The sequence below is a fragment of the Ambystoma mexicanum genome, chromosome 13 (genome assembly GCF_040938575.1).
Source record: "Ambystoma mexicanum isolate Mex_15411 chromosome 13, UKY_AmexF1_1, whole genome shotgun sequence".
NCBI classification, from domain to species: Eukaryota; Metazoa; Chordata; class Amphibia; order Caudata; family Ambystomatidae; genus Ambystoma; species Ambystoma mexicanum.
The window spans coordinates 27,209,690-27,280,461 of record NC_090938.1 but is presented as its reverse complement, the minus strand read 5'-3'; the positions used below and the strand labels follow the sequence as shown (position 1 = coordinate 27,280,461).

The 70,772-nt window shown below is 48.7% G+C and overlaps 1 protein-coding gene across 2 annotated transcripts; it reads right to left on the bottom strand.

The window, feature by feature from the left end:
* Nucleotides 1-16,142: 16,142 nt before the first annotated feature.
* Nucleotides 16,143-55,586, bottom strand: LOC138520771 (hatching enzyme 1.2-like). Of its 2 annotated transcripts, none has more exons than XM_069633063.1 (9): nt 55,469-55,586; nt 36,665-36,710; nt 36,465-36,569; nt 26,553-26,705; nt 24,554-24,671; nt 22,226-22,404; nt 19,752-19,833; nt 17,748-17,869; nt 16,143-16,311 (listed from the first exon to the last, which is right to left on the bottom strand). In XM_069633063.1, exons 1-9 carry the CDS (start codon nt 55,550-55,552, stop codon nt 16,307-16,309), a joined length of 894 nt encoding a protein of 297 aa, XP_069489164.1. In that variant the 5' UTR covers nt 55,553-55,586; the 3' UTR covers nt 16,143-16,306. The 2 variants fall into 2 exon arrangements, with proteins under 2 accessions (XP_069489164.1, XP_069489165.1); XM_069633064.1 differs by having other exon boundaries at nt 36,465-36,554.
* Between the last annotated feature and the right edge of the window lie 15,186 nt (nt 55,587-70,772).

The following is a 70,772-nucleotide window of genomic DNA, read 5'->3' as shown; positions in this document are numbered from 1 at the left end:
GCTGCAAGCGCCTTCCAAATCTATCGACGGTGACTGTGAGTTTGTCTAAGTAATGGATTCAAGAAGTTAGCCGGGCAGCACCTGTGCTTTCCAAAATGTGCCTGATCGGTAATTCGTTACCAGCTACATTTTGGTTGTCGAACGCCGTCAGGTACATTTTTGGATTCAGCTCGGGGTGGGCCAGGGCAGACAAGAAGGCAAGTCCAACTAGGCCGAAGCATGCACACCCTCCCCGAGGAGTAGGACGAGTCGACCCCATCCTGGGCTTGACTAAGTGAGAAGGTGGAGCTGTGCCTGCCCATCACCCACCCGACACGTGACCATAATTATTTTAATTAGCTGGCAAACAGCCAATGAAAACTGTATAATCTGCCATTGTTACTAGGCAGTATTTCACTGCGCTGTTTGCGCACAGAATATAGATGCATAATGGTGGGGCCGGGGTCACTGATCTTGCACCCCGCCAGCCTCCACATTCAAATGCTACTACTCTGCTAGCATAACGTGCGTGGAGCTACGACAAGCTCCATGCACTATAATGAAAAGAACACTGCGTTAAATGGGACGCGCCCCTGCTGTTGAAAGGCAAGGTACCTCCAGCCATGCGAGCGGAGCGATAGGAGATATTTATGTATCACATTGCCATCACGCCGCCATGTTTAACAAACAGATTACAATAATTCCTTTTCTTTCTGCACTCCAGGAGGGGGTTGCGCCCCCACACCCTAAATAAGGAGCCACCACTGATCTCTATCTAACCTCTCTCCCTGGCTGTTCAACCAATACCTGGCACTTCTTGCCCACCGCATTGCTGCGCTCTGCCCCAACTTCCAATGCTATGCGGATGACACCCAGCTCATTTTCAGGCTACCCTCAGCCACTTATTCTCCCTCTCTCATCTTAGACTGTCTGTCCGCCATCCAGGAGTGGTGTGACGCCAAGGATCTCTGCCTTAACGCCAGTAAGAATGAGATTCTCCTCATCGGCACACCCACACCCTCCTTTCCTGTCACTCTCTGGCCGGCCTCTCTTGGCCCTCTCCCTGCTCCCACTTGTGAGGCTAAAAACCTCAGGGTCATCTTCCACTCCACACTCTCATGCTCTCCTCACATCTCTGATGTCTCTGAGAAGTCGCACTACCAGCTGCACCTCCTCAGAGGTATTCTTCCTTTCCTCTCCTTCCACCAGAAGCTCACTGTCTCCAGAGCTCTGGTTCATATCTCTTCAGGACTGACATCTCTGCACTGGCTCCTAGAGGCTGCGAGGATAAAGTTCAAAACCCTCTGCATTGTCCACAAGGCCTTCTGGGGCCTTAATACCTTCAACTCTCTCTTCCTAAATATATTCCTTCTCGAGCTCTTCGCTCATCCGCCTCCAACTCCCTCAGGGTTAGTTGCTTCTCCAAGCAACACGTTGGTGGTAGATCTCTTTCTTCAGCTGGGGCCTCCCTCTGGAACAGCCTCCCTCCCTGAAACTTGAGGAGTATCATCTCCAGTTCCGGAAGCACCTCAAAACATTTCTCTTTGCTTCTGCTTTTTTCTCCTCCTCTCCCATGCTGACCTCCTGGCTGATACTGAAACTGCACTGGTTACTTGGCCACCCTCTGTCCTCAGACCCAGGTCCCCTCCCCCGCCAGTCACATACCTGCACTGCCTTCCTGGCAACCCCTGCACTTGGGACTGTTTCTGTATCCCTACAGTCCCAATAGCAGCACTTACACCTGATGTCTGCACTTACCCTGGAGTACACAAAAAGGTGTTCGCATGTACGAAATTAGTTAACTTTGTAAGTACAACTTATGCTTTTTAGATGTTGCATTAAGTGGTGATTTAATCACATATTTTTACAGATCTATGGTACCTGTAACTATATTTTAACATAAGCCCGGTGAGTATTCAGGGTCTCAATGATGCCAATATCGAAAAAAAGAAAAGAAAAAGTAAATTGTTTTTTTATTTGTTTAGTGCAAAAGAAAATTGTCTGTGATTCATGAAATAGACATTCCGGCTTAATATAGCGCTGATAAATCAAAAACTAATACAAAAGCTAAATAAAATAGAGCACCTTGCTATTATTTCAACAATTAGACATTTGTGAAAAAATCTAAATGTACATTTGAACATAATCATATGGGGAAAAGCTAGCAACAGAGAAAATATTGTTGTGAGGAAACACAAACAGTAAGTACAAAAACAGTTTCAGCATGAAATGGAAAAGCACATCCAATGTGATTTGAAACAAAATTAGTCCCAAGCGGGATCTATGTGTTTGCAAAACGGAAAATACAGCTGAATTGGCTGACTGTCCCTGGCTAATCAGTGAGGTTAAGCCATCATCATGTGCATATTGACGCAAGAAAAAACAATTGCAACTTATTGTGGACATCAATACATCATTATAAACATGAATAAATTATTCCAAAAGGTCCTGGTTAGAAGATACCAGTTTAAGGCCGATGTAGAGGAGCCTACGCCCTGCGCTTGACTGAGTTGAAAGAAAGTGTTGATAGCCAACCGCTATTGTTCTGATGGTACAACACAGTACCCAAGCGGACGTTTGGCACAATGGGTGTTTTGGTGGGATGAAAGGGGTGTACCATATTCATCAGGTAGAGGATTTCTCTGTTCAGCCCTGAATAGAGTATCGTGCTCTTAGGCAAAGTGTGGTATGCCAATGGTATGTTAGCTCACAGGAAGAATTATTCAGTTTAGGCAATTGACACCAAAGACTTGAGTGTATAACTCGTAGCAAAGGGTGCACACATTGGTGCACGTCTGTAGTGTTAAGCAGCTACATGTAGCCGTGGCAGAAATATTTGAAGGCACATGTCATCAAAATCACGTGATTAAGTGAATCATACTGAGCTGAAAAGGAACATAAGGCTCAGGATCTCAATACCAAAAGGTGATTTTGATGACTTGTGCGTATAGTAATACATTTGATTGGTTAACAGACAAAAAAGAAGCGTTGGCCCCAATCATAGGAGGGTAGCAGTTGAGAAAAAATCGAATACAATAAGATTTTTAGATTGTCAATAATAAAAGCAGGATAGTAAGAATCAATAGAACTATAAAGGAAGACATAAAAAGAATGTTATTGTGCAGGCTTGAAAATTGTTTAAAGAATTGTTTTTGGGAAATGGGCGCTGATTGATGGTGCCTGCCCAAATGGATTGTTGTGGTATAATTAATTAAAGTATTAACAGAATAAAAGGAACCAGTAATTACTGACAGTTAAAAACGACTTGTCATTATGGGGACAAAGTGGGGTGGGGTGCAAAACATTACCAAGATACACACCTAAGATTAGGAAATACCATGCAGAGTGGGTAAAAGGCACAGCTGACATGGCTTGGCTTCAAGAAGGTTCGCTATCAAGAACAATATTGCCACACATAACAACATACTTAAACGCTGCATACTCAGGGAAGACGTTACAGAAAAGGTTAGCTGTTTTAGAGCTATGGAAAATGTACCAGAGCGAGAGTGAAGATCTGCCCGAGAAGGAGTGGATGCTTAATTAGCATATAGAGCAGGATGTAACGCCCTCGGCTCCTCTTTCTCCTCCTAAAAATGATAGTACAACTGAAGACAAACAGGGAATATATCCTCTAAAGGAGTTAAGGGCAGCGGTGGGGTATGTTAACCCAACATTTGCGCTCCCCGATTATAGTAGTGAGGATAGCATGGAAGGAATCAAGACTAAAGAATGTAAATATATGTCCACACCCGATGAATGTAAAGAGTGTGATCAAAGATGGTACAGACAGATAGAGATAGAAGAGTAAATATATGTCCACACCCGATGAATGTAAAGCGTGTGATCAAAGATGGTACAGGCAGATAGCGATAGAAGAATAAGCCAAGTGACAAAAAGGAGACAAAGACTGAACTAGTGGAGTGACAATAGTACAGAACAAGTGGATACAAGGGCAGATACTACTTAAATTAGACAGAAAGGGTATTGACAATGTCAAAGAAAGAGAGGAACAGCAAAAGAAGGAAAAGAAACAAGAAAGGATATATAAAGATGAGGCAGATAAAGACAAGAAGCGAAAGGAAGAATGAAGAAGGTGTGAAGAACAGAAAAAAGAGAAATAGAGAAAGGAAGAGAAGAAATGTGAAGAAATAGAAGCACAGAGATTGAAAGAATGTTGCAAAGAAGGCAAGAGGAAGAAGAGAAAAGGGAGATGAGAAGAAGGGAAGAAGAAATGAGAAGGAGTAGGGCACAACGGGATGACAAAGTAGATCACCATGTTAATAGATGTATGATACCAATCGTAGCATGAGAATGATGGGAAGAAGAGAGAGGGTCACAACCGGCCTGCAGGGAGCTGCACAACATACCTAGTGCACCGACATGGGCCGATGAGCTTGAGGCAGAAGACATAAGGAAAACGATTGGGGATCTACAAAGGCAAGTGAGGGAGGAAAATGGTTACGAGACCAGAGGGAGCATCGAAGGATCTCCACCAAAAGAAACAAGAGGCAGATTGGATGACATAATGATGGACAAGCATAGAACACTGTCCTTAAGCAGACTAGATCTTGATGACGAGGAAAGGGACAGCAGTCATACCAGTTGTGGTATAACGATGTCAGATGAAGAAAGGGGAGACAAGGAGAGAGCGCAAAGAGAGGGCACATGCAGCTTTTTGATATATCCGAACATAGAAAAAGGGGTATAGTGGTTAGACTTAGAGGACCCAAAAGAAAAAAACACCAGAACCTATTCCATATTCTGAATGACCACAAGCACGGTTGCGTAGTTTAGAGGATATATTCCCATTTTATGAAGTAGATTAAATTCATTGTCAGAATGAAGATGAATGGGTGGAACTAGCCCCACCTGGAAGACAATTTGAATACAGTTATGGACCAGGATTTATACAATTTCCATTATTAGATAAAGGAGGAGGACAACCACAATGTATACAATGGCCACAAATGGATAAAGAAAATGTGTAATGTAAATTACCTAGTTTGACTGCAGGTGCAGGAAAATGGATTTTTGAGTTAGAAAGAATGACAGCTGGAATGACGTTAGCATTGGGTGATGTAAAAGGACTACTAGCAGCTATTCTAGGGGAGAGAGCTGGCAACATCTGGAGACGAGTGGGGAATGCAATTGTGACAGCACAAAATACGACACATGATGGAGCACCATTTAATAATTTTGGAGCAGACATATGGAGGGTGCTTACAGTACAATGCCCTGACACATCAGATATAGGTACGATTATGACTAGGAAAATGGGAAAGGACGAAGATCCTGCTGCTTTTATTCAGGAGATTCAAGAACATTTGCGTCTAGAAACCGTAGCATTATTTTATAATATTTTATGCCAGGGACTGCCCGAGCCAGTGCAACAGCAAATGAAGAAACAGATAGAGATGCAAGCGAAGCCATGGCCAGAAATGCTGTTGACTAATGTACATCATTGTCGATTATTACAAGAGAAGAATAAGAAAAAAGCTAATTGGAAGCAGGATGAAGCAAATTTGGTTCTGAAAGAATTGTTGAGATTTGCAATAGAAGGAGCAGTATTGACGAGTGGTGAAGGCATGGCCACCAAGAGTTACCTTGCTGTCGGAAGCGGCCGCTCAATCTCTATCCGCGAGTCAGATTGGGAGAGTTTGTCACTGCGGTGCGGCTTGACAGTCTATCCGTTCGCTCTGCAAGGTCCTTTTCTCTAGTCCTCCAGTCCTCCAGCCCTCAGAGTACGGTGCGGTGCGCTGACCAGGCGCGAATACTGAGGCACTGTTTTGGGCTGTCTGGGCGCTGTCGGGACCTGAGAGGCCCCGGCTAAGTAGCGGGAGTGCGCCGCTGCTGGGGGTCCGTGGGGCCCGTGGGGGCTGCGGCGGACGATCGGCTTTGTTGCTTGTGCCTGAAAATATTGACCGTCTCCTCCTGGGGTTCCTGTCAGAGTGCAAGGTGTGCAAGGCGTCCCGGGAGGCAGTCGCTGGGACTGCAGTACCTCAAGTAAGTGCTGTGGGCTTCCTGTCGGGTGCCCCACGGTGTTCCTGGCCCTTCAGTGGTACACAAAAGTAAGCTGCACCGGTGGTGCAGGTGAGGCCCCAGGACTGCGGCTGAGGTGCGGCTGATGTGCCATTGATAACCATTCTATTGGGGGTGGTTTCTCTTTTTTGGAAGTATCGCTAGCGGAAGTGGATTATTGGACCCCCCCTCCTTTTTTTCTTTTTCTCCCCCCCCTCCTTTCTTCTGCTCCCCCCCCTCCCTGCTTCTTCTCTTTTGAGCCTGTATTTTACCTGGGGGTGAGATTGGTAGGTGGCTTCATAAATACCACCCTACCTCGAATCATCTGCCCAGTGTAACAACTCAAAATGCCTCCGGGACAAAAGCCAGCACAAAATAAATACAATCTACGTAAAACGAAGAAAGCTCGAGTAGCTGAGGCACGGCAGAGCGAGGAGACGGGAAGTCCCAAGGAAATTATCATGAAGAAGCTCAAAAAGCCCACCCTCCCAGGTCAAGGAGTGATTACTGGTTTCTTTCCACCTAACCCGATACCTGAAACTAATTCTACTACTATAGAGGAACCAGCATATACTGGAGGGGGAGGGGGGAACTGTCTGAGTACTTCAACCTTCGATGACATTGACAACAACTCTTTATTGGATCTATGCCTGAGTATTCAACGAGGGATGACTCCCCTGATGCCTAGGAGGCAGGATGATAAAGAACTGACACAGGGAACGAATCCTGCGGCCCCTCCTGTCATTACCTCGGGCCACTCGGAGTCGACGGGCAGACTGTCTGCCTCCCCTAATCTGGTAATGGTCTCTATGGAAGACGTTCCGGACAACGAGGAATTGGACTTATCTACTCCGTTTCCCGGAGCAAAAGAACTAGCTGAGATACAATCCTCTGTAGCTTCTCTTCAGTTTGCCTTAAAAATTCTGCTCCAAATGACCGGGCGTATCTTAGCCAACACCTCCGCACCGACTATGCCCCAGATTTATGAAAATCCTGTGGATGCTGAGGCAGAAATTAACTTAGCGGAGGCCATTGACTTAGCTGAGGAGATAAATGCTATGTCAACTAAGGAATCCCCCACAATCGTGGATCAGAGTGAGTCTGCCTTTTTCTCGCGTAAACAGCGCAAATTGGCCAAGAAGGCACAACAAAATAAGAAAAAATTGTTAGCGTGCTCCTCTGTTGAAGAATGTGTGAACATCGGTGGCCGCTCAAAAAAAGCAAAAAAAAGGGCTGCCCGAGCTAAGAAAAAGAACAACACGGGAGTTGGCTGTCTGACCAGCTGGCTGATTACGGACCAAGATCAGAGCAAGGAACAGTCAAAGGAGCGATCAACGCCGGCAAGTGAGGTGGAGGGTGCTGAGGCTAAAGGCCCCCTGACCTTGGGCGAATTGGAGGAGCAGGATGGAGAGTGGGAACAACTTGAAATTGACGACCAGTTGATGGAGGAGAGGCTATGTGGATCCCCGGAGAAATCGCCCCAGCCTCCACTCCCTATGGCTAAAATCGGCCACCCTCCCACCATATCTATAGAGGTTGAACCAGGCAAATCTCTCAGTAGGATATGCCGGATTAAGAATCTGTATAAAAACGGCAATCGCAGATGGTTGTCCAGGTCGGAGTTTCTAACTCGACTATACTCCGTCCCTGAACTGCGTGTGCTGCAATCTGATGACTTCCAGTTTGTGGAGCCATTGAAGGGGCGGAATTCGTATGTATCTGCCCTACATTGCAAGTTTTTATCCACAGCACAGCTGATTAGGAAATACCGAGACGAACTATGGGCTGTGGACGTGGAGATAGATGCAGACTTGGATGAACTTGACCCCTGCGTCAACAACAGTGAAACAAGGGGGCCGACTGATCTTGATGCTTGTCCGATTGTACCTAAGGGAAAGAAAGTGGAAGTGACTGACATCCAGCACGTGTTAAAATGGCTGGCTGAATCGCTCCCCGAAGCGTTATCCAACCATTGAACCTGGTCATTATTATCATGGAATTGCAGAGGTTTTGCGCATCTGCTGTCCTCAGCGGGATCTGTAAACTTTGTCGCCAAGCATGAGTTAATATGTCTACAAGAGACCTGGGCCATGGACCCATTAATATTGGATGGATATAGGATTTATCAATCCTTCGCGAACAGGGGGGAGAAGGGAAGACCATTTGGTGGGATGCTCACAGGGGTGGCCAGTTTTCTCCCCTCGAAGCAGATTCCCTGTAGCCAAGATAATAATCTGTTGGCAGTGGAAGTTGAATATGGGCCCAAGGGCAAAGGAGGAAATGTCTTGTTGATAAACTTATATAATCCTAATCATGCCCGGATAAGTGAGCCACTCCAAGCAGCCCTTCATGAGCTGTTGGCATCCTGGTTAGCCACTCGGGGCAACGGAGCGGTAATGGTAGCTGGTGATTTCAACTGCCGAATACCGGGGGGTGGAGGGCTACATCCACAAAATCCGAGGCTAAGAAACAAGCGGTTACTCACGCACACTAAAGAGGATACTGAAGGTCCTCAGTGGCGTCATCTATTCGACGATTGGGATTTGGAGATGCTGAATGGTTACACGACTAGTGACCATCCAGGCAAACAAACGTGGGCTAACGGATCTTCCTCCAGCATAATTGACTACATATTTGTGTGCCCTAATATGTTGTTGTGTGTTGCTGATCTGAAGGTTTCTTTAAATGAATGGAGTGACCACGCCGCCCTCCAGTGTCTATTAAATATATCCCACACTACACCAGATAAGAGCAATATGGGTATAATTCGGGCAAACAAAGCGGGCACTGGTATTAGATGGACTGCTAAGAGTATACACTTGGCATCGGAAGCACTAAACATTGAAAATTGGTCCCAAATACCCAATTTCAATGTAATGTCTATTGATGCCATAGAAACTTGGATCAGTACTTTCTCTATTACTCATGCCTCCGCTCCCAAGTGGAGCATGATTAGACCAGAGGGTGGGACACTCCCGTTTAATAAAAAGATCAGAGACACCAAGAGGGAATTGAGAAGGGAGCTCCGCACGATCAAGCAAAGGTGCGAACCTATAGAAAATCTTAGGGTGGCTATTAGAAAAAGCAAAAACAAATATAGAGCCAATATTAAAAAACTACGGCTCGCCGAAAGAACTCTGGCATATCAGAAATTGATACATACAATTTGCTCTAAGAACACACGTAGCATCTGGGCACTTTTGGGTGAAGCCAGGGAAACAGTCAAGGGGCAACTGGTAAATCCCATCGGTGCAAAGGAATGGGAGCACTTCCTGCAGAAACGTAATGCCATCTTACAGACAGAGGAAAGGTCCCCGTCGCCACCTCCGAGAGCTAGCGTACCATCTGATATGTCATACACGGCGATATTATCTAAGATAAAAACCCTAAAATCATCTAGAGCTCCAGGCCCGAATGGCCTTGCCAATACAGTTATTAAAGCCCAACCTGAGTTTTGGGCAGGGTTGTTGGCAATTATGTTTGAGAAAATTTTGAACCAGGGGGTGATACCTAAATCATGGCAAACAGCCGTCTTGATTCCGATATTTAAAAAGGGGAATCGGCTAGATCCGAACAATTATAGACTCCTTTCGATGCTGGATACGACAGGCAAACTGTTTGCCTCCCTGTTGCTCAAGGACCTTCAGACATGGGTAGACGAGGCCAATATATTATCCAAATTCCAATGTGGCTTTAGAAAAGGCTACTCCACTGGGCATAATCTGATGGTAATGAACCTGCTGAGATCTAGAGCCCGTAAAAGAAACGAGCCACCACTGTATGCACTCTATATCGATTTTAAAGCAGCTTTTGACCTGGTTCCTAGAGAACGTCTCTGGTCTAAACTTGCTACTCTAGGCTGCCCTGCCGGCATACTGTATTTCCTCAGATTGCTACACCATAATACGTCGGTCAGGCTGAAACTAGACCAGGAGGGACATCTGACTAGTAAAGTACATCAAAACAGGGGGGTCAAACAGGGTTGCGTGACTGCCCCCCTAGTTTATAATCTCTATGTACATGATATTCCTCTTGCTCTAGCGTCTGCCCGCAATTGCCCCCCTAAAATCGGGGAATCTGTGTGTACCGTTATGGCATATGCAGACGATTTGGTCATCTTCGATCATACTATTGGTGGGTTACGTAGATCAGCCATATCATTATGGGAGTATGCCGAATCCAATGGCCTCATCATTAACTTAGACAAAACTAAGGTATTGAGATTTTCCAGTAAAAGAGTGTCCCGTGTGAATCTTATGGTAAACCATAATCTGATTCCATACGCTCCACTCTATCGTTACCTAGGTATTGACTTTGAGCCCAACGGGGATTATGTGGCACTTAAGCTCTCACGTACAACGCGAGCGGCGCAAGTAACATCTCTTATAGCCAACTTCTCAAATAATCAAGGAGGATTCACCCTGTGGGGCACGCGCAAATTGTATACGCAGGTATTTATCCCTATGATGACATATGGCCTAGAATCACTATTAGACCTAGATCTTAGTTGGCTACAAGTCATCGAGGGGAAATTCTGGCGTCGTATACTGGGCCTGGGTCCGGGAGTTCCGATGGCAATTATTCGATTGGAACTGGGACTTCCCTCTATGAAGGCTATTGTCTGGAAAAGGAGACTGGGGCACTTCTTGAAAATGCGTAGTGTAACAGCTAACCCTCTTCTGACCACTATCCTCCAAGAATTATGCAAGAAACAAAATTCTCCGTCTCCATATACGATGATGCTAAAACATCTTGCCACTATTGGCTGGACCTGGCGAGAAGGGCCATACTCTAAACAAGCTCAAAATGCACTTGACAAGCGGGTGGAAATGTGGGATTGGCTGGAGAATTTTGCTCACCTTAGCTCGCTGAAAAGTTATGCATTTGTACAATATAGATTGTATTCATTTATGCAACCACAAGGGTACCTCAATCTCTGCCCCTCCAAAAAACTGCGGCGATTTATTCTACTATTAAGGTTGGACCAACTTCCTATCCTATTGGTTACGGGTAGAAGACTACAGTTACCAGTGGAACAACGCACCTGTCGGTTGTGTAAAGGATACAATGTTCTAGAGTCAGCAAGACATGTACTGACTGAATGTGGTACTATGATCCATGTAATCCAATATTACTTGGGGATGTTCGCCCACAATCTGGCATCAATTGGAACATTATTATTCTGGCATCACTGCATGAACTCTGAGAGTATGCGAGTGATGTTAGCTCTCTTCAATATATGGTCCAGGATAGAAGAAATATTGGAGATACAGATTTGAACCCAGTACTCACACTCTAAATATTCACTGTGCTCACCACTAGTTGTTAGAAATGGTTTAAGCCCTGCTTTCTCCTTTGAATTGCTGTCCGTATGTTAGTGTGGGGTATACGGGACATTGTGTACTGCTTCGTTTCTTCTTGCCTATATGCTACTTGAGCTCTTAGATTGGTTTCTTTTGTAAATGGTTTGTTCTTATTATATTGATATATCATTTTTATCTTCTTTGTCAAATATTTGTTATCTATGTATTTAGCAATCATATGTGTAAAGTTTATTAAATAGACTGTATCACATTAACTAAATAAATAAATAAACAAGAGTTACAGCCAGCGCGGCCAAGCAATGCAGGGTACCCTATAGTTAAAGGTGGGTACAATTTTTGGTCACGAGGTAGAGGGAATGGACCCAGAGGACAAGCAGATTTCAAAACCCTCAAGGGGAGGGGGAATTATTGAAGAACAAGCGCATCAGTGCTGGATTTGTATAAGGACAGGACATATAGCCTGCATGTGTAGAAGTAGACAGGGCGTGCAACAGAACTGGCAAGTTCCAAGAGGGGGGACGGGCTATTTTCCACTGTATAATACAGAACCACAGGTGTATCATGCCCAGGATCACACACAGTATTAGACACATGTGCTACAAATACAGAAAACACAGCATATCCTGCTGCAAACACAGTCGCCACAAGGGCAACCACATCAAACACCTATGGATACACAAGTACGGACACAACAACCGCAGTACACTCCGATGCAACAAGCAACAGTGCCACAATGGAAGGAGAATGCAGGAGCCCCACAGGTAACCACGCCCAGGATAGGGAGTGTGACCGTAGTCAGAGGGAATCCTTTTACCAGAACAGGGATGACGTTATACCCACAATAGGTGACCCCACAGAGCAACCTGATGTTTTCAGTACTATCTGTGACACCAGACCCACCAAGGGTCAGGGTAACGATAGGAGGAAGATATTTTTGTTGCTTGTAGACACAGGAGCTACTCGTTCCTGTGTTTGAGTGGGAAAGTACCCAATGTCTGGGATTGCCATGAATGCGCAGGGATTCTCTGGGGCTGCTAGTTTGGTTCCTTTTACTGAAGGATTACCACTTTCCATAGGAGAACATGAAGTGACTATGCCAGTATTGTATTCTCGGCAGACACCCGGTTAACATAGTGGGACGTGACTTAATGACAAAGCTAAACATGACGATATCTTTTACTGACAAAGGGATAGCGTGTTCCACCACAGGCATATACTACATACATGTAAGATTATTCAGATTAGCATTTACAGGCCAAAACACATTGCAAGGGGTTCCTTTAGACTCAGAAGTATTTTTGTATGGAATAAATATTTTGCTGACATGGCTTCCTAGACTGGTAGGTAAATTGTTGAGAATACCTCATAAATGTTTGTTTAGGCCAGAAATACCCATGCATGTCAAGGAAGGACAGGCTATTCCCCTAGAACTAGTTGCAGCTGTGGTAAGAGAGGAAAGGGTGGTTGTTCATGGGACAGATGATGAAGGAAGAGAATCGATTAATTGCTCTTGGTGAAGGATACAGACTAAGAGACTTGACAGATGAAGAATTGTTCAATGATGATTATTCAGATGATGAATTCGTATTTTTCCTAAATCCACTTATTGGATTAAAGTTGAGAATAGGGAGATACCACAGAGAATAGCATTGGAGAAAAAGAAACCATCAATTTTCCAGGAAGATTTTGTTACCGTGGCAAGCATCTTATGAACCAGCAGCACATATGACATGAGTCTATTGAGTGGCGCAGGAGCAGTTAAAATAAAACTCAAACCAGGAGCAATTTGCCACGAGCAAAACAGTATTCAATGTCGAGAGAGGCAGATGAAGGTATAGTTGAGACCATTTCTGTTTTAATACAGCAGGGAATATTGTTACCATCAGAATCCCCATGTAACACAGCTGTATACCCGGTGAAGAAAGCAACGGGGGGCATGGAGATTTATTCAGGATCTGCTCCTGCCAAACAATATTTGTGAAGCAGAGTTTACGCTGGTTCCGATTACTGCCATGATGTTATGTAACATCCGAGCTAAGGCCAAACATTTAAAAGTTATAGTTTTAAAAATGCATTCTTTTCAATTCCTCTTCTTGAAGACTCATAAGATTTGACTTTGTTTTTTAATAGAAATCAGTGGTAGAAACATACAAGAATACCTCAGGAGTATTGTGAGTCCCCATCAATCTTTAATAGGATTCTTCATAGGGACCTAGATAATGTACGATTGGAGAGCACAATAATTCAGTACGTAGATGACATATTAGTGTGCAGTAAAATAGAGGAAAGGTGCAGAGAAGATTCAGTTCGACTAATGACAATACTAGCAGAGAAAGGATACAGCCGTTTTTAGGTCTATGTAATTATTGCAAGGCCTGGGTTTTTGATCACAGCACATATATTTGACCACTTTTAAAAGGAATGAAGGGAGCACAGATATGTAAAAGTAAAATAACATGGACAGATGAGATGACTGAAGGATTCCAGGAATTAAAAAGGGCAATTTGTACATCCCCTCTGTTAGGGATTCCAGACTATAATGAGGAATTGTATTTATTTTCACATACAAATGGAGAAGTGATGTCTGCAGTCCACACATAGAAGACAACAGTAGGACATGGACATGATCCGCTCGAGTTAGACTACTATAATGATATTCTAGATCCAGTAATGAAATGGCATTATCCTTGCGAACAACGTTAGCTGATGCTGCATTTGAGATTGAAAAAGCTGATGCCCATAGTGTAGCAAAAATATCAGGGGATGAGATGTATGATTATTTGACAAATATGACCACTAGTGTTTCTTTTATTTCTCCAGCATTGGATCTTTCATAGATTCACATGCTTGAATATTCCCTGTCGTCAGACCGGGAATCCTCAGGGATTTAAAATAATTATTAATAATTAAATATATATATTATTTCCAAAGAAAAATTGAATTTGGATAGCCTATTATGCCTAATGAGGCATTCATTTGTGTAGCACCTCCACCTCACTTTGGTCATTTATGACCATAACCAATGGGGTGGCAGGGTTTAAGCCCCGCCCCAGGCAACCATCTTCAGATTTTGAGCCATGAGTAGACTACATGTGTGATGACTGCTGGGCCTTGGAGCAGCCTCTCAGGGGAGGCGGGAGGGTGCATGTGAATCTATGAAAGATACCAATGCTGGAGAAATACAGTTACTTCAATGCCAGCGAAGAACAAAACCCAACACTCACCGAATGACTCACTGAACTAAACCAGTGGATGAGCACCAAGAGCCTTAAACCCAACCCGGGCAAAACCAAAATCATAATTGCACCCGACGACCTGCTGAACAACATTCACATTCCATGGCCCACTGAGCTAGGAAACCTGCCAGAACCATCCAAAGTGGTCAAAGACCTGGGAATCCTAATCGATAAGGAACTAACACTAGAACCACAAGTCAATGGAGTAGTAAAGAAATACGTTTTCTACCTGCACTTGATCAAGAAGATACTTCCTCACCTCTCTTTCACACACAGAACACTCGTGGTCATCTCTCTCATCATGTCAAGAATAGACTACACCAACAGCATCCACCTCGGAATGCCAGAATACCTTATGAGGAAGCTACAACTAATTCAGAATGCAGCAGCAAGATTACTCCTCAGACTCATTAAGAAAGTACACATCACAGGAGCGCTGAGAATACTACATTGGCTACCAGTCAAAACACAAATCTTCTTCAAAACTCTCTACATAACACCCAGAGTGAACAACAGCCATGGACCGGAATTCATACAGGAACAAATCACCATTCACAAACCAACTCAAACGCTAAGATCCAGCAATGACACCTGCCTCGAACCAACACAATACGCAAAAACAAACATTTGGGGGATCATCCTTCTCATGCATAGCAGTGAAACTATGGAACTTGCTCCCAAGGGAAATACGAGCAGTAGAAAACCACCTCCAATTCAGAAAGCTATTAAAACAGGGCTTTTTAACACACGGAGCTGAAGAAATCACAGAGAGAAAAAAGCCATGACCACAACACAAGAAAACTCTACAAAACCAGACCACCCAAACAGGTATCCGACGCTAAACAGAAAAGGAACAAAATAAGCTGAAGGGCTATCCCAATGCAAAAAACAACCCAGACAACCCCCGACTAACCCTGAAAATAACCCTCCTACACTCTGCATACCCACCACCCAATCAGACCTCCACCACAAAACACCCAAACTGCAGGCACTCTACCAATTCTCCACAACACCCAACACGCACATGAAACATCTTCATACAACTACACACAAAACATCACAAAATGACAATCAACTAAAACCATACCAGCACACAGCAACCGGTTTTCTCAAGCTGAAGCTACCAACAGCACATCAAAGCTCTCTTGCGCCGGTCCCTCTCAGGCCTACTATTTAACTAACTACCCTAACCCCCTTCCCTTTCAGATCTGCCTGAGCACCTGGAGACCTTAAAATATGGTAGCAGTTTGCACTGTAAGTCACAATAACATAACGGTTCTATGTCCCTTTATTGACAGCTTTTTTAAAAATAATTTATAACACCAAAATTACTTCGAAAAAAACTCTGCAAATTTGTATTTTTTATTTTTGGGGGGTCCCCTTTCTCCATATTCTAACTCCTACCGCAACCTCTCCCCACCCATTTTAACCCCTTTACCCCTACATATTTCAATTCATTTTTCATAGTAATTTTGGCATTTAAATCCGTCAGCAAAACAACAAGATATGTAACACAAAATAATAAATGTATGAATGACCCATCATCCAGAAAGATGTAAATACTAAGCATTCCGAGAGACATAGGTCAGCTTTCACACTCTGTTTATTAAGAAGATAAGATAAAATGGCGAAACAGAACCGACACACCAAAGCATTATGTCAGCAAAAGTAAGGCTTTGGGTCTTCAATGTGTTCATCGTCTTGGAAAAAGCGCAGACTTTAAAGCAGCAGAATGTTCTCACGTGCTCCTCAAGCTGAAAGGAAAGAAGAGAGGGTTACATCACACAGATCACACCGGCAGTGTAGCTCCTGAAGAAGGCCACTTTGCACAATCACACAGGAAATGAACCAACAAGTACATAGAGAAGGGCCTAAAATCCACACCACAGATCACACAGAAGTAGAAGCAAGTAGCAGAGCTCAGTGGGTAAATGTGCCTTATGCAGGCATGAGGGTTCAGCTGCATATGTTTCATCAGAGGCTGCGTCCAAATCTTGATCAAAAGACTTGCCGTTTACAGAGCTTTCAACCCCTTGTGGGGTTCGATGCTGCAGTAAAGCAATACATTCCAGCTCTTGGTTATTAGAGTGCTGCATCTGGGGCGCTGTGGACACATTTTGTCAATTAGAGGGGGTGCAATAACCAAAGATCCCCTGCTTGACTCGTGCCATGCCCTTGCCATCCATGCTGGCTAGCCCAGTGCCTTTTCCCAGTAGAGAAGCGGGCACTTTCCTGAGCATTGACCCTTCTGGTACACCTGTTCTTCCCCTCAGTCTCCCTGCTCTGCTCACCCTCACCTCGTGGCCCTCCATTACGAGGGTAGCGGGCATCCAGTAAAAATCAAGTGCCGATAGTGCTGAAACTGGTACTCTTGCCACCCGGGAACCTTGGGATGCACATTATACAGGATGCCAATGTACGAAAGCCCATGGGCCGGAAACTCTTTGTGGGAAATCAATGATCCCGGGGAGCAACACCAGGGCGTCGGTGCTTTATTAACCACGCAACGCCATCTTGTCCATGTTACATGCATAGATAAAAGACACAGGAGCGTCATTTGTGTTGAGTTTCCAAACTCTTTTCCATGGACAAGGATCTTGGGACCAGCATTAACCTTCTTCAGGGAAACAGCAAGAAACAAGCCTTTAAAAAAATGCTTCCTTACCCCGGCTAACTACTGGGGGTCTTTTCGTTACCCTTTGGTGCCCCCAGCTAGCACCAGCCCTCTTGGGTGGAGGACTGCTAGTGCAAAATAGTGTCAGATCAAAGTAGTTAGGACTCAAACCAAGGGGCCCTTTCTAGGAACCTCATCAAATTGAAACTTTCTTTCCAAAATTCGAGCTTCTCTTTCAAAAGAGTGTTTGGAAACCAGGCATAGGAGGCCGCAGATGAGTGAGATGTCTGTAATAACAGTGGGATTTATTTGAATGCTACAGAGACTAAGTAACCAACCTATTCTAAGGTAGACCCAATGGTGGGCCTTGGGGTGTAGTAACATGAGCTCTTAGTGCTAAGAGATGAGGCAGTGTGTGCAGTGTGTGCAGTGTGTGCAATATCTAATGCAGTCATTCAGGAGACAATGGCCTAGTCCACTCAACGAGCTCCCAGTCAGTATAACCAGAGTCTTCAGAGCGACAGCAACAAAGCAAATGGCATGAAGGGAATCCCAGGTGCCGCCTTGCATACTTACAGCAGTACAGGCGGTTGATCTTGGTGATGTCCGTGCTGGTGAACTGGCGGGATGTACCAATAGCAACGTTGGGATCCGGCTTGGGGACAATGGTGGCGCGTCCATTGCTTGAGAAGGCGGTCCTGTAGGGAAGCACAGAAAGGAGAGATGTGAAGCATTTAGCAAGTACACTGCGCCGAGAGGCCATTGTGAGAAAACTGTGCAAGCGCTCGGCTACTAAGAGGGACGCTGGAGAGAGAGAACTCACTCACTCACTCACTCACTCACTCACTCACTCACTCACTCACTCACTCACTACTGCACTTAAGAGCACAGGGAAAAGCTTCCTGAATCCTATGACTTGAGAACACCTCCATATTCTAGTGGAGTCCCACCACCCTTGGGTCCTTCCTCCCACGGTGGGACTGGTTGTCTAACTCCAGGCTTTGAGGGCGGGTTCCAGGTCAGATTTTCAGGACACCCTTCATTAATATTCATGAGATAAATTTGCATACAATGAATCTAAATGTATGCAATGTTTTCTCCTGAATATTCATGAGGGATTTCCTGAAGACCCGTCAGGTTTCCAGCCCTCGAGGCCTGGAGTTGGACAACCCTGCCTGGAGTTAGCACATGTTGGCCACTGGACCAGACTCTACGGAAGGAGGTGAGCCTCGCACAGTTCAATCCAATCCATAGATGGTTTCAAACTCTAAACAACACAAATGGACATGCTGATAGGACTAATTCACAGCCAAGAGCAACACATACCTTTTGTCCATCACATTTATCACAGAAAATGCTGTAGTCGGTTTTTTTTTCTCATTAGAAAAATGCAGAGAACCAAAGGTGTGGAATAATTAATGATACTATTATTTTTAATTCCCATTTTTCAGCATCATACAAGGTCCCAACTGCAGAGTTCTACGGATGAAGTAAATTCCCAGCGGCACTTTAACATGTATTCATATTGAAACAGCACACCGGAAATAACACACACACACACCCTTCCATCTTTACTACAGGGATACATCTCGGTGGCGATGATCTCACGCGTGTAGACGAGGAAGCACATACATGGAACGCTCATCCCAGGACCAGTTTCGCAAGAAACCGTTAATGGTTTTGCCTCAATGAAGACAAGACGGAAGTGATGATTGTGGGTCCACCGTCTGCAGCCTCACTCTGGACACCGGCCTTCTGGCTGGCATCTCTTGGGCTGCTGCAGGTTCCTGTTTCCATGGTTAGGGATATGGGCTTCAAAATGTCTTCTTCACTGTCTACTGAGGCGCAAGTAAGTGCTGTCTCTCAGAAGATACATTTTAAACTTAAGGTTCTTCATAACGTGTTTCCATTTCTCCCCATGCACTTTCGTCTTCCGGTTGTGGCTACTATTATTTCTGGAACCTTGGATTATTGCAATTCTTTGTATCTGGCTCAAACAGCTTATTTGGTTAACGGCCTGCAAATTTTGCAGAACGCGGCGGCCAGAGTTGCAACGGGTTCTGGTTTCCGTTTGTCTATTGCTCCAATTCTTAAATCGTTGCACTGGCTTCCTGTTGCCAAACGTACTGAATTCAGAACACTTTGCATAGTTCTGCATAGTCCCATTGCTTTTTATAGCAATGGGACGGATTTTCTAAAAGCAAAATTTCGCCCTTATGTCCCCACCAGTTTTTTAGATCTGAGACTGATTCTCTAATTGCGATTGCACGCTTTTCACTATTGCGCATTGCTAGCCGAGCCTTTTACGTGGCAGCTGCCCAGCTATGGAATGGGCTGTCCCGCAACTTCGTGCTACTGAGAATCATTTCACATTTTGGTGACTTTTGAAAACGTGTCTCTTCTAGGGTTTTTTTCCTTTTTCTTTTTCCTGACCTGTTTTGTTTAGCGCCAAGGTGCCCTTGTGGTGAATATTTGCACTATACAAATTGGTATAACATAACATCTGCCATTCACTGATACAAAAATGCCCCAAACCTCAGTAGCGAAAAAGCATCGCACATTGTGATTATCAATACTTGCCTTGCGTAGTGCATGATTGATGCATAGTCATAGCGGGTGCCCAGGTTGTTGCTGCTCACCTTCCGAAAATTATGTTCCATGCCTAAAATGATACAGCTTGTTATTAGGAGAAGTTATCAATCATTGTTTCCAATGTTATTATGTCTCGGTCACAGTAATTTACCATTGCTTTTAACTATACATTGCAGTTCTAGCAGTTTATCTGAAGGGATGAGCAGTCCTCGATGAATCACGTATACATAACTTTAAAGATCAGTCTTTACAGCGATTTATACGGAAATCTCTACATTGTTGGCCATTGTGGGTTGGGCAATATATGTCTGGACTAGTGTCCGATTTGTGATATTAAATTACAGTGGTAGTAAAATTGTGATGTGCAAATATATAATACTTTTTATTGATTAATAAATAGCAATAGCATAATCTATGCTATTAAACCTAATTGGTGTCAGGAATGGGATGTGCAATACAGTCCTCCACAAGAGTTAGAAGTGCAATACTAAAAACAGGTCTAGCCACTTTGGCATGTATTAGACAAGACTTCTCCTTGGTGACGCTGCTAATATCTGTAATGTTTAACTAAATTGGTGCTACCAAGTGCTGAGTGTGCTGAGAGAATGCTGCTTAGACTTGAAAACCCAACTTCGGATTTCTTAAACCCATCCTGGAATTTATACATAAGCATCCATTCTAGATTTTAAAAAAACATGTCAAAGACACAAGTCCATTCCTGGATCTTATCACTAGTGCAGCAAAGCAAAGACACACCTGAATTGCCCACTGGCCTGAACTGAAGAAAATCCATCCCTTGCCCCAAGAGCCAGATCTTGCCTAGAATTTCAACGCTTCGCCTCGTGTGTAGAACGCTCAACATGTATTGTCTGTCCATTGCACACACAGGCCACCTGCGTTAGTTATCTCATTGGGTCACTTACATATATAAGTAGGTTTCTGAAGAGTTAGAAGTATATTCACGGTACCCCCCAAAACAACCAATACGCTATATATCCCCTTAAATTCAGGAAATACCTCCGGCTTACTGAGTGTCCCTGCAAGCACTCAACAGAAGTGTCTCCACTATCTGCCCTTTACCACTTATAGAACTTTACATCGGCATTCACCCCGTCTGATGTCTTAATCTTATGTGTTCAACTTACAAAAGTGTTTTTGTCCCTCATTGCCAACCAGTACTAGCAGATGCGCATCACCCGCCACTGCGCCAACCTTTTTTTGAATTAAACAGACAGCAAGTCATTTTATTTATTTATTTAACATTTGTTTGGCGCTTATACAGTAGAATGTGTTTCCAGGCGCCACAAGACTAAGGGGCGAGGGGAACAGAAGAGGATATACAACAATAAACAGTTCTACTAGGCCTTGTGACATTCGTATCGTGCAAGTGCAACAAACAGGAAATGTAGAGGGGGAGGCGAAAGGTAAGGTAAAGGTGGAGGATGCAGGAGGTAGGGGGCCCCAGGAGCTGGCTAAGTGCTATGCGGAGCCCGGAGGGCAAGTGGGGCGGGGGACAGGATAAGGGTCAATTAGTGTGAGGAAGAGGGTGGACCAGACTCAGTAGTCTAGTCAGGGAAGGGTGCCCGTGTGCAAGTGCTACTAAGGAGGTGCTGAGGCAGACTGGTCAAGGGGGCGGCCTTGCCCCTGTATGACTCCGAAGGGACCAGGTAGCCAGTTGCAGCAATAGGGGGTCTTAGCAAGCAAGCAAGAGAGGGAAGGAGGAGGAGAAGAGGAAGGTCTTGAGAAGCTTCTTGAATGTAAGGAGCTCTGGCTCAAGTCTGAGAGGGGTGAGAGGCCATATCCTGCCGAGTAAAGAGATCTACCCGCACTCTCTGCTTGGAGAAACATCAGACCTGCAAAGAGTTAGAGTTGGAGGACTGAAAGACTTTAGCCGGGTGGTATCTAGGGAGAGAAAGATGGATGTAGCGCGGTACCCAGAAATTCTTGCGGATGATGCAGAGGGTCTTGAATTTGATCCTTACGGCCACCAGGAGCCAGTGGAGAGATTTTAGGGCGGGAGAGATGGGGTCCCTGGGCTTGAGGCCAAGGATAAGTCTTGCAGTCCTGTTCTGGATTAGTTGTAGTGGGCGGAGGGAGGAAAGAGGCAGATTGAGCAAGAGGCTGTTGCATTAGTCCAGCCTGGAGAGAACCAGAGCTCTGGGGATGGTGAGGAAAGGGAGAATGCCTCTGAGTAGGTAAAGCTGAAAGTGATCCTTCTTGGGAAGGCCAGTGAGATGTGGGAAGGAGAGAGAGAAGTCGAAGATGACATCCACGTTTTTTGCTTCACAAGAGGGTGAGGGAAGGGAGCCCAAGAAGAGCGGCCAGAGAGTAGGGGGAGGGAGTTCCAACGAGAAGGATCTCAGTCTTACTGGCATTAAGACAGAGATCGTTAGCAGCACACCATGCCTGAATAGCGGTAACACATTCGGGAGTCAAAGAGGAGAGAAGGCTGCAAGCCTTACCAGGTGTCACATTCTGGAGCAAGATGTCAACAAAGCTGTCGCGATCACTACGGTTCTGTTCGTGGTGGAATCCCAGGGCATGGAGGAGCTCATGCTGCGCCGTGCCCAGGTAGACGCATCCGTTCCGCTGCAAGGAAACAACCTGGCGGCCCCCAGTTCGTCCAATGTAGGACCAGCATCTGAAAAGAGGAGGGATTAGTACTCACATGGGCACATTTGCTGACTGTCATTGGGTGCGCTGATATCCGTAGGGCTCAAAGACCTTCCCACGAGGAAGTGTCTCAACCCTTGAGGATTGACATATTTCTGAACCTCTACCTGCATGAACCATCTTGAAGAGTATGATGGCTTGAAGGATTTGCGATGATAAAGGCGTTCCTCACCAATGACAATTATCACAAAGAGAGGGCCCACCTAGAAAGGAGCACCCAAACCTTCAGCTGCAGATATGCAACAATTAGAGGACTTCAGTGATCCTTCTGGGAGGACTAGGTAAACACAGGCTTTGAAACACTCAATGCAGTGGTCAAGAACAGTGCTAGGGGCCAGCGTTGAGTACTACGACACTGAATGGAGTTACAGCAGGGGTTTTATTGCCCTACCCCACTGAAATTGTTCCTTCTCTGGAATACAATGTCTGAATCCTTAGGACACAGCACAAGAGGAATTTCTCTGGAGGTTGAAATGTAATATCTGGCTATCGTGTAAATCCACACAGCCTCGGAGAACCGTGTGTACGTAAACAAGGAATGTGGGTACAGCCCGGTAGCACCAACCTGGGGCCCTTTATCAGCAGACCTAGAGGCTTAATAAGGGCACAGCTGAGGCTGCCCTCAGGCAGGACCACCTTCTGTGTTTATAATCCAGGACATCAAGAAGCCCACAGAGAAGCAAACCAACCCTCCTCCCAACGCCCCCATGCTTCATAGGTGTCAATCGGGCCCTTGACTTTCCTATGGAGATCCCATGTGATATTCTCTCTGACACAGCACTCAGTGTCACAGAATAACAGCAAAAGATGCCTATCACAGACCATGCCATCAAAATCTCACCACGGCCATGCCATGAAAAGCCCACCACAGACCGTGCCATGAAAAGCCCACCACAGACTCTGCCATGAGAAGCCCTCCACAGACTATGCCATGAAACTCCCACCACCGACTGTGCCAAGAAACACCCACCACAGTCTGTGCCTTGAAACGCCCACCACAGACTGTGGCATGAAAAGCCCCCCTCAGGCTGTGCCATGAAAAGCCCATCACAGACTGTGCCATGAAATGCCCACCACAGACTGTGCCATGAAATGCCCACCACAGACTGTGCCATGAAATTCCCACCACAGTCTGTGCCATGAAACGCCCACCACAGTCTGTGCCATGAAATGCCCAACCCAGACCATGCCATGAAAGGCATACTGCAGACTGTGCCATGACATTCCCAGAGGCCAGGCAATGAAAGGTCTATCAGAGAGTGCCACATTAAATGTCCATCAGAGACTGTCCCATGAAATTCCCCTCAGAGACTGTCCCATGCAATGTCCATCAGAAAGAGTGCCACACAATCTCCAGACTGTGCGGGGAAATCCCCAGCACTGTGCCATGACATACCTAACAGAGACAGTGCCATCAAATTCCCACACCTGTGCAATGAAATGCCAATCCAATTGTCCCCTGATATGCCCACCAGGCCGTGCCATGATATACCCAACAGTGCCCACAGAGATAGGGTGTCCAGATGTCCTGGTTTTTCCAGGACTGTCCCGGTATTTGCCCCTCCGTCACGGTGTCCCGAGGCTTTTTTAAGTTTTAAAACCCTGGGAATAGAAGGTCTGGGGGAGACCAGGGTCGCCAAGTACACAGGTGCTCTAGGGCCCAGCCCCCACCCCTGGAAAGGCCAATTGCATAAAAGTCATCATACATTACAATGGGACTTTTTTTCTTACTGCCGGCCTCTCAAATCCCACCAGGGAAACTGTAAGTCAACCCCCTGGTGGACACTGTCCCAGTTTTTTTGCCAAACACTATTGAAAAATCTGAGATCGAGCGGGTTACCGCTCTCCCCAATCACTTTTCATCCCACTTACCAAACCTGGTCCCTTCCTCCAGGTCATCTTTCCTCCAATCAGCGTTCTGTGCCTCCAACATGCACAGAGACTGACCACTGACACAGAAGTAGGACAAAAGTTTCATCAGCACCCTGTTTGTGTTTTAGTCCTTCTTTGCTGTTTATCACAGCGGAAATTGTAGTCCTACTTCTATGTCAGTGGGCTGTCATGGTTTTTTTGTTTGAAAATATGGTCCCCCGACTGTCACAGACACCCTTACTGACCCATTCTGTGGCTCGATGAAGAGATAGTCGCGCTCGTTGGTTCGAGATCTGAAGGAAATGCAGGTGCTTTGCGAGAAGGACTGGATGGCGGACATGATGACGGAACGCTCGCTTGAGGCTAAGGAGGGGAAATAGAAGAGGAAGGAGTTGCATGCTTTCATTCGACACAAACATACTATGATCTGGCAAGGTTTAAAGTAGCTTAAACAAGATTAAATCAGGGAAGCACTTGACATAGGATCCTGGTTTGAAAATAAGGTGCAAAACGATGGCAAGAAACAACGTGAACAGGAACTGGATTTGGGAATTTTCCAAGAGGTCAGCTGGCCCTAAAACACAATCAGAACAGTGCACGAGCTACCCAAAAAATATAATTATAATATAAAAAAGACCACTTAATACATTTTTAGCTGCTTAAATAAATGCAGACTAATTTGACCCAAAAGGGTCAGCTGAAGGGAACTCTACTTCAGCCATACTACTCTTTTTGCTACTTCAAGTGATAAGGTAAATTGGCTCTATAATGAGACAGGTGGTGGTGGACTGTGAGTGCGATAGAGGGAGTGGCAGATGCAGAAGACTGCTGCGCTGAAGAGTGCAGGTGGGAAGCACCCCTAACTATTTGGCGGGAGGGCTTCTCTGTGTTCAGGGGAGGAAGGGCGCCGTGGAGGATATCCATGAGACATGCCTCAGCTGGGAGCCCTGCGATAGATGCGGTGTAGGTGCTGATGGAGTAGAGCTTGATGGGAGTCTGTGATTCCGATGCTAGGCCTTGTGGGCTGTCGGATGGGGAAGGAGTGTGGTGTAAACATCAGAGATTTTAGCAGTGAGGGTGTTAGTGAGTGGGGAAGGAGGGAAGGGAACGTTCCTCATAAGCAGTGCTGGGGCTGTTCATTGGTTCAGGGGTTGTAGTCCGGTTTGAAGAACATGGAAAAGACACAAGCGGTTAAGCAAAGCTACGTGAGTTGTGGTCTGTAGGTGGGATATAGAGTAGACCACCTCCTTGGTCAGCTCAGGAACGGTGGTTATAGCAATTAGTTGAAGAGCCATGTTTTGAGCTGTTCCTTGAAAGTCTGGTGGTGCCCTTCAAAGTTCCTTAGGTAGTGAGTTCCAGAATGTGGGGGCCAATTCTGTGATGCAGAATTGCAGCTTTGAAGTGTCATAACTGACGCAACATAGCTGCCACAGCTTTGCTGACTCAAACATGTCCTGTGCAGTGGCACGTCATGCCTGACTGTAACATGGCCACCATCGTGACTTCAATACTAAAATCATACATCCAAATATTTTACATTGATAGCGAACATTTGAGACTGCTAGGAAGGAGCTTTTAAGACGAAAAGATGGAGTGTTGAATGTGCCTGTTCAATTGCATTGTGGTGATATTTTATGAGAGAGAAAGTAAACAATCTATGAAAAACAGCAGTAGTTTTGGCCAAAAAATTGTGAATCTCCTTCGTCAACAGGTAAAGTTGTCTACATGCTAGTACAGGGTTAGCGCTGTAACAAGGCCATGCCGTAAGTATCCAATGGCGGACAGGGGACTTTCTGGCATGGGCAACATATGGAGAGATACAATTTTAAATAAGAAGTTCAGGCAGTTTGGGAGGTGGGCGGCTGGGGCCATCAATACACGGCTTAGTCGTTCAGCTGCAGCACCACTGCAGGGTCACACTAAACTCCCCTAAAGTAGGATATGCGATGGCACTGAGCAGAGGTGGGCAAGCCTCCAGGGAGAGAAACTCGCCTGTAACTGACTCTGCAGAGCCTGTCTGACATACGACTGACTCTGCCCCAGTCCACCAGACCATTGGAGATGCCTACTTGTGGGAACAGAGTAGCCTATCTCTGGTGTAATGGACCACCAGGAATTTTAATCCCACGTAGTGGACCGCCACCTCTTTATGGAAAAAACAAAGTTTTATTGTAAAATGCCAAACTTAATGGTTGCCCCCAGTGCTGATGAGACCCATGACATGAAGTTGGTGATGGCACTTACTGTAACTGGACGAGATCTGATATGGTACCAGCACTTGGCCGTTGGTGGCACGTGGCCAGCGGCATTGGCCAGAAGCACACTGGTCGGCATTTCTGAGGGGATCCACAGCGATATCACCGAACTCGAGGGACGGCTGCCCAATGGGGGATTCGCCTATGAAATGGGGAAGAGAGAACAAGGAGTTAAAAAGCTGATCATGTGTGCCTCCAAAATGCAGTCTCTACTGGTACCCCATCTCTATCGTTACCCCGCCACCAGTTCCAGGTCACTAACAAAATGCTTTGTTCTCCTGCTTCTGACCCCTCTACAATCACTTCTCTTCTCGATCACCCTACTCTACTTTCTGCGTTCACTACACTCAAGTTCTCTAGCTCTATTATCCGCTAGTTCCATTCAGATTCTCCTGGATCTATCTGCGGTCTTTGACACTGTCGACCACCCTACTCTACTTTCTGTGTTCACTGCACTCGGTTCTCTAGCTCTATTATCCGCTGGTTCCGTTCTCATTCTCCTGGATCTATCTCCGGCCTTTGACACTGTCGACCACCCTACTCTATTGTCTGCGTTCTCTGCACGCGGGATCACTAGCTCTATTATCCACTGGTTCCATTCTTATCTTTCTAGTCATGCAGCCTGTGACACTGCTGTCGACCATCCTACTTTCTGCGTTCACTGCGCTCGGGTTCTCTAGCTCTATTATCCGCTGGTTCCATTCGGATTCTCCTGGATCTATCTGTGGTCTTTGACACTGTCGACCGCCCTACTCTACTTTCTGAGTTCACTGCACTCAGGTTCCCTAGCTCTATTATCCGCTGGTTCCATACTCATCCTCCTGGATCTATTTGTGGCCTTTGACACTGTCGACCTCCCTACTCTACTTTCTGCGTTCGCTACACTTAGGTTCTCTAGCTCTCTTATCCACTGGTTCTGTTCTCATTCTCCTGGATCTATCTGCGGCCTTTGACACTGTCGACCACCCTACTCTACTTTGTGCGTTCACTTCACTCGGGTTCTCTAGCTCTTTTATCCGCTGGTTCCATTCTCATTCTCCTGGATCTATCTGCGGCTTTTGACACTGTTGACCACCCTACTCTCTGCGTTCACTGCACTCGGGTTAACTAGCTGTATTTTCCGCTGTTCCATTCTCATTCTCCTGGATCTATCTCCGGTCTTTGACACTGTCGCCCACCCAACTTTACTTTCTGCGTTCACTCCACTCGGATTAGCTAGCTCTATTATCTTCTGGTTCCATTCTCATTCTCCTGCATCTATTTGCGTCCTTTGACATGTCGACCACCCTATTCTCTGCGTTCACTGCACTCCGGTTCGCTAGCTGTATTTTCCAATGTTCCATTCTCATTCTCCTGGATCTGTCTGAGGTCTTTGACACTGTTGAGCACTCTAATCTACTTTCTGCGTTCTATGCACTTGGGTTCTCTAGCTCTATTATCCGCTGGTTCCGTTCTCATTCTCCTGGATCTATCTGTGGCCTTTGACACTGTCGATCACCCCACTCTACTTTCTGCGTTCTCTACACTCGGGTTCTCTAGCTCTATTATCCACTGGTTCCATTCGGATTCTCCGGGATCTATCTGCGGTCTTTGACACTGTCAACCTCCCTAATCTACTTTGTGCGTTCACTGCACTCGGGTTCTCTAGCTCTATTATCCACTGGTTCCATTCTTATCTTTCTAATCACCCTTTTTCTGTGTTCTGGGCCGGCTGCACCTCTTCTGCACAACCTCTCTGCTACGGGATCCCACAAGGCTCAGTACTTGGCCCCTAGCACGTCTCTATATATACTCTCCCGTTGGTCTCTATCATTGAATCTTTCAACTTTCCTTGCACATTTATGCCAATGACTCTCAAATCGTTTTCGCCATTTCTCTGTTTTCTGGCCCATTCTCATCATGGCTCTCTGCCATAAAGGATTGGATGCACTTCCATTTTCTTCATCTTAACCCTTCGAAAATGTAGATTGTGTACTTTGCACCAACTTCTCCTTCTCCCCTCTTCTCTTCTTTCTCCATCTGTTCTCCCCTTTTCATGATCGAGGCGTCAGTTATGATTCTTCTCTTTCCTTCTCCGCTCATATTTTCCTAACTGTTCGCACCGTCGCTCCTTTCTCTTTAACTTTCGGGAAATCCGCCCTTACCTGTCCTTTCACACTGCTAACTTCTTATTACCGCCTCTATCTTTTCCCGCCGAGATTGCTGCTCTGCTCTCCTCATTGGACTACCATTCTCCCATATCACCCCCTCTGTTCTGTATTTAACTCTGCTATCATCTTCTGCTCTCACTTTCTCCTCTCTCGTCCCTTATTCCCTCCGTTCTATATCTCTACTTCCTTGAGACTCTCGTCTTCTTTTCCACTTCCTCTGAATCATTTTAAGTCTTACCAGGGTCCTGCTTCCCTTATTTCCCCTCACTCCGCCTCACGTTCTCTTCGTTAACAGCCTCTCATCCCCTCGTCGCGGCTCCTGAGACATCTTGTGCTGCTTCTGGCTTCTGGTCAATCTCTCTTCTGGCTCCAGCATTGCAGAATGTCCCTCCTCATGGTCTTACCAGGGACTTGCTTCTCATATTCCTCCCTACTCTCTCTTATGTTCTCTTTGTTCCTAGCCTCCCCTCGTCACAGCTCCTGAGCCTCCTTGTGCTGCTTCTGGCTTCTGGTCAGCCTCTCTGCTGGCTCCAGCATTCTGGAATGCCCCTCCTCATGTGTTAGCAGGTTCTTGTTTACCTTATTTCTCCCTACACTCTCTCACGTTCTCTTCGTTACCAGCATCTTATCCCCTCCTCGCTCTTCCTGAGCCTCCTTGTGCTGCTTCTGGCTTCTGGTCACTCTCTCTGCTGGCTCCAGCATCTTGGAATGCCCCTCTCCTGATATTCCTGCCTCTCCCTTTCTTCACATCTTTTACTCTTGATTAAAGACTTATCTTCTGGCACCTCTTTATCCCCTTTAATGTCTGCTTATTTACCTCGGTTTGATATTCATATTCAATTTCATTTTTTTTGTACTGTCTTTTGCCATGTGATATGTACAGCACTTTTACGAAAGTGCTTAATAAATTGCAATAAAATACAAATACAATTTGGACAGCAGTGCTAGGCCTTGAATTCTGGCCAACTACACGTGAAGAAATGCGCCCACACGATCCCCAAACTAATTCTGCAACCAAATCTTGCACCCACACCACCACTGCACAGTGGTGCATGTCATGGTGAGGGGCGCACTCTGGTTCCCAGTTCAATCAGCCGCCCAAAGTCCAGATGGTGTTCTCCTTCGAGTGCTTCAGCGCCTCTCTCACTCATCAGGGAGGCAGTTTGTTCAGGTGTTGCTGTTTAGTACAAGATCGTGGCCTCAGGGAATTCTGGTAGCTGTAGTCCATGAAGGCAGCCAAGTACCAACTCTCCCTCCCATTGCGCAATGGTCTTTCTTCTGGAAACAGCTGCCTCAGATGCTGCCATAGGAGCCGTGTTAAAAAAGATACAAGACAATGGCAGAGAACACGCTTTGGCCTATTTTTCAAAGACCTTATCGCCCGCTGAGTGCAATTACTCGGAATTGGAGAAAGAGCTGCTCGCCATGAAACTGGCCTGTAAAGAGTGGAGACACTTGTTACTTGGCACTCCTCATCCCACTGAGATCAGGACAGACCATCGAAACCGGATGTCCTTACAAAGCCTTGACTGCCAGAACAGATGGCAAGCACGGTGGGTGCACTTCTTTTCCCATTATTTGTTTGTGATTACCTAGCTTCCTTGAATAAAGAACGTGATCGCTGACCTTCTGTCCAGAAACAGACACCTAGAAGCGGAAGGACCATTTCGGGGTAAGATGTTTCCTACCACCATCTTCATACACAAAATCGATACTTGGATACAGCAGTAACAGGCAGTCCCCTTGATCCTAAACTACGTCCACAACTCACGTCTAAACACGGTCTATACTACTTCAAAACAAAGATATATGTACCTACACCAGAATTCCACTAAAAGGTTATGAAATTGGGACAAAACTCATTTATGCATGGACACCATGGACAGAGAGTCACTATGGAGCTCATAAAGAGGTAGTTTTGGTGGCCCTCTCTTATCAGTGACATTACCACCTACGTTAATGAATGTTTGGTTTGTGCTCAGAATAAGACATCACGCCGTCTTCCAGCAGGTCACCTCTATTCCCACACATTGCCTTCTCGACCATGGCAGAAGATTTCAACAGACTTTATAGGAGAGCTACTGGAATTCTGTGGATGTACGGTCATTATGGTGACTGTGGTTTATTTCACAAAACTAGCACATTTCTCCTCTCTGAGAAAGATACCAACTGCAGAAGAAATGAGCGCTGTGTTCCTCAGGGACATCTTTCACTTGAATAGGTTACCGGAGTCCATAACTTCTGACCATGAAGTGCAGCATACCTCTAGGTTCTGGGGGGCATTGTGTAGGTACCTTGGTATCTCTAGAGCCATGTCATCAGGATACCATCCTGAGACAAATGGTCAGGCCGAGCGCCTTAACCAAACCCTGGAGCAATACCTCAAATGTTTGACTAACTACTGTCAGGACAACTGGGCAACTCTGTTACCTTTAGCTGAGTTCTCCTATAACAACATGGTACACTCAGCTATGGCAAAGAGTCCTTTCTTTTGTTCCTATGGATTTCATCCCATCTGGATCCCGGATCTACCCGCTGTGGTCACTTCAGTGCCATCTGTAGAGGAAAACTTAAGGAACTTACGGGATGTTCAGCAAAAGACCTGTCAAGCCTTGCAAGACGCTCAAGCCACATACATGACCTATGCTGATTGTAGAAGGAGACAATCCGAGAACTATCAAAATGGCGACCTGGTATGGTTATTCTCAAAATACCTCCCACTCAGACTAAGACCTGGCAAGTTCCCCCCTAAACATGTCGGACCGTTTCCAGTGATGAAAACCATCAATCCGGTGGCTTATAAACTCTGTTTGCCAACCACTTGGCAACGTTTACATCCTGTGTTCCACACCGCTTTGTTGAAACTGTTTATTGGGCAAGACAAGAAAGATGTAATTCCCCCAGTGAAGGACCAGGAGGGTGAATACAAGGTCAATAAGGTCTGCGACTCCAGGTACCATCAGGGTGTACTTCAGTATCTGGTACATTGGAAAGGTTATTCTGCAGCTGAAATATTGAGGGAATCCCCCTCCAACATACAATCCTCCTCCAAAATACGTGCCCCTCGTCTGATTCAAGAATTCCACCAACGTCACCCCTGGAAGCCAGGTGTATTTTCACACAGGAGGGGCATAATGTAACATCTCTGTTACGCTTACGGCAGACATGGAGGTTGCTAAACCGTGTGTCGCTATGGAAACGCTGGAGGAGCTTTCCCCATTCCAACATGGCCAGCATTCACGTACCCGCAACATTGGAGTCATTACGTTTGCGTCAGTACCGGAAGAATGCAGTTCTGGCAATATAGACACAGCAGAACAGGTAGGCTGCGCGTTGCAACTGCTTTCCATTGATGCTGTTTGCTAGTGTGTGTGTTTTTCCCTTGCACGGCTCGCCGCGCGCTTCTGTTCTATTTGACTTCCTTTCTCTGATTCTTGCTTTCCTGCTTGCCGTGCCTCCAGATTCTCGCGGCATTCTACATTCTGTGCCTCTCCCTGTGCTATTCTGGATTCTTGTAACTGGCGCCTTCTGTGGTTCCCCCCTGTCTGAGTTTCCTGCCTTGCTCTCTTAATTCTTCATATACAGTTGGTTCTTTTCTCTGCATATCCGCTGTTACCTGCAACAGCTCTCATATTTTTTCCGTATCTGCTGCACAGTTTCAAGGAGAGCTGCTACTGCTACTGTGATCTTCAACAACTACAGTGACCTGGGCACCATAACATTCCAGTCAGGTTTTCCCCCAGGAGGGTTTTTTTCCTTGAGACCGAGCTCACCGAGTGGGCTCCGTGCCTCCCAGATTACTATACTTGGTTGGCACGGTGGCGGCATGGAGTTAAAGGCCTTACCTCTTTGCACCTAAGGACAACAAACCAAAGAAGGTGGGACCTGACAGTGACAGAGAGAGAGAGAGAGAGAGAGAGAGAGAGAGAGAGAGGGAGCACACCGAGCAGACAGAGAGCGAGAGAGGTCACAGGGCAGAAAGACAGAGAGAGAGAGAGAGAGAGAGAGAGAGAGAGCACAGAGAATAGAAAGACAGCAAGAGAGAGAGAGAGAGGAGGAGAGAGAGAGCACACAGAGCAGAAAGACAGAGAGATCAGACAGAGCACAGAGAGAGAACGAGCACACAGATCAGAAAGAGAGAGGGAGAGCACAGCGCAGAGAGAGCACACAGATCAGAAAGAGAGAACGAGAGCACAGCGCATAGAGAGAGCACAGAGAGCAGGAAGACAGAGAGAGAGAGAGAGAGAGAGAGTACACAGAGACGAAAGAGAAAGAGGGAGAGAGGGATCCCACAGAGCAGAAAGACAGAATTAGAGAGAGGGAGATAGAGAGCACACAGACCAGAGAGAGAGAAAGAGAGAGAGAGAGAGAGAGAGAGAGAGACAGAGAGAGAGAGAGAGAGAGAGAAGTGGAGAGCGAGAGGGAGGGAGAGTGCACACAGAGCAGAAAGACAGAAAGAAACAGAAAGAGAGAGAGAGAGAGCACACAGCATTGAGAGAGAGAAGATAAAGAGAGCACACAGCAGAAAAAGAGAGAGCACAAAGAGCGGAAATACAGTGAGAGATAGGGAGAGAGAGAGCACACACAGAGCAGAAAGGCTGAAAGAGACGGGGGAGAGAGAGCACACAGCACAGATAGAGGGAGAGAGAGCACAGGGCAGAATGACAGACACAGAGAAAGAGAGCACACAGGGCAGAAAGAAAGAGAGAGAGAGCACACTGAGCAGAAAGACGAGGAGAGAGAGAGCACACAGAGCAGAAAGACAGAGAGAGGGAGAGGAGGAGAGAGAGCACACAGAACAGTAAGAGAGAGTGAGAGCATAGTGCAGAGAGCGAGTGAGAGAACACAGAGCAGAAAGACAGCTAGAGAGAGATCACACAGACCATAGAGAGTGTGTGAAAGAGAGAGCACATAGAGCAGAAAGAGAGAGAGAGTGATGGAGAGAGGGAGTGAGAGGGATAGAGGATGGGCAGGGAGAGAGCACAAAGAGCGATAAAACAGGGAGAGAGAGCACACAGAGTAGAAAGACACAGAGAGAGAGAGGGAGAGAGTGGTGGAGAGAGGGATAGGGGAGAGAGGGAGAGTGGTGGAGAGAGTTAGAGAGAGATAGAGGAAAGAGAGCGAGAGAGCACACAGAGCAGGAAGACAGAGAGGGAGAGGGAGAGCACACACAGAGCAGAAAGGCAGAAAGATAGGGGGAGACAGAGCACACAGCACAGAGAGGGGAGAGAGAGAGAGCACGGTGCAGAAATAAAGCGAGAGAGCAGAAAGACAAAGTGAGAGAGACACAGAGCAGAAAGACAGAGAGAGAGAAAGAGAGAGAAAGAGAGAGAGAGAGAGAGAGAAAGAGAGAGAGCACACAGAGCAGAAAGACATAGAGAGAGCACACAGATCAGAAAGACAGAGAGAGAGGGAGAGAGGGGAGCACACGGAGCAGAAAGACATAGAGAGAGAGGGAGAGAGGGGAGCACACGGAGCAGAAAGATAAAGAGAGGGAGAGAGAGAAAAAACAGAGTGCACAGAAAACCGGGTGTAGAGGAGGAGATGTACATGTCACTCATGGAGCCCGTCCCCTCACCTCTGTCATATTGGAAGAGCAGCAAGAAAGCACTGTGCATGACACCTGGTATCGTCCCAATACTGCATTGACGATATGAATGACGTTATGCACTCAGACAACTGTTTCGAATGTACCCTCAAACTGACGTGGTAGAAGGAAGTATGCAGACAACACCAGATGTAGAAGAGTTATAAGTAAAGTCTGACAGGTGTAAAGTGACGTCATAAAGAGAAGACATAATGACGCACTGTAACGATATACAAACACTCAAAGAATGAAGATGTAACTGAAGCAACAAAGTAAACGAACATAAAAATGTGAAGAAATCATGTGTAATAAGAAGACACTGGAGAAGAGATGCAGTAGATGTGTATACGCAGAAACGCAAGGTAGATGAGAAATATAGAAGCATGCTGCAGTAGAAAATATAACACGGGTAAAGCAGCCATTTTGAAAAGATAGGCGTCGGTTTCGTGTAATAGCAAGCTGAAAACCCCACGGAGAGAGACCGAGGCAGAAGAGCTGACAGGTACTGGAATACAAATTCCTGCAAGAACAATGAATATTTGTTTGGCTAAGGATCAAGGATGCCACAGTCAGAACCAACTGCAAAGAACAAAAGGAGTGAAAGAGGATAAGCCATGTACGCAGGACATATTTCTCTTAGATTAAGCAAAGGAGTAAACATATGTGAGAGCCAAGTGTTGGACAATTAAAAGTGAAGAAGAGCATGTGCAAGACAGAGCAACCAAGTCCCCAGAGGCCAAAGAGAGTAATAGCACCCAGTATAACTGAATCAAGTAGCACTAAATAGGAGGACAGAATGGAGAGATCATGGTCTGCTCACACGTGGTGCAAGAACAGAAAACCAGGCCTATTCATAATGCTTGAAACGAAGATAGCAGTGTACCCTCACTCGCTTAAGAGTCCCGGAGAAGAGAACAGTCAGCAAGGTCAACTCCAAAGAAGAGGCCTTGCCTTAGGGCCTAACTGATGAGTGATGGTAGGCTAGTGGGCCAAGTGGGCAGTTGTCAGACGTTGTTCCCTGCACCTTGGTTTCGTTTTGCTTACGTTCTGCTAACGAGCTGAACGTCCAAGGTTGGAAGAAGATGCCAGCCGCTAAGCATGCCTATCAGGTGAAGGGCAACCAGTGATGTTTCTAATGATAGCTATTTATGTTCCCTTAACCTATCGCTCCGCTCAGTAGGTTTTTACTACTTGCCACGTAGGATGGCCTCATAGCTGATGCATATTGCGGTATAAAGCCTCTGTATAATGGGAATGTATTTTTAGAGTGAGTAATCTGCGACTTGTTATGCTGGCCGGATTTCCCTGCTTTATTGAGCTGATAATAAAGTAGTATTTTGCCATATTCTGTGAGTCTGTCCGGTTATTTGGGCCTGTAATTAGTGTTATGGTAGCCCCGCCCAGGTGCTACTACACACAGGTTTCACATACACTCTGAGTGCAAGAGACCGAGAACAACAAAAAGCAGAGAGAGACTGAAGAGAAAAGCAGGGCAGTCGCTTTCAGCTAAAGAAGTCACCCCGTCCCTCGCCGTCACTTTGGCCCCCAGTCTAACCGGTACAACGTCCTTTCATTGCGGGTTGTTTTTTCGATGGTTTTTTTACCGTGATTTTTTTAATGAAATAAGCCATCCCATTTTTAGGGGGGAGGGTAGAAAATGATATATATGGGGTGTGGGTGTTCAGGAATACATAAAAAATTAAAGGGAATGGGGGGTTTGGGTCCCCCCAAAAATAAAAAAATGTCAATGGGTTTTTTCATTAAAAAATCTTAGGTAAAAACCAGTGCGAAAAAACATCCCAGGATGAAATGACATGTAGCAGTCTAACCAACCCCCAGAAGTCACCCCAGCACCAGGCAATCACTGTGGCACCGCAGGCAATTACTTTGCCCCCACAGCAGTCACCCAGACACCGGGCAATGGCTTGAGTCCCAGAACTCACCGCCCCCCAGTCCCCATCCCCCACACCTCTCCCCCCACCTCCACAGCTCCACTCCCCCGCCCCCCACTGCAGTCACTGTTGTCTGCAGGCAGTCACTATGGCCAAAACACTCCTCCAAAACCCCAAAAGTAACCATAGCCCATTGGCAGTCACCACAGCCCCAAGCAATCCCTATATGCCGGCAGTCACCCCAACACCAGGTACCCCTCATCTCGACTTACCAGAAGCTTCGTTGACCTTCAGGATCTGAGCTGAGGGTTCGGGGTCTTCCTCCCCAGAGCCGAGGTCAGCCTGCTCGTCGGGCCCTCCTCCTATCAAAACAGGATCTGATCATGTGACTTAGACATTAAGAAGTGAAACAGTGACCCCGCCCCCGGCCCCACCCCCGCTTAGCGCACCCAGGTCTAGCTGGAATACTTACCAAGGTGATGCTGGGTCTCCGAGGGTCCCGCCAGCCATCCCTGCGCCTGAAAAAGAGGAGAGGGCGCAGCTGAAAGAACAGGCAAGGCAGTAAAGTTGGGCTTGTTTTTGGGGTGCTGCCCTTTCCCTGCATGCAGCTGGGTAGACACACACATGGCATCTGCAGAAAACCTTTTTCAGAACCGTTCTGAAAGATGCCAACAAATGCAGAACAGTTTCTCGCTTCAAGAGTAAATGCTTTCTGCAGAACTGGCAACACTGCGCCAGGTTATAAGCACTTGAGTGTTAGCTACAAAATTAAAAGATTAGCGGGGGATGTTTAAAGTAAAATAAAAAATACAACTGGATAGCAGCTGTAGAGTGGCTTACAGTTAGCGAGGGACCAGAAATGACATCACAGGAAGTGACATCACAGGCAGAAATGGTTACTTGCTTGTAAACATACCTTTTCATAAATTGAATAGTGCCTCAGACTGGGAAATTCCAAACTTTTAAAATAAACATGTACAAAAAACACTTGATTAACACTTGTTTTGCCTATAAATTGCGAGCCCTTCCCTAGATCCCAGGCACTGCCAGGGATGCCCGCCACTACCCGATCAGTCTGGGGCAGGTAAGTTCCATCCCAGAGGCTTTCCTTCAGATTCACCAGTTGCTTCCTGGAGCCCAGGCACTGCCCGGGATGCCCACCGCTACCCGATCAAAGTTCCATCCCACAGACTTTCCTTCAGATTCACCAGTTGCTTCCTGGAGCCCAGGCACTGCCAGGGATGCCCGCCACTACCCAATCAGTCTGGGGCAGGTAAGTTCCATCCCACAGGCTTTCCTTCAGATTCACCAGTTGCTTCCTGGAGCCCAGGCACTGCCAGGGATGCCCGCCACTACCCAATCACGCTTAGGCAGGTAAGTTCCATCCGACAGGCTTTCCTTCAGATTCACCAGTTGCTTCCTAGAGCCCGGGCACTGCCAGGGATGCCCGCCACTACCCGATCAGTCTGGCGCAGGTAGGTTCCATCCCACAGGCTTTCCTTCAGATTCACCAGTTGCTTCCTAGAGCCCAGGCACTGCCACGGAAGCTGGCCCCTACCGGTTCAGTCGTGGGCATGTAAGTTCCATCCCACAGGCTTTCCTTCAGATTCACCGGTTGCTTCCTGGAGCCCAGGCACTGCCAGGGAAGCCGGCCACTACCCGATCACTCTGGGGCAGATAAGTTCCATCCCACAGGATTTCCTTCAGATTCACCAGTTGCTTCCTAGAGCCCAGGCACTGCCAGGGAAGCCCGCCACTACCCGATCAGTCTTGGGCAGGTAAGTTCCATCCCACAGGCTTTCCTTCAGATTCACCAGTTGCTTCCTAGAGCCCAGGCACTGCCAGGGATGCCCGCCACTACCCGATCACTCTTGGGCAGGTAAGTTCCATCCCACAGGCTTTCCTTCAGATTCACCAGTTGCTTCCTGGAGCCCAGGCACTGCCAGGGAAGCTGGCCACTACCCGGTCAGTCTTGGGCAGGTAAGTTCCATCCCACAGGATTTCCTTCAGATGCACCGGTTGCCAGGCGTGTGTGGGCAATGCACACCTGTGGGGTTGTGTGCACAATAACATATTGATTTGTTTCCCAGCAAGTTCTGTGAAAGCGCTATCGTATCACTGCCCTTCCATTCACAATCCAGTCTCATTCTGCATCAAATTTGTCCGTATAAAAACAAGCATTGGCAACGCAAAAGGTTGCGGCTGTTGTGTAGGCATGGGAAATGCATTTGCCATGCGCTGCCGTAGTGGTATTAACTGGCCATCAATGGTAGTAGATGCAACATGGTGCGAGTACCTGGCATATAACAGCACTGCCCAGCAAAGGCCTGATACTTATACACGAGCCAAAACTGTTTTCAAAGGACAAGCAGAGTGGTCAGAAATTCAGTGGTCGAAGGCAGACTGTCTCCAGAGCTCTGGTTCTCTCCAGGCTGGACTACTGCAACAGCCTCTTTCTAAATCTGCCTGTCTCTCTTCTCCGCCCTCTGCAACTCATCCAGAACAGGACTGCAAGACTTGTCCTTGGCCTCAAGCCCAGGGATCGTATCTCTCCAGCACTGAAATCTCTCCATTGGCTCCCAGTGCCGGCAGGGATTAAGTTCAAGACCATCTGCATTGTCCATAAGGCCTTCTGGGACTGGGACCGCAATACCTCCAACTCTCTCTTCGGAAATATCTTCCTACTCGAGCTCTTCGCTCCGCCACCTCCAACTCCCTCAGGGTTAGTCGCTTTTCCAAGCAACGAGTTGTGGATAGAGCTCTGTCTTCGCCAGGCGCCTCCCTCTGGAACACACAGCCCGCGGGCATCGAGGTGCTGTTACAGGAATAGGTTTTTGGTTGCGTAATTGTTTTTTTGTCTTAGTTGCATATTTATAACACACTTAAATACCCGGAGGTTGCTAAGCGCGGACCCGGGGATCGAACCTGTGTTGCTTTTTTGGTTTTGCTTCCAAGGCGCACACGTCGCCACTGAGCTATCCTCCCAGTACAAAATACATGTCATTTTTGAAAACAAAAACAGTCCCAAATTGCAGTTGTGGAAGCATGGATATGCATATTAAAAAAAGATCAGGTTCTTAACGATAAAATATTTTAGTGCTCAAGCGAATGGACACCGAATGCAAAATAAGGTTGCGTGCTCTGCTACCATAAAGCAATTTATTGGCAACAAGGAAATATGTAAACGTGCAGTTTGGGGCACAATAGTTATTAAAAATCACATAACTTGCAAAACGATAAGCTGAAGAACTTCTGAAGATGATCAATGCATGATGGTGTCTGTGAGGAGAGGGTGTGTGTGAGGCGAGGGTGTGTGTTAGGAAAGGCTGTATGTGAGGAGAGGGTGTCTGTGAGGAGAGGGGGTGTGTGAGGAGAGGGTGTGTGTTAGGAGAGGCTGTGGGTGAGGAGAGGGTGTCTGTGAGGAGAGGGGGTGTGTGAGGGGAGGGTGTCTGTGAGGATAGGGTGTGCGTGAGGAGAGGGTATCTGTGAGGAGGGTGTGGTGTGAGGAGAGGGTGTCTGTGAGGAGAGGGTGTGGTGTGAGGAGAGGGTGTCTGTGAGGATAGGGTGTGCATGAGGAGAGGGTATCTGTGAGGAGGGTGTGGTGTGAGGAGAGGGTATCTGTGAGGAGAGGGTGTGGTGTGAGGAGAGGGTGTCTGTGAGGATAGGGTGTGCGTGAGGAGAGGATATCTGTGAGGAGAGGGTGTGCGTGAGGAGAGGGTATCTGTGAGGAGGGTGTGGTGTGAGGAGAGGGTGTCTGTGTGGAGAGCGGGTGTGTGAGGAGAGGGTGTGTGTTAGGAGAGAGGGTGTGCGTGAGGAGAGGGTATCTGTGAGGAGGGTGTGGTGTGAGGAGAGGGTGTCTGTGAGGAGAGGGGGTGACGTGTGAGGAGAGGGTGTGTGTGAGGAGAGGGTGTGTGTGAGGAGAGGGTGTGTGCAAGGAGAGGGTGTGTGCGAGGAGAGGGTGTGTGCGAGGAGAGGTTGTGTGTGAGAAGGGGGTGTGTGCCAGGAGAGGGTGTGTGTTAGGAGAGGGTGTCTGTGAGGAGGGTGTGTGCATGAGGAGAGGGTATCTTTGAGGAGGGTGTGGTGTGAGGAGAGGGTGTCTGTGAGGAGAGGGTATCTGTGAGGAGGGTGTGGTGTGAGGAGAGGGTGTCTGTGAGGAGAGGGTATCTGTGAGGAGGGTGTGGTGTGAGGAGAGGGTGTCTGTGAGGAGAGGGGGTGATGGGTGAGGAGAGGATGTAGGTGAGGAGAGGGTGTGTCTGAGGAGAGGGTGTGTGTGAGAAGGGTGTGTGTGCCAGGAGAGGGTGTGTGTTAGGAGAGGGTGTCTGTGAGGAGGGTGTGGTGTGAGGAGAGGGTGTCTGTGAGGAGGGTGTGTGCATGAGGAGAGGTTATCTGTGGGGAGGGTGTGGTGTGATGAGAGGGTGTCTGTGAGGATAGGGTGTGGTGTGAGGAGAGGGTGCCTGAGAGAATAGGGTGTGCGTGAGGAGAGGGTATCTGTGAGGAGGGTGTGGTGTGAGGAGAGGGGGTGTGTGAGGAGAGGGTGTGTGTTAGGAGAGGCTGTGGGTGAGGAGAGGGTGTCTGTGAGGAGAGGGGGGGTGTGAGGAGAGGGTGCCTGAGAGAATAGGGTGTGCGTGAGGAGAGGGTATCTGTGAGGAGGGTGTGGTGTGAGGAGATGGTGTCTGTGAGGAGAGGGTGTGGTGTGAGGAGAGGGTGTCTGTGAGGATAGAGTGTGCGTGAGGAGAGGGTATCTGTGAGGAGGGTGTGGTGTGAGGAGAGGCTGTCTGTGAGGAGGGTGTGGTGTGAGGAGAGGGTGTCTGTGAGGAGAGGGTGTGTGTGAGGCGAGGGTGTGTGTTAGGAGAGGCTGTATGTAAGGAGAGGGTGTCTGTGAGGAGAGGGGTATGTGAGGAGATGGTGTGTGTTAGGAGAGGCTGTGGGTGAGGAGAGGGTGTCTGTGAGTAGAGGGGGTTTGTGAGGAGAGGGTGTGTGTTAGGAGAGGCTGTGGGTGAGGAGAGGGTGTCTGTGGGGAGAGGGGGTGTGTGAGGAGAGGGTGTGTGTTAGGAGAGGCTGTGGGTGAGGAGAGGGTGTGTGTGAGGAGAGGGTGTGTGTGAGGAGAGGGTGTGTGCCAGGAGAGGGTGTGTATGAGGAGAGGGTATCTGTGAGGAGGGTGTGGTGTGAGGAGAGGTTGTGTATGAGGAGAGGGTGTCTGTGAGGAGTGGGTGTCTGTGAGGCGAGGGTGTGTGTGAGGAGAGGGTATCTGTGAGGAGGGTGTGGTGTGAGGAGAGGGTGTCTGTGAGGAGAGGGTATCTGTGAGGAGGGTGTGGTGTGAGGAGAGGGTGTCTGTGAGGATAGGGTATTTGTGAGGAGGGTGTGGTGTGAGGAGAGGGGGTCTGTGAGGAGAGGGGGTGACGTGTGAGGAGAGGGTGTGTGTGAGGAGAGGGTGTGTGTGAGAAGGGGGTGTATGCCAGGAGAGGGTGTGTGTTAGGAGAGGGTGTCTGTGAGGAGGGTGTGGTGTGAGGGGAGGGTGTCTGTGAGGAGGGTGTGTGTGTGAGGAGAGGATATCTGTGAGGAGGGTGTGGTGTGAGGAGAGGGTGTCTGTGAGGAGAGGGTGTGGTGTGAGGAGAGGGTTTCTGTGAGCATAGGGTGTGTGAGGAGAGGGTATCTGTGAGCAGGGTGTGGTGTAAGGAGAGGGTGTCTGTAAGGAGAGGGTGTGGTGTGAGGAGAGGGTGTCTGTGAGAATAGGGTGTGCGTGAGGAGAGGGTATCTGTGAGGAGGGTGTGGTGTGAGGAGAGGGTGTCTGTGCGGAGATGGTGTGGTGTGAGGAGAGGGTGTCTGTGAGAAATGGGTGTGCGTGAGGAGAGGGTATCTGTGAGGAGAGGGTGTGCGTGAGGAGAGGGTATCTGTGAGGAGGGTGTGGTGTGAGGAGAGGGTGACTGTGAGGAGAGGGTGTGGTGTGAGGAGAGGGTGTCTGTGAGGATAGGGTGTGCGTGAGGAGAGGGTATCTGTGAGGAGGCTGTGGTGTGAGGAGAGGGTGTCTGTGCGGAGATGGTGTGGTGTGAGGAGAGGGTGTCTGTGAGAAATGGGTGTGCGTGAAGAGAGGGTATCTGTGAGGAGAGGGTGTGCGTGAGGAGAGGGTATCTGTGAGGAGGGTGTGGTGTGAGGAGAGGGTGACTGTGAGGAGAGGGTGTGGTGTGAGGAGAGGGTGTCTGTGAGGATAGGGTGTGCGTGAGGAGAGGGTATCTGTGAGGAGGCTGTGGTGTGAGGAGAGGGTGTCTGTGAGGAGAGGGTGTGGTGTGAGGAGAAGTTGTCTGTGAGGATAGGGTGTGCATGAGGAGAGGGTATCTGTGAGGAGGGTGTGGTGTGAGGAGAGGGTATCTGTGAGGAGAGGGTGTGGTGTGAGGAGAGGGTGTCTGTGAGGATAGGGTGTGCGTGAGGAGAGGATATCTGTGAGGAGAGGGTGTGCGTGAGGAGAGGGTATCTGTGAGGAGGGTGTGGTGTGAGGAGAGGGTGTCTGTGTGGAGAGCGGGTGTGTGAGGAGAGGGTGTGTGTTAGGAGAGGGGGTGTGCGTGAGGAGAGGGTATCTGTGAGGAGGGTGTGGTGTGAGGAGAGGGGTCTGTGAGGAGAGGGTATCTGTGAGGAGGGTGTGGTGTGAGGAGAGGGTGTCTGTGAGGATAGGGTATTTGTGAGGAGGGTGTGGTGTGAGGAGAGGGGGTCTGTGAGGAGAGGGGGTGACGTGTGAGGAGAGGGTGTGTGTGAGGAGAGGGTGTGTGTGAGAAGGGGGTGTATGCCAGGAGAGGGTGTGTGTTAGGAGAGGGTGTCTGTGAGGAGGGTGTGGTGTGAGGGGAGGGTGTCTGTGAGGAGGGTGTGTGTGTGAGGAGAGGATATCTGTGAGGAGGGTGTGGTGTGAGGAGAGGGTGTCTGTGAGGATAGGGTGTGTGTGAGGAGAGGGTATCTGTGAGCAGGGTGTGGTGTAAGGAGAGGGTGTCTGTAAGGAGAGGGTGTGGTGTGAGGAGAGGGTGTCTGTGAAGATAGGGTGTGCGTGAGGAGAGGGTATCTGTGAGGAGGGTGTGGTGTGAGGAGAGGGTGTCTGTGCGGAGAGGGTGTGGTGTGAAGAGAGATTGTCTGTGAGAAATGGGTGTGCGTGAGGAGAGGGTATCTGTGAGGAGAGGGTGTGCGTGAGGAGAGGGTATCTGTGAGGAGGGTGTGGTGTGAGGAGAGGGTATCTGTGAGGAGAGGGTGTGGTGTGAGGAGAGGGTGTCTGTGAGGATAGGGTGTGCGTGAGGAGAGGGTATCTGTGAGGAGAGGGGGTGTGTGAGGAGAGGTTGTGTGTTAGGAGAGGCTGTGGGTGAGGAGAGGGTGTCTGTGGGGAGAGGGGGTGTGTGAGGAGAGGGTGTGTGTTAGGAGAGGCTGTGGGTGAGGAGAGGGTGTGTGTGAGGAGAGGGTGTGTGTGAGGAGAGGGTGTGTGCCAGGAGAGGGTGTGTATGAGGAGAGGGTATCTGTGAGGAGGGTGTGGTGTGAGGAGAGGTTGTGTATGAGGAGAGGGTGTCTGTGAGGAGTGGGTGTCTGTGAGGTGAGGGTGTGTGTGAGGAGAGGGTATCTGTGAGGAGGGTTTGGTGTGAGGAGAGGGTGTCTGTGAAGAGAGGGTATCTGTGAGGAGGGTGTGGTGTGAGGAGAGGGGTCTGTGAGGAGAGGGTATCTGTGAGGAGGGTGTGGTGTGAGGAGAGGGGGTCTGTGAGCAGAGGGGGTGACGTGTGAGGAGAGGGTGTGTGTGAGGAGAGGGTGTGTGTGAGAAGGGGGTGTATGCCAGGAGAGGGTGTGTGTTAGGAGAGGGTGTCTGTGAGGAGGGTGTGGTGTGAGGGGAGGGTGTCTGTGAGGAGGGTGTGGTGTGAGGAGAGGGTGTCTGTGAGGAGAGGGTGTGGTGTGAGGAGAGGGTGTCTGTGAGGATAGGGTGTGCGTGAGGAGAGGGTATCTGTGAGGAGGGTGTGGTGTGAGGAGAGGGTGTCTGTGCGGAGAGGGTGTGGTGTGAAGAGAGGGTGTCTGTGAGAAATGGGTGTGCGTGAGGAGAGGGTATCTGTGAGGAGAGGGTGGGCGTGAGGAGAGGGTATCTGTGAGGAGGGTGTGGTGTGAGGAGAGGGTGTCTGTGAGGAGAGGGTGTGGTGTGAGGAGAGGGTGTGCGTGAGAAGAGGGTATCTGTGAGGAGGGTGTGGTGTGAGGAGAGGGTGTCTGTGAGGAGAGGGTGTGGTGTGAGGAGAGGGTGTCTGTGAGGAGAGGGTGTGGTGTGAGGAGAGGGTGTCTGTGAGGATAGGGTGTGCGTGAGGAGAGGATATCTGTGAGGAGAGGGTGTGCGTGAGGAGAGGTTATCTGTGAGGAGGGTGTGGTGTAAGGAGAGGGTGTCTGTGTGGAGAGGGGGTGTGTGAGGAGAGGGTGTGTGTTAGGGGAGGGGGTGTGCATGAGGAGAGGGTATCTGTGAGGAGGGTGTGGTGTGAGGAGAGGGTGTCTGTGAGGAGAGGGTGTCTGTGTGGAGTGGGGGTGTGTGAGGAGAGGGTGTGTGTTAGGAGAGGGGGTGTGCGTGAGGAGAGGGTATCTGTGAGGAGGGTGTGGTGTGAGGAGAGGGTGTCTGTGAGGAGAGGGGGTGATGTGTGTGGAGAGGGTGTGTGCTAGGAGAGGGGGTGTGTGAGGAGAGGGGGTGTGTGAGGAGAGGGGGTGTGTTAGGAGAGGCTGTGGGTGAGGAGAGGGTGTGTGTGAGGAGAGGGGGTGTGTGAGGAGAGGGTGTCTGTGAGGAGAGGGGGTGTGTGAGGAGAGGGTATGTGTTAGGAGAGGCTGTGGGTGAGGAGAGGGTGTCTGTGAGGAGAGGGTGTATGTGAGGAGATGGTGTGTGCCAGAAGAGGGTGTGTGTTAGGAGAGGCTGTGGGTGAGGAGAGGGTGTGTGTGAGGAGAGGGTTTATGTGAGGAGATGGTGTGTGTAAGAAGAGGGTGTGTGTGAGGAGAGGGTATCTGTGAGGAGGGTTTGGTGTGAGGAGAGGGTGTCTGTGAGGAGAGGGTATCTGTGAGGAGGGTGTGGTGTGAGGAGAGGGTATCTGTGAGGAGGGTGTTGTGTGAGGAGAGGGTGTCTGTGAGGAGAGGGTATCTGTGAGGAGGGTGTGGTGTGAGGAGAGGGTTTCTGTGAGGAGAGGGTATCTGTGAGGAGGGTGTGGTGTGAGGAGAGGGTGTCTGTGAGTAGAGGGTATCTGTGAGGAGAGTGTGGTGTGAGGAGAGGGTGTCTGTGAGGAGAGGGGGTGATGGGTGAGGAGAGGCTGTAGGTGAGGAGAGGGTGTGTCTGAGGAGAGGGTGTGTGTGAGAAGGGGGTGTGTGCCAGGAGAGGGTGTGTGTTAGGAGAGGGTGTCTGTGAGGAGGGTGTGGTGTGAGGAGAGAGTGTCTGTGAGGAGGGTGTGTGCATGAGGCGAGGGTATCTGTGGGGAGGGTGTGGTGTGAGGAGATGGTGTCTGTGAGGAGAGGGTGTGGTGTGAGGAGAGGGTGTCTGTGAGGATAGGGTGTGCGTGAGGAGAGGTTATCTGTGAGGAGTGTGTGGTGTGAGGAGAGGGTGTCTGTGAGGAGGGTGTGGTGTGAGGAGAGGGTGTCTGTGAGGAGAGGGTGTGTGTGAGGCGAGGGTGTGTGTTAGGAGAGGCTGTATGTGAGGGAGGGTGTCTGTGAGGAGAGGGGTTCTGTGAGGAGAGGGTGTGTGTTAGGAGAGGCTGTGTGTGAGGAGAGGGTGTCTGTGAGGAGAGGGGGTGTGTGAGGAGAGGTTGTGTGTTAGGAGAGGCTGTGGGTGAGGAGAGGGTGTCTGTGGGGAGAGGGGGTGTGTGAGGAGAGGGTGTGTGTTAGGAGAGGCTGTGGGTGAGGAGAGGGTGTGTGTGAGGAGAGGGTGTGTGTGAGGAGAGGGTGTGTGCCAGGAGAGGGTGTGTATGAGGAGAGGGTATCTGTGAGGAGGGTGTGGTGTGAGGAGAGGTTGTGGATGAGGATAGGGTGTGTGTGAGGAGAGGGTGTATGTGAGGCGAGGGTGTGTGTGAGGAGAGGGTATCTGTGAGGAGGGTTTGGTGTGAGGAGAGGGTGTCTGTGAAGAGAGGGTATCTGTGAGGAGGGTGTGGTGTGAGGAGAGGGGTCTGTGAGGAGAGGGTATCTGTGAGGAGGGTGTGGTGTGAGGAGAGGGTGTCTGTCAGGATAGGGTATTTGTGAGGAGGGTGTGGTGTGAGGAGAGGGGGTCTGTGAGCAGAGGGGGTGACGTGTGAGGAGAGGGTGTGTGTGAGGAGAGGGTGTGTGTGAGAAGGGGGTGTATGCCAGGAGAGGGTGTGTGTTAGGAGAGGGTGTCTGTGAGGAGGGTGTGGTGTGAGGGGAGGGTGTCTGTGAGGAGGGTGTGGTGTGAGGAGAGGGTGTCTGTGAGGAGAGGGTGTGGTGTGAGGAGAGGGTGTCTGTGAGGATAGGGTGTGTGTGAGGAGAGGGTATCTGTGAGCAGGGTGTGGTGTAAGGAGAGGGTGTCTGTAAGGAGAGGGTGTGGTGTGAGGAGAGGGTGTCTGTAAGGAGAGGGTGTGGTGTGAGGAGAGGGTGTCTGTGAGAATAGGGTGTGCGTGAGGAGAGGGTATCTGTGAGGAGGGTGTGGTGTGAGGAGAGGGTGTCTGTGCGGAGAGGGTGTGGGGTGTGGTGTGAGGAGAGGGTGTCTGTGAGAAATGGGTGTGCGTGAGGAGAGGGTATCTCTGAGGAGAGGGTGTGCGTGAGGAGAGGGTATCTGTGAGGAGGGTGTGGTGTGAGGAGAGGGTGACTGTGAGGAGAGGGTGTGGTGTGAGGAGAGGGTGTCTGTGAGGATAGGGTGTGCGTGAGGAGAGGGTATCTGTGAGGAGGCTGTGGTGTGAGGAGAGGGTGTCTGTGAGGAGAGGGTGTGGTGTGAGGAGAGGTTGTCTGTGAGGATAGGGTGTGCATGAGGAGAGGGTATCTGTGAGGAGGGTGTGGTGTGAGGAGAGGGTATCTGTGAGGAGAGGGTGTGGTGTGAGGAGAGGGTGTCTGTGAGGATAGGGTGTGCGTGAGGAGAGGATATCTGTGAGGAGAGGGTGTGCGTGAGGAGAGGGTATCTGTGAGGAGGGTGTGGTGTGAGGAGAGGGTGTCTGTGTGGAGAGCGGGTGTGTGAGGAGAGGGTGTGTGTTAGGAGAGGGGGTGTGCGTGAGGAGAGGGTATCTGTGAGGAGGGTGTGGTGTGAGGAGAGGGGTCTGTGAGGAGAGGGTATCTGTGAGGAGGGTGTGGTGTGAGGAGAGGGTGTCTGTGAGGATAGGGTATTTGTGAGGAGGGTGTGGTGTGAGGAGAGGGGGTCTGTGAGGAGAGGGGGTGACGTGTGAGGAGAGGGTGTGTGTGAGGAGAGGGTGTGTGTGAGAAGGGGGTGTATGCCAGGAGAGGGTGTGTGTTAGGAGAGGGTGTCTTTGAGGAGGGTGTGGTGTGAGGGGAGGGTGTCTGTGAGGAGGGTGTGTGTGTGAGGAGAGGATATCTGTGAGGAGGGTGTGGTGTGAGGAGAGGGTGTCTGTGAGGATAGGGTGTGTGTGAGGAGAGGGTATCTGTGAGCAGGGTGTGGTGTAAGGAGAGGGTGTCTGTAAGGAGAGGGTGTGGTGTGAGGAGAGGGTGTCTGTGAAGATAGGGTGTGCGTGAGGAGAGGGTATCTGTGAGGAGGGTGTGGTGTGAGGAGAGGGTGTCTGTGCGGAGAGGGTGTGGTGTGAAGAGAGGGTGTCTGTGAGAAATGGGTGTGCGTGAGGAGAGGGTATCTGTGAGGAGAGGGTGTGCGTGAGGAGAGGTTGTGTGTTAGGAGAGGCTGTGGGTGAGGAGAGGGTGTCTGTGGGGAGAGGGGGTGTGAGAGGAGAGGGTGTGTGTTAGGAGAGGCTGTGGGTGAGGAGAGGGTGTGTGTGAGGAGAGGGTGTGTGTGAGGAGAGGGTGTGTGCCAGGAGAGGGTGTGTATGAGGAGAGGGTATCTGTGAGGAGGGTGTGGTGTGAGGAGAGGTTGTGTATGAGGAGAGAGTGTCTGTGAGGAGTGGGTGTCTGTGAGGTGAGGGTGTGTGTGAGGAGAGGGTATCTGTGAGGAGGGTTTGGTGTGAGGAGAGGGTGTCTGTGAAGAGAGGGTATCTGTGAGGAGGGTGTGGTGTGAGGAGAGGGGTCTGTGAGGAGAGGGTATCTGTGAGGAGGGTGTGGTGTGAGGAGAGGGGGTCTGTGAGCAGAGGGGGTGACGTGTGAGGAGAGGGTGTGTGTGAGGAGAGGGTGTGTGTGAGAAGGAGGTGTATGCCAGGAGAGGGTGTGTGTTAGGAGAGGGTGTCTGTGAGGAGGGTGTGGTGTGAGGGGAGGGTGTCTGTGAGGAGGGTGTGGTGTGAGGAGAGGGTGTCTGTGAGGAGAGGGTGTGGTGTGAGGAGAGGGTGTCTGTGAGGATAGGGTGTGCGTGAGGAGAGGGTATCTGTGAGGAGGGTGTGGTGTGAGGAGAGGGTGTCTGTGCGGAGAGGGTGTGGTGTGAAGAGAGGGTGTCTGTGAGAAATGGGTGTGCGTGAGGAGAGGGTATCTGTGAGGAGAGGGTGGGCGTGAGGAGAGGGTATCTGTGAGGAGGGTGTGGTGTGAGGAGAGGGTGTCTGTGAGGAGAGGGTGTGGTGTGAGGAGAGGGTGTCTGTGAGGATAGGGTGTGCGTGAGAAGAGGGTATCTGTGAGGAGGGTGTGGTGTGAGGAGAGGGTGTCTGTGAGGAGAGGGTGTGGTGTGAGGAGAGGGTGTCTGTGAGGAGAGGGTGTGGTGTGAGGAGAGGGTGTCTGTGAGGATAGGGTGTGCGTGAGGAGAGGATATCTGTGAGGAGAGGGTGTGCGTGAGGAGAGGTTATCTGTGAGGAGGGTGTGGTGTAAGGAGAGGGTGTCTGTGTGGAGAGGGGGTGTGTGAGGAGAGGGTGTGTGTTAGGGGAGGGGGTGTGCGTGAGGAGAGGGTATCTGTGAGGAGGGTGTGGTGTGAGGAGAGGGTGTCTGTGAGGAGAGGGTGTCTGTGTGGAGTGGGGGTGTGTGAGGAGAGGGTGTGTGTTAGGAGAGGGGGTGTGCGTGAGGAGAGGGTATCTGTGAGGAGGGTGTGGTGTGAGGAGAGGGTGTCTGTGAGGAGAGGGGGTGACGTGTGTGGAGAGGGTGTGTGCTAGGAGAGGGGGTGTGTGAGGAGAGGGGGTGTGTGAGGAGAGGGGGTGTGTTAGGAGAGGCTGTGGGTGAGGAGAGGGTGTGTGTGAGGAGAGGGGGTGTGTGAGGAGAGGGTGTCTGTGAGGAGAGGGGGTGTGTGAGGAGAGGGTATGTGTTAGGAGAGGCTGTGGGTGAGGAGAGGGTGTCTGTGAGGAGAGGGTGTATGTGAGGAGATGGTGTGTGCCAGAAGAGGGTGTGTGTTAGGAGAGGCTGTGGGTGAGGAGAGGGTGTGTGTGAGGAGAGGGTTTATGTGAGGAGATGGTGTGTGTAAGAAGAGGGTGTGTGTGAGGAGAGGGTGTCTGTGAGGAGAGGGTATCTGTGAGGAGGGTGTGGTGTGAGGAGAGGGTATCTGTGAGGAGGGTGTGGTGTGAGGAGAGGGTATCTGTGAGGAGGGTGTTGTGTGAGGAGAGGGTGTCTGTGAGGAGAGGGTATCTGTGAGGGGGGTGTGGTGTGAGGAGAGGGTTTCTGTGAGGAGAGGGTATCTGTGAGGAGGGTGTGGTGTGAGGAGAGGGTGTCTGTGAGGAGTGGGTATCTGTGAGGAGGGTGTGGTGTGAGGAGAGGGTGTCTGTGAGGAGAGGGGGTGACGTGTGAGGAGAGGCTGTGGGTGAGGAGAGGGTGTGTGTGAGGAGAGGATGTGTGTGAGAAAGGGGTGTGTGCCAGGAGAGGGTGTGTGTTAGGAGAGGGTGTCTGTGAGGAGAGGGTATCTGTGAGGAGGGTGTGGTGTGAGGAGAGGGTGTCTGTGAGGAGAGGGTATCTGTGAGGAGGGTGTGGTGTGAGGAGAGGGTGTCTGTGAGTAGAGGGTATCTGTGAGGAGAGTGTGGTGTGAGGAGAGGGTGTCTGTGAGGAGGGTGTGGTGTGAGGAGAGGGTGTCTGTGAGGAGAGGGTGTGGTGTGAGGAGATGGTGTCTGTGAGGATAGGGTGTGCGTGAGGAGAGGATATCTGTGAGGAGAGGGTGTGCGTGAGGAGAGGGTATCTGTGAGGAGGGTGTGGTGTGAGGAGAGGGTGTCTGTGTGGAGTGGGGGTGTGTGAGGAGAGGGTGTGTGTTAGCAGAGGGGGTGTGCGTGAGGAGAGGGTATCTGTGAGGAGGGTGTGGTGTGAGGAGAGGGTGTCTGTGAGGAGAGGGGGTGACGTGTGTGGAGAGGGTGTGTGCCAGGAGAGGGGGTGTGTGAGGAGAGGGGGTGTGTGAGGAGAGGGGGTGTGTTAGGAGAGGCTGTGGAGAGGGTGTGTGTGAGGAGAGGGGGTGTGTGAGGAGAGGGTGTCTGTGAGGAGAGGGGGTGTGTGAGGAGAGGGGGTGTGTTAGGAGAGGCTGTGGGTGAGGAGAGGGTGTCTGTGAGGAGAGGGTGTATGTGAGGAGATGGTGTGTGCCAGAAGAGGGTGTGTGTTAGCAGAGGCTGTGGGTGAGGAGAGGGTGTGTGTGAGGAGAGGGTGTATGTGAGGAGATGGTGTGTGTAAGAAGAGGGTGTGTGTGAGGAGAGGGTATCTGTGAGGAGGGTTTGGTGTGAGGAGAGGATGTCTGTGAGGAGTGGGTGTCTGTGAGGAGAGGGTGTGTGTGAGGAGAGGGTATCTGTGAGGAGGGTGTGGTGTGAGGAGAGGGTGTCTGTGAGGAGAGGGTATCTGTGAGGAGGGTGTGGTGTGAGGAGAGGGTGTCTGTGAGGAGAGGGTATCTGTGAGGAGGGTGTGGTGTGAGGAGAGGGTGTCTGTGAGGAGTGGGTATCTGTGAGGAGGGTGTGGTGTGAGGAGAGGGTGTCTGTGAGGAGAGGGGGTGACGTGTGAGGAGAGGCTGTGGGTGAGGAGAGGGTGTGTGTGAGGAGAGCATGTGTGTGAGAAGAGGGTGTGTGCCAGGAGAGTGTGTGTGTTAGGAGAGGGTGTGTGTGAGGAGAGGGTATCTGTGAGGAGGGTGTGGTGTGAGGAGAGGGTTTCTGTGAGGAGAGGGTATCTGTGAGGAGGGTGTGGTGTGAGGAGAGGGTGTCTGTGAGTAGAGGGTATCTGAGAGGAGATTGTGGTGTGAGGAGAGGGTGTCTGTGAGGAGAGGGGGTGATGGGTGAGGAGAGGCTGTAGGTGAGGAGAGGGTGTGTCTGAGGAGAGGGTGTGTGTGAGAAGGGGGTGTGTGCCAGGAGAGGGTGTGTGTTAGGAGAGGGTGTCTGTGAGGAGGGTGTGGTGTGAGGAGAGAGTGTCTGTGAGGAGGGTGTGTGCATGAGGCGAGGGTATCTGTGGGGAGGGTGTGGTGTGAGGAGATGGTGTCTGTGAGGAGAGGGTGTGGTGTGAGGAGAGGGTGTCTGTGAGGATAGGGTGTGCGTGAGGAGAGGTTATCTGTGAGGAGTGTGTGGTGTGAGGAGAGGGTGTCTGTGAGGAGGGTGTGGTGTGAGGAGAGGGTGTCTGTGAGGAGAGGGTGTGTGTGAGGCGAGGGTGTGTGTTAGGAGAGGCTGTATGTGAGGGAGGGTGTCTGTGAGGAGAGGGGTTCTGTGAGGAGAGGGTGTGTGTTAGGAGAGGCTGTGTGTGAGGAGAGGGTGTCTGTGAGGAGAGGGGGTGTGTGAGGAGAGGTTGTGTGTTAGGAGAGGCTGTGGGTGAGGAGAGGGTGTCTGTGGGGAGAGGGGGTGTGTGAGGAGAGGGTGTGTGTTAGGAGAGGCTGTGGGTGAGGAGAGGGTGTGTGTGAGGAGAGGGTGTGTGTGAGGAGAGGGTGTGTGCCAGGAGAGGGTGTGTATGAGGAGAGGGTATCTGTGAGGAGGGTGTGGTGTGAGGAGAGGTTGTGTATGAGGAGAGGGTGTCTGTGAGGAGTGGGTGTCTGTGAGGCGAGGGTGTGTGTGAGGAGAGGGTATCTGTGAGGAGGGTTTGGTGTGAGGAGAGGGTGTCTGTGAAGAGAGGGTATCTGTGAGGAGGGTGTGGTGTGAGGAGAGGGGTCTGTGAGGAGAGGGTATCTGTGAGGAGGGTGTGGTGTGAGGAGAGGGTGTCTGTGAGGATAGGGTATTTGTGAGGAGGGTGTGGTGTGAGGAGAGGGGGTCTGTGAGCAGAGGGGGTGACGTGTGAGGAGAGGGTGTGTGTGAGGAGAGGGTGTGTGTGAGAAGGGGGTGTATGCCAGGAGAGGGTGTGTGTTAGGAGAGGGTGTCTGTGAGGAGGGTGTGGTGTGAGGGGAGGGTGTCTGTGAGGAGGGTGTGGTGTGAGGAGAGGGTGTCTGTGAGGAGAGGGTGTGGTGTGAGGAGAGGGTGTCTGTGAGGATAGGGTGTGTGTGAGGAGAGGGTATCTGTGAGCAGGGTGTGGTGTAAGGAGAGGGTGTCTGTAAGGAGAGGGTGTGGTGTGAGGAGAGGGTGTCTGTGAAGATAGGGTGTGCGTGAGGAGAGGGTATCTGTGAGGAGGGTGTGGTGTGAGGAGAGGGTGTCTGTGCGGAGAGGGTGTGGTGTGAGGAGAGGGTGTCTGTGAGAAATGGGTGTGCGTGAGGAGAGGGTATCTGTGAGGAGAGGGTGGGCGTGAGGAGAGGGTATCTGTGAGGAGGGTGTGGTGTGAGGAGAGGGTGTCTGTGAGGAGAGGGTGTGGTGTGAGGAGAGGGTGTCTGTGAGGATAGGGTGTGCGTGAGGAGAGGGTATCTGTGAGGAGGGTGTGGTGTGAGGAGAGGGTGTCTGTGAGGAGAGGGTGTGGTGTGAGGAGAGGGTGTCTGTGAGGAGAGGGTGTGGTGTGAGGAGAGGGTGTCTGTGAGGATAGGGTGTGCGTGAGGAGAGGATATCTGTGAGGAGAGGGTGTGCGTGAGGAGAGGTTATCTGTGAGGAGGGTGTGGTGTGAGGAGAGGGTGTCTGTGTGGAGAGGGGGTGTGTGAGGAGAGGGTGTGTGTTAGGGGAGGGGGTGTGCGTGAGGAGAGGGTATCTGTGAGGAGGGTGTGGTGTGAGGAGAGGGTGTCTGTGAGGAGAGGGGGTGACGTGTGAGGAGAGGGTGTGTGGGAGGAGAGGGTGTGTGTGAGAAGAGGGTTTGTGCAAGGAGAGGGTGTGTGCGAGGAGAGGGTGTGTGCGAGGAGAGGGTGTGTGTGAGGAGAGGGTGTCTGTGAGGAGAGGGAGTGTGTGAGGAGAGGGTGTATGTGAGGAGAGGGTGTCTGATGAGAGGGGGTGTGCGAAGACAGGGTATCTGTGAGGAGAGGGTGTGTGTGAGGAGAGGATGTCTGTGAGGAGAGGGAGTGTGTGAGGAGAGGGTGTCTGTGAGGAGAGGGTGACTGTGAGGAGAGAGTGTGTGAGAGGAGAGGGTGTCTGTGAGGAGAGTGTGTGTGTGAGGAGAGGGTTTGTGTGAGTAGAGGGTGTCTGTGAGGAGAGGGTGTGTGTGAGGAGAGGGTGTGTATGAGGAGAGGGTGTGTGTGAGGAGAGGGTGTGTGTGAGGAGAGAGTGTGTGTGAGGGGAGGGTGTCTGTGAGGATAGGGTGTGTGTGAGGAGAGGGTGTGTGTGTGAGGATAGAGTGTCTGTGGGGAGAGGGTTTGTGTGAGGACAGGGTTTCTGTGGGGAGAGGGTGTGTGTGAGGATAGGGTGTGTGTGAGGGGAGGGTGCCTGTGAGGATAGGGTGTGTGTGAGGAGAGGGTGTATGTGAGGAGAGGGTGTGTGTGAGGAGAGGGTGTGTGTGTGAGGAGAGGTTGTCTGTGAGGAGAGGTGTGTGTGAGGGGAGGGTGTCTTTGAGGGTAGGGTGTGTATGAGGAGAGGGTGTGTGTGAGGTGAGGGTATATGTGAGTATAGGGTGTGTGTGAGGAGAGGGTTTGTGTGTGAGGATAGGGTTTCTGTGAGGAGAGGGTTTGTGTGAGGAGACGGTGTCTGTGGGGAGAGGGTGTGTTTGAGGAGAGGGTGTGTGTGAGGAGAGGGTGTGTGTGAGGGGAGGGTTTATGTGAGGAGAGGGTGTTTGTGAGGAGAGGGTGTGTGTGAGGAGAGGGAGTGTGTGAGGATAGGGTGTGTGTGAGGGGAGGTTGCCTGTGAGGAGAGGGTGTGTGTGAGGAGAGGGTGTATGTGAGGAGAGGGTGTGTGTGAGGAAAGGGTGTGTGTGTGTGAGGAAAGGGTGTCTGTGAGGAGAGAATAGGCAAGTATGCGAGAGATCAGTGTTTGAAAGGAGGGAGGGAGATAAGGAGAGAGTGTGAGAGGTCCGTTTTTTGAAAAGAGAGAGAGTGGGAGAAAAAGAGAGAGTGCGAGAGGCCATTTTTGAAGGGGGATAGAGAAAAAAAGGAGGCAGTGTGCGAGATCAGTGTTCGAAATGAGGGAGAGAGAGAAAAGGAGAGAGTGGGGGATCTGTGTTTGACACGAGGGCGGGAGAGAAAAAGGTCGGTGATTGAAATGAGGGAGAGAGGGTGAGAGAAAGGGAGTGCTTGAGAGAGAGCAAAGAGAGAGAAAAGGAGAGAGTCTGAGGCAGGGGTGGACTGGCCTATAAGGAACTCTGGAGATTTCCTGGTAGGGCTCTGTACCGTAGGCAGGGGTGGACTGGCCTCTAGGGAACTCTGGAGATTTTCCGGTAGGCCTCTGTACGTAGGCAGGGGTGGACTGGCCTCTAGGGAACTCTGGAGATTTCTCGGTAGGCCTCTGAACCCTGGGGTAGAGAACAGAGAGAGAGAGAACAGGAGAGAGTGTGAGAGATCGTTGTTTAAAAGGAGGGAGAGAGAGAGTGAGAGGTAGTGTGAGAGTTCGATGTTTCAAACTAGCAGGGGAGAGTGGACAGAGAGAGGAGAGTGTAAGAGAGGCAGGGAGAGAGAGAACAGGAGAGAGAGAGAGAAAGAGATGGGTCGGTGTTTGAAACGCCGGGTCATGCAGCTAGTGTCCTTGTAACTCGTTAATGACCTGGGAATGCAATTCGCTGCCATACATTGGGGATACAGACAGCACGCCCAGAACCCCCCACCACGTCTTAGAGTAATGCGCCCTGGGACGCTTGAAAGCCCCATGAATAGGGGGAGGGGTGTAGGCCAACACGCTCAGCATTACAAGTTAACTCATTAAATCATTCATTCAATGTGATGTGTGCCCTGAGAGTCTCAGACAGTATTTGCATTTTCTGATTCCAGCTGGCTCACAATGCCCCAGAGGGCCATGAAGGCGGCATGTCGGCGCTATACATATGAACATACATTAAGCTCACTACTCACCTGCCCGGCGAGTACAGGCAGCGGGAGGGCATAGAGGGCGGCCGGCAGCGCCGAGAGGAGGACGCTTAGGAGTAGGAGCTTCATAGTGCCTGGAGGAGCAGCTGGATACCGAGGCACTTCGGGAGGCCTGCTCTTTATACCCTCTATCGGAGGCTGGCACGGCCAGGCCGTAGCGCGAGATGTCCTTGGACAACTTTCTGGCTAACCCGATTGGCTCATCTGCGGCTCCTAATCGACGGGGGCCCAGAGGGGCGGGGGTTGCTAGGGGGGCGGTGGGGTGGGGGGTTGGAGGTAGGGGCAACATCAAAGCTGACCACAAAGACACGCCTGGATATGAGACCTTGGGCCCTTCACATTTTCCAAGACATGCCTACATCATGGAAACTATCGTGACATGTTGCTGGCCTCATATAAGAAACATGAGACCTGCCAACAACAGACGCTGGGCGCAGGGCAGTAATCCTGTAACATGTTATCTAGTGCTTCATGCTGAATTACTCTAGCTTCTAAGCTCTGTAATGATAGCAGTTACTACTCAATGTGATGGTAGTCAATGTATCAGCCTCCAAAGCTTGTGGGTTACACACCGGAATAACTAGCTGAGCTATCCTGGCCGTTACTCACACAGCAACATAATAATAATAATAAAGCGCCTCACGAAGGACTCCTCCCGTTTCTAAGCACTCTAATAGCAGGTGCCATTGTCACCCTTTTTTAATGGTGCTGTTTATCCCATTTTGAAGGATGAAAGGTGGAGTCAGGACCCGCCTCGGTATTCAGACTTGCATGGACAGGCATTGGCAAGGCCAATGGGTTTGGCTTTTGTAATCTGTGCTGCCAGGGGTGGGTACCCCATGCCAGCTACTCCGACCCTTTGACATGCATGGCGGTGATGTGCTGGCTCTGCAGGACACCCTTTGCCATCGTGTTGTCATGTATTCACATCACTGGTGGGCAAAGCCACCCTGATAAAGCAGGCACTGGTGCCATTTGCCCTCTCTTGCCACTCAGGGTACATGGTGCCACACGTAAAACATGGCGCCTGCCGCTGCCCCCACCTCCCCCCCACCCAGTGGATGCGAGCACCTGCGCAAACAAGATTACAGTACCTGGAAACAGTGATGCAAGGACCGTGACACACAGCATCACGCACAGCTGCCGTTTCCAAGGTCTCTAGGCTTTCTAGGGGACCTGAAAGTGCGGGTGTGTGGGGGCGGAGGGGGGTGTATCTTGAGCTCTGCGTGGGGCCAGTGCCTAGGTGTGTTGTGTCAGGACCGCAGTGGCGTCTGGGTTGGTTGTGGATGTGTGTTCTTTTATGAGCAGTGTAGAGCGTGCACCTTAAGAAGTTGCGTGTGAGTGGCCTGGCTGGCTTGCAAGCATCACGGCTTTGTGTCCTCCATTACTCTATATTTGACTCGGGGAGTATCACACATGTTACTCGTGAGTTCGGCTTGGTGTCCTCCATTAATCTATATTTAACTCGGGGAGTATCACACATTACTCGTGAGTTCGGCTTGGTGTCCTCCATCACTCTATATTTAACTCAGACAGTACCACACATGTTACTCGTGAGTTCGGCTTGGTGTCTTCCATCACTCTATATTTAACTCAGTGAGTATGACAACTGATACTATTGGGTTTGGCTTGGTGTCCACCATTACTCGATATTTAAGTCAGGGAGTATGACACATGTTACTCGTGGGTTCGGCTTCCTGTCCCACATTACTCTATATTTAAATCAGTAGTATCAAACATGTTACTCGTGAGTTTGGCTTGGTGTCCTCCATCACTCTATATTTAACTCAGTTAGTATTATACTTGTTACTCATGGGTTCGGCTTGGTGTCCTCCATTACTCTATATTTAACACAGAGAGTATCACACATGTTAATCGTGAGTTCGGCTTGGTGTTCTCCATCACTCTATATTTAACTCAGTGAGTATCATACATGTTACTCGTGGGTTCGGCTTGGTGTCTTCCATTACTCTATATTTAACTCGGGGAGTATTAAAAATGTTACTCGTGAGTTCGGCTTGGTGTCCCACATTACTCTATATATAAATCAGTAGTATCAAACATGTTACTCGTGAGTTCGGCTTGGTGTCCTCAATTACTCTATATTTAACTCGGGGAGTATCACACATGTTACTCGTGAGTTTGGCTTGGTATCCTCCATCACTCTATATTTAACTCAGTGAGTATTATACTTGTTACTCATGGGTTCGGCTTAGTGTCCTCCATTACTCTATATTTAACTCGGGGAGTATCACACATGTTACTTGTGTGTTCGGCTTGGTGTCCTCCATTACTCTATATTTAACCTGGGGAGTATCGCACATGTTACTCGTGGGTTCAGCTTGGTGTCCTCCATTACTCTATATTTAACACAGGGAGTATCATACATGTTACTCGTGGGTTCGGCTTGGTGTCCTCCATTACTCTATATTTAACTCGGGGAGTATGAAAACTGATACTAGGAGGTTTGGCAGAGTGTCCTCCATTACTCTATATTTAAGTCAGGGAGTATCACACATCTTACGCGTGGGTTCGGCTTGGTGTCCTCCATTACTCTATATTTAAATCAGGGAGTATTAAATATGTTACTCATGAGTAGGGATGTAACGGTATAACGGTATACCGTTAAAGATACCGTGAACCACTTAATTGAACAATAATAACCGTCACATTGTTTATACCGTTATACCGTTCATACCGTTAAGTGTGATTTTCAATCTGATTTGGAAAGGCTGCAGTAAGCAAGTGCTGCGCAGTCTTGGTCTTGCACTGATGTGCCATCTGCCAAGTAGTTTCAGTTAGAGCAGTTTTTAATGCCATTCTATAAACCACACGTGCCTGACACAAAATCAATATGTTAGCAATAGGAAGAATAGATACAGTGCCAAGAAGGAAAAGGGTTTACTTGTGGGTTCGGCTTGGTGTCCTCCATTACTCTATATTTAACTTGGGGAGTATGACAACTGATACTAGTGGGTTTGGCTTGGTGTCCTCCATTACTCTATATTTAAGTCAGGGAGTATCACACATGTTACTTGTGAGTTCAGCTTGGTGTCCTCCATTACTCTATATTTAAGTCAGGGAGTATCACACATGTTACTTGTGAGTTCAGCTTGGTGTCCTCCATTACTCGATATTTAAGTCAACGAGTATCAAACATGTTACTTGTGAGTTCAGCTTGGTGTCCTCCATTACTCTATATTTAAGTCAACGAGTATCAAACATGTTACTTGTGAGTTCGGCTTGGTGTCCTCCATTACTCCATATTTAACTCAGGAGTATGACAAGTGATACTCGTGGGTTCGGCTTGGTGTTTTCATTACTCTATATTTAAGTTGGGGAGTATGACAAGTGATACTCATGGGTTCGGCTTGGTGTCCTCCATTACTCTATATTTAACTCGGGGCATATCACACATGTTACTCGTGGGTTCGGCTTGGTGTTCTCCATTACTCTATATTGAACTCAGGGAGTATCACACATGTTATTCATGATTTTGGCTTGGTGTCCTCCATCACTCTATATTTAACTCAGTGAGTATCATACATGTTACTCATGGGTTCGGCTTGGTGTCCTCCATTACTCTATATTCAACTCGGGGAGTATGACAACTGATACTAGTGGGTTTGGCTTGGTGTCCTCCATTACTCTATATTTAAGTCAGGGAGTATCACACATGTTACTCATGAGTTTGGCTTGGTGTGCTCCATTGCTCTATATTTAAGTCGGGGAGTATCAAACATGTTACTCATGAGTTCGGCTTGGTGTTCTCCAATACTCTATATTTAACTCAGGAGTATGACAAGTGATACCCGTGGGTTCGGCTTGGTGTTTTCATTACTCTACATTTAAGTCGGGGAGTATGACAAGAGATACTCGTGGGTTCGGCTTGGTGTCCTCCATTACTCTATATTTAACTTGGGGAGAATGGCGCATGTTACTCATGGGTTTGGGTTGTTGTCCTCCATTACTCTATATTTAACTCGCGGTGTTTGACACATGTTAGTCGTGACTTTGGCTTGGTGTCCTCCATTACGCTATATTTAACTCGGGGAGTATAACACATGTTACTTGTGAGTTCGGCTTGGTGTCCTCCATTACTCTATATTTAACTCGGGGAGTATCACACATGTTACTCGTGGGTTTGGCTTGGTGTCCTCCATTACTCTATATTTAACTTGGGGAGTATTACACATGTTACTCATGAGTTCGGCTTGGTGTCCTCCATTACTCTATATTTAACTCGGGGAGTATGGCACATGTTATTCGTGGGTTCAGCTTGGTGTCCTCCATTCACGTTTTAAGTTCTTCCAGTGTACAGGAGAGCGAGTGACCTCTGACGGGCCCATAGGATCAGAGCTCACACTCGAGTACTTTAATATGAGATAGCTGTACCTTGAGGTAGATGGGGTGCGGAATTCTCGTACTTCAACACCAATCAATAAGGACAACTCAATGGTATTACACATGTTACTCGTGAGTTCGGCTCGGTGTCCTCCATTACTCTATATTTAACTCAGTGAGTATCATACATTTTACTCATGAGTTTGGCTTAGTGTCCTCCATTACTCTATATTTAACTCGGGGAGTATCACACATGTTACTCGTGAGTTCGGCTTGGTGTCCTCCATTACTCTATATTTAACTCGGGGCGTATCTCACATGTTACTCATGGGTTCAGCTTGGTGTCCTCCATTACTCTATGTTTAACTCGGGGCGTATCACACATGTTACTCGTGGGTTCGGCTTGGTGTTCTCCATTACTCTATATTGAACTCAGGGAGTATCACACATGTTACTCGTGAGTTCGGCTTGGTGTCCTCCATCACTCTATATTTAACTCAGTGAGTATCATACATGTTACTCGTGGGTTCGGCTTGGTGTCCTCCATTACTCTATATTTAACTCGGGGAGTATGACAACTGATACTAGTGGGTTTGGCTTGGTGTCCTCCATTACTCTATATTTAAGTCAGGGAGTATCAAACATGTTACTCATGAGTTCGGCTTGGTGTTCTCCATTACTCTATATTTAACTCAGGAGTATGACAAGTGATATCCGTGGGTTCGGCTTGGTGTTTTCATTACTCTACATTTAAGTCAGGGAGTATGACAAGTGATACTCGTGGGTTCTGCTTGGTGTCCTCCATTACTCTGTATTTAACTCGGGGAGAATGGCACATGTTACTCATGGGTTCGGCTTGGTGTCCTCCATTACTCTATATTTAACTCACGGTGTATGACACATGTTAGTCGTGACTTTGGCTTGGTATCCGCCATTACTCTATATTTAACTCGGGGAGTATTACACATATTACTTGTGAGTTTGGCTTGGTGTCCTCCATTACTCTATATTTAACTCGGGGAGTATCACACATGTTACTCGTGGGTTTGGCTTGGTGTCCTCCATTACTCTATATTTAACTTGAGGAGTATTACACATGGTACTCGTGAGTTCGGCTTGGTGTCCTCCATTACTCTATATTTAACTCGGGGAGTACGGCACATGTTATTCGTGGGTTCAGCTTGGTGTCCTCCATTCATGTTTTGAGTTCTTCCAGTGTACAGGAGGGCGAGTGACCTCTGACGGACCCATAGGATCAGAGCTCACACTCGAGTACTTCAAGACGAGATAGCTGTACCTTGAGGTGGATGGGGTGAGGGATTCTCTTACTCCAACACCAATCAATAAGGCAACTCAATGGTTTGGCAAAGGGAAGTCCGTTTAAAGACAAGTACAAAAAACGGGGAAACAATGGAAATCAACAGTGATGTGATCGCCAGTCTCGCTTCAACTCCCAACAATCTTCATTCGAACAGCAATAGTTATAGTAAAAATTCGTCATCATTAACGTGTAACACTCATAAGTTTGTCATACAATTCTATTGGTTGGAAAAGATAACTTAAGTATAGGTGCTATATCAGCATATGGTAAAGGAGTGTGAGGATTGGATAACTCTTATCGGGTGGGCGTCTACGCCCTTCCCTCTACATTACTCATGCAAGGCATCACTAAAAGTAGGACATCTCATTGGTTCTACTATCTATAGGACCTTAGATTATTTGGCTCACTGTGATTGGGCTGGCTACAACCCTAAGCATAAATCTCCACTTTAATTAGCAGCATGCAGAATGGTCACCCAGATGCAGTATGCCCCACGATTCACCCTTCCGCCCTTCCATCAATCAATACTTTAGTGCTATGTGTCAACTAGTTGGCTGAGGTTGGCCTCGAAACTGTAGCTTCTTGTCAGGAAAAGTTATGGTATCTCCTGCTTTGGGTGACATCTGACATTGGTACCTCTTTGCGCTTGGTTGGTCACGTGTTAGAACACCGTGAATCGGCTTCATTTTCCTTCTATTTGTGCTTTTAATTCTCATTCTCGGCCGCCACCTGCTTGGGCCCCCCTAATCTCGACCTTCGTGGGGCAGGCTGTTCTGCTCTTAAGTTTCGATTCTCCAAAGTTACTATCGGCCTCCCTCACTTGGTTTGACTTCAACTTCCCAAGCACGAGCTGCCTCTTGCTGAGTTTCGATTCCGCTCTTTCGTCTGGCTTTGTGCTGACATACGAATCCTGGCCCGTTTGACCTTTAGTAACCTGGGATAATTCTGCTTTTGTATAAAGTGGATTCGCACTTATATAATGTGCTTCGTTGAGGTAGATATATATAGTTGGCGCTTGCCGCACTATTCTTCTACTAAGCATAGCAAGCTGCACTGTTTTCTTAGCTTCTTGCGTTCCAAGCCTATGTACAGGCGTTAGCTGGTTGAATATTTTCATCCTGCATTACAGTTTAAATTTCTGTCTGGTTCACCATTGCCTCTCCTTCTACGTTCATTATATCCTCATTCATATCATTTCGTCCTTGTGTGTCATCTTTTGGTTGTCGTTCCGTTCATCTGAACATCTGTCCGGGATCGTGTGTCGTCACCATTCGCCTTCAATTAAGGCCTTTTGAGTTTCTTCTGGGACAGTTTTTAAGTAGTCTTCATTTCGTGTCACTTGCTGGTAAGATTGTCTCAATGGATATCTTACTGTCCATGGTTGTCTGGTTATTGGTATCTCAATAGGTATTGCTCTTCTGATGGGCACTGGGTAGAGCCCTACTGCGGCTCTCTTCTGGTTTATTTGTTTGTCATATGTCACATATGTGTACGTTTCTGGTACTTCAAAATGGGTGGCTGGAGTGCAGGCCATATCTGGGACCTCCTCTACACTCCCCCCTCTGGTCAGTTCATCGACCACTTCTGCTTCCTTCTTTGGATTCGTCTTGCTTAGTTCTTCTGTATCCATTTCTTCGTATTCTGGGTTTGTGCATGATGATGTGAAGGAAAGTCTCTTCGGAGTCCATATTCTTATCACTCCTTTCAGGCTTCCTGCTGCTTTCACATGTTCGTCTGTATTCCAGGTCATTAGCTGACATTGTTTATTTGGGCTGCAATAGATCAATTATCCTCCATAATTTCTTCGTTTCCTGGGATACAGGAACTTTGTTCCATCTGGCGCATATTCTCTGGCCTTCACGGGCCTCATTACATGGAAGGCGGTAAACCATGGTGAAAATAGCACCATGGTTGCCGCCGGTACCATACCGGTACCACCATGGAGACAAGGGGAATTACCAACCCATTCCAAGGTTGGCAGGGCGGTAATTCCCCCTTTCTCCATGGCCCTTCCCCATTTCCATTTTTGCCCCATAGGGCATAATGGGAATGGGGAAGGCGGTAATTACGGTACCGCAAATTGCGGTACCGTAATTACCACCATGGTCCCTTTGCGGGTCCCAACTTTAACGGCTGGTCTACACCAGCCGTTAAGGTCGGGTCCCGAAAAAGGAACCTCGTAGTAAGGCGGTAAGGGTTAGCGGTCACCGGTACCCTTACCGGTGACCGTTAACCCTCACCGCCTTCCGTGTAATGAGGCCCAAAGTCTCTTATTTCTTTGTCAGTTAGGTCTCTGGGCTTCCATCCTAGCTCAACATTGATCATGACCTTCATCTCTATTGCTTTATTTGCAGTTTTCTGGCACTGGGAGATTATTGTTTTGATAACACAAAATCCTAGTAGTATCATCAATAGCAGGGTGTTACGCTTAGCTGGCTCCCACAGGGGTGTCGAGCAGAACTGGACAGCCACGGTCTCCACCAACGTGATGCGTAGTGCAGAGATGACTGACTGGACTGGCCCACCTAGCTTCGTCTGCTTGACCCATAGAAGTAGTCTCCTAAAGACGGGGAAAGGGAATTAGCCACACATGAATTTGAGTATTAACACCTCACTGCGTCCCCACTTATCACTTCTGACATTCCCTTTCAGAAATCTCACATTATAGTTTTGTATGATGAGCTCTCCATCCTGCGAAGAATGCAGGGGCGCGTTGATGGCCAGTTACTCCACTGGCTTGAGGATATTGGAAGAGTTCTGACAAATCTTGGCTCCAAACCTCTGGACGAAAGGCCGTAAGTATATAGTTCTAATGAGTTCCAAATGTCCGATTAATCACTCTTGTCCAATTCCTTGTTTCTTTTGCAGCTTAGACCCAAAAGATGATCGTCTTGAGGCAGTTGAAAGCGTTCAGGTAAGAGTCTGTGTTTTGTAACACTGTCCGGTAAATGATGCCAAGGTTTAACTCGCTGCTTTCTCTTTTCTTGCAGGTGCAGCGTAGGAAGATTTGGCGTGCTGGTGGATAATACCTCCTGCGGTAAAATAAGGTAAGCATATGGTGGCAAGAGATTGTCCTTGTTTGTTCCCTTGGCTCACCTTGTTGTTTTCTTGTCCCCCTTAGGCGCTGGAATGCGGCAACCAGGTGATGGAGAGAGCACCGGATCGCAGAGATGCTGCGAGGAACGGTGAGTATGGCGCGGCACTGCTGCTGGCGATGCAACACGTTTAAAATGAAGTCTGTTTCTGGTTCGAAGATGCGCTGAATCCGAAATCAGGCAAGAAATCCAGTAAAGTTCTTGTTCTAACCTTTCTTCTTCTTTCCCTTCTTACTAGGGGCTCTGGACTCGAGGCGGGCGTGGCCGGATGCTGGATGCTGACTGCAGACACAGTGAGCGTTACGCTGCTGGATGCAGAATAACGCGAAGCATGTGCTGCTCTTCGGGCGTGGTTTAAATAGCCTTCAAAGAAGTCCCAGGTAAGTATTCCTCCAGAGCCACACCCGAGTAACAAAATAGTCCCTAAGATAAAATAGTCCCTTCAAGCCTCACATGGGCTTGGATGTTTGGATCCCTTGCAGCATGGTCTGCATCAGGTAAGTTTTAACATATGAGCCTGGTGCCTATGACGCCAGGACTGATGTCCCATATGAGTCTGGCGCCATAGGCGCCAGGACTGTACCCAGATAGCCCCTAACAGGGGTTGCTGGGTTTGCTCCAGGTAACATGATGCCTGCTTCCGGGGTGATGGACTTGGTCTGGATGCCCGGGGGTAGGCATCATGACAACACTCCCCCCCAAGCCCCTCCTAAAGTCGTTCCTCCCCTTGGCCTTGGTTTGTCTGGGAAATTCCGGTGGAATCTTCTCACCAACCTAGGTGCATGAACGTGGTCACTAGGTTCCCATGACCGTTCTTGTGGTCCGTAACCTTTCCATTTGATTAAATAAAAAAGTCTTGACTTAACCATTTTGGAGTCCAGGATACTTTTCACTTCAAATTCGGGTTTCCCGTCTATAAGGACGGGGTCAGGTGGCTTGGTTTGTCTTGTACCAGGTTGTACTGGCTTCAGAAGTGACACATGGAAGACGGGGTGAATTCGCATACTAGCAGGTAATTCCAATTTGACGGCCATCGGGTTGATAATGGCCTTAATAAGTTAAGGTCCCAAATATCTAGGGTTAAAGGTCCGCTTTCCTTTTAGAGGTATGTGTTTTGTGGCCAACCAAACTTGATCCCCAATTTGGTATTGTGGAGCATCACTTCGATGCTGATCAGCGTTTTTCTTGTACTTTTCTTTCGCATGTTTCAAATGTTCAGTTGCTTCCTTAAAGGCTTGTGTAATAATAGCGTGCAGATGTTTCACTGCGGGCATTTCTAAGTGTTGAGGCGAGTCAAGTTCTGAGTTTCGAGGGTGGTGCCCGTATATGGTGTAAAAGGGGCTTTGTCCAGTTCCAGAATGTACAGAGTTATTGTATGCATATTCGGAGATCCATAGAATATCCTTCCAATTACTTTTAGTCTGGTGTAACATACAACGCAGGTACTGTTCAGGAGTTTGGTTGGTCCTCTCCGTTTGACCATCGGTCTGGGGATGGTGACTGGTCAATAACCTCACGTCGATTTGCGCCAATTGACAACTGTTTCTTCCAAAAATGTGAAATGAATTGACTACCTCGGTCAGAGACCAATACGGAGGGAAATCCGTGTATTCGAACAATGTTTTCGAGGAACTCCTTGACCAGGATTGAAGCTGAAGGTAATCACTTTAAAGGAATAAAGTGGGCCATCTTGGAAAAAAGATCCACAATAACTAGAATGGTGTTAAATCCATTACATGGAGGTAGGTCTGTAATAAAGTCTAACGGTAAGGTGTGCCATGGTGTAGGTGGAATATCAAAGGGTTGTAAAAGGCCAGCCGTTTTTTTTCTTCTGACTTTTGTTTTAGGCGCAAATGCCACAGGACATTACAAATGACTTTACGTCTTTTCGTCAGGTGGGCCACCAGAATTGTCTCTTAATTTTAGCTTCAGTTTTTGCGATACCTGTGTGCCCTTCCTTCTGGGTGTCATGATAATTGGAGATGACTAGTTCTTGTAGATCCTTATGTGGTAGAAATAGACGCCCTTGATAATAAGGTAGGTCATTAATGACAGAGTAGTCTGAGCCTTTCTTTACCCAGTCCTGCAGGGCTGTTGGATCGAAGAGTTGTTGGATCTTTACCTGAATATCTTCTAGGGTTTGTAAAGTAGTTATGCCAAGAATTCTTTGTTCTGAAATTATAGGCACCGGCTCCGGGTTCGCACATTGCTTCTTCCATTCCTATTCGGGATAAGGCATCTGCCTTGCCATTTTTACAGCCTGGTCGATAAGTGATCACGAAATCGAACTCGGCAAAGAACAATGCCCATCGAAGTTGGCGTGATGATTGGGCTTTGGCTGTCTTTAAATACTGCAAGTTCTGGTGATCAGTGATTACAGTAATGGTATGCCTGGCACCGAGAATATAATGCCGCCAAGCCTTGAAGGTGGATTTGATAGCTAATAGCTCCTTATCGGTAACCGCATAGTTTAACTCGGGTGCCGAGAACTTTCTGGACCAAAATGCTACTGGGTGAAGTTGACCGGTTTCAGGATCCTTCTGGGACAGGACAGCTCCCATGGCTAAACTGGATGTGTCGCTTTCAACTATAGATGGGAGTTCAGGACTAGGATGCTTTAATACTGGTGCAGACGTGAATTTCGCTTTCAGTTCTTGGAAGGCATTCTCAGCTTCTTCAGTCCACAGGAAGCGTTTGTTTTTTTGCAAGAGCACTGTGATAGGGTGTACAACGTGCGAGAAATCCGGAATGAATCTGCGATAGAAATTAGCAAATCCGAGCATGCTTTGTACTCCTTTAACTGAAATGGGTGATGGCCATTTGAGAAATGCGTCCACCTTTCGAAAGTCCATTCGAACTCCTTTTGGAGTCAGGATAAATCCAAGAAATTCAACTGCTGTAGTATGGAAAACACATTTTTCCAATTTTGCATATAACTTGTGCTGGCGTAGTTTCTCAAGGACTGCACGAACGTGCTTCACATGGTCAGATTCTGAAGAGGAGTACACTAGAATATCGTCTATGTATACGACAACACATATGTCAATGAGTTCATGCAGGACATCGTTCATAAAATACTGGAAGGCTGCTGGTGTATTGCACAACCCGAAGGGCATCACCTGGTATTCGAATAACCCATACTTAGTGCGAAAAGCAGTCTTCCATTTGTCGCCTTTCTTTACATGTACCATATGGTATGCCCCTCGGAGATCTAATTTAGTGTAGATGCAAGCGTCCTTTACTTGGTCTAGTAATTCTGGGATCAGAGGCAATGGGTATTGGTTCTTAACCGTGATCTGATTTAAGGCGCGGTAGTCTAGCACGTTCTGAGGTCACCTTCCTTTTTTGGCACGAAGAACAAAGCTGAAGATGCAGGGGACTTGGATGGACGAATTAAGCCATTGGCAAGGTATTGGTCCAAGTATTGTCGTAGGTGAAGGTTCTCGGGTTCCGTAAGTGCGTAGATCCTACTACATGGAGGTTGTGCACCAGGTATGAGATCAATTTGACAATCGTATGATCTGTGAGGTGGTAAGGTGTTTGCCTGTTCTTTTTGGAAAACATCCTGGAATTCTTGATATTCGTGTGGTAACTGCACAACTGGAATAGCGACTGTGGCCAGGTCCTTGTTCAAGGTTTTTATTGGGTAACAAGTATATGCACAATCCGGGAAGGTTATTCTCTTCTCTCGCCAATCAATACAAGGATTATGTGTTTCCAACCAAGGTATCCCAGTAGTATTTGGAACTGCGGGGCTTTGATTAAATCAAACACAATAGTCTCTCGATGCCCACCCTGACCCAATAATGTCATCTCTGTGGTGGAATGAGTTACAGGCCCAGAGGCAATTTCAGTTCCATCGACTGTGGTGATGACATCCGAAGTGGTCTTTCTGCAGAGAGGTAGATTCATCCTAGAAGCCAATTCGTGGACCACATAGTTTCCTATGGCCCGCTATCAATGTATGCCCTAACTGCGTGCAAATGTGATGGCTGCCTTGGATCTATAAGGACCATTGGTATGATGAAATGCGAGGTCTGAGTATCCTTCTTCAAGCTCGGCAAGTGGACCTCTACGCTTGTCAGGCGTGGTCGTTTCCCGAGTCAGGCTCCATATGGCTTTTATCAGCAGCTCCTACCACCTTCTTGGGTGGTTTTACAGGGCAATCCCGTAGAAAATGTCCCAAAGTTCCACAGTATAGACATAATTGCATTTGCCGCCTTTTTTCTCTTTCCTTCTGTGTCAAGGGTCCTTTAACTCCTCCGATTTGCATGGGTTCTGAGGCATCTGTTCCTTTGTGGGTAGCGTTGGGTTTAACCAACACCCGGTTCTCGAACTTGGCTCGATCAGCCTTTCGATTCTGAAGTCTGTGATTTAACTGGACCACTAAGTCTATATATTCAGCACAGTCTTGAGGTGGGTTCACAACTTGAGCCAAAACATCTTTGAGTTCTCCTCGAAGTCCCCGATGAAACAACGTAATCCGTTTTTCCTCGGGTCATCCAGTTTCCACCACCAACCTATTAAAGGTGAAAGTCTTGGTTACCCTGTCGTAGGGACAAAAGTTCGTTATCCAGGGCCTGTCCTTGAGAGTGCCGGGCAAATAGTCTTTCCATGCTCATTTGAAAACCCTGAAAATCCCGAAGAATAGGGTTATCCTGATTGACTAGTGGGATTGACCAATCCGCTGCACTGCCGCTGAGATTTGATAATACGAAGGCTACTTTGGCTTGATCGTTTGGAAAGGCTCCAGGTCTGCATAAAAAGTGCAAACGGCATTGGTTCATGAACACGGCAAATCTTTTCGGGTCCCACGCATAGCGTTCTGGTGGGTCTAAAGGGATATTGCCTGGTAAAATCACTTGCACAGGGTTGCTTGGTGAAACAGGGTTTGGAATCCCCCCGAGTCCCTTTAGGGGTTTTTGCCCAGCTTGGTTTTGCAGTAATTGTCTAGCAAGATCATCAGTGCGTTTCTTCAAAACAATCAACTCTCTCCTGAGTGTATTAGTTTCTTGGCGAGCGGCATGTACTTCAGCCCTAAATTCCCCTAATAATTGGGCCAGTTGCTCAGTTTCTGAGGTCTCCATGACACCCGGGTGAGAATTTGTAGGAAGGCTTCGCGTTCTGTTATGCTCACCTGGCTCCCACAGGGGTGTCGAGCGGAACTGGACAGCCACGGTCTCCACCAACGTTATGCATAGTGCAGAGATGACTGACTGGACTGGCCAAACTATCTTCGTCTGCTTGACCCGTAGAAGTAGTCTCCTAAAGACGGGAAAGGGAATTAGCCACCCGTGGATTTGAGTAGTAACACCTCACTGCGTCCCCACTTATCACTTCTGACATTCCCTTTCACAAAGCTCACCTTATGGTTTTGTATGATGAGCTCTCCATCCTGCGAAGAATGCAAGGGCACGTTGATGGCCAGTTACTTCACTGGCTTTAGGATATTGGAAGAGTTCTGACAAATCTTGGCTCCAAAACTCTGGGCGAAAGGCCATAAGTATATAGTTCAAAATGTCTGATTAATCACTCTTGTCCAATTCCTTGTTTCTTTTGCAGCTTAGACCCAAAAGATGATCGTCTTGTGGAAGCTGAAAGACGATTCTGTCTTTTGTAACACTGTCCGGTAAATGATGCCAAGGTTTAACTCGCTGCTTTCCCTTTTCTTGCAGGTGTAGCATAGGGCTCCCAAAAACTTGAATATGTCTGCCAGCCATTGTGGGACCCATGAGAATAGTGATTCAAACCAGCTGTCATCATCTACTTTCATCGATCATCTGGTTCTGAAGGTTTGTCAGAATGCTTATTGCTTCTGTTAACGTTCCATTTTCCTCATTATGAGAAGGTATAAATGTGCGACATGTTTCTCCGATTTTTGCACAAACACCTCCATCCATCGCTGTTATCATGTCAAGTACATATCTGTTCTGGAGAGTCATTATTCGAATTGCTCTTAACTCTTACTTGACTGCATTGAATTCCTTTATTGTCAAGTTGATGGTCTGCAATAATTCCAATGTGGTTATTTGCAACCATTTAGTGTTTACTCCAACCTGAAATCTTGGCATGATGATTGTTGTGAACACTGATGAGGTGAGGCCGAACAGCCTGTGTTCATATGGGATTGCATGGAATGCTTCTTCTGATTTGGCAGAGAAGTAATTCTCTCTCTTCATTCGGGATACCAGTTCCACAGATCTCCTTTTCCTCGGGTGAGCATCTGCTTTTGGGAAACTGTCAATATTCAGGTCGTATTTTGGGATCTCTAGTGCTGGAACGTGGACGTTCACTATTGTGCATATGCCACCCCAGTTTTTCGGCAGTCTTATGTATTCTTTGGATCCATATGCCCAATAATGATCCATAATTACTGCGGTTCCGTGAGTCATTCATGGAGCTTTAAAAATGTGTCCACAGTTCTGATTCTCTCCCATTTTTCTTGTGCCATTGTTCCTGAAGCACAATTTCGGGCTTTCCAGTGGCACTATCTGCAGGGATCCCCCTCAGTCTTCGACCCATGTCAGTA

Bases quoted from the DNA above. Each gene is read 5' to 3' on its own strand.
- LOC138520771 (XM_069633063.1), bottom strand. From the start codon at position 55,552: ATGAAGCTCCTACTCCTAAGCGTCCTCCTCTCGGCGCTGCCGGCCGCC. The intron at 36,711-55,468 runs GTGAGTAGTGAG...CCTCTTTTTCAG, and splicing joins TGCCTGTACTCGCCGGGCAG to GCGCAGGGATGGCTGGCGGG. The intron at 22,405-24,553 runs GTCAGTAAGGGT...TCCTCTTTTCAG, and splicing joins TTCATCGAGCCACAGAATGG to ATGCTGGTCCTACATTGGAC.